The 72089-nt window shown below is 43.7% G+C and overlaps 4 protein-coding genes across 5 annotated transcripts in view; 1 reads left to right on the forward strand and 3 right to left on the reverse strand.

Annotated features, from left to right (window-relative positions):
• Positions 1-6548, reverse strand: part of ccdc120a (coiled-coil domain containing 120a) — a 39642-nt gene extending 33094 nt beyond the window's left edge. The window contains exon 1 of the mRNA XM_084720105.1: positions 6210-6548. The gene's annotated coding sequence lies outside the window, so the exon portion shown is untranslated. The remainder of the gene's footprint in view (positions 1-6209) is intronic.
• Positions 6549-9512: 2964 nt separating this feature from the next.
• Positions 9513-30240, reverse strand: hcfc1b (host cell factor C1b). The gene is made up of 31 exons (XM_084720107.1): positions 29515-30240; positions 28378-28526; positions 27387-27547; positions 27075-27277; positions 25273-25357; positions 25032-25138; positions 24649-24828; positions 23477-23809; positions 23240-23388; positions 22829-23017; positions 22063-22293; positions 21873-21986; positions 21592-21784; positions 19612-19727; positions 19397-19532; positions 17687-17856; positions 17392-17548; positions 17119-17306; positions 16859-16984; positions 16376-16459; positions 16222-16288; positions 15549-15691; positions 15284-15469; positions 15015-15195; positions 14475-14630; positions 13806-14005; positions 13561-13683; positions 12995-13180; positions 11422-11719; positions 10338-10392; positions 9513-10222 (listed from the first exon to the last, which is right to left on the reverse strand). Exons 1-31 carry the CDS (start codon positions 29684-29686, stop codon positions 10183-10185), a joined length of 4878 nt encoding a protein of 1625 aa, XP_084576233.1. The 5' UTR covers positions 29687-30240; the 3' UTR covers positions 9513-10182.
• A 6307-nt stretch (positions 30241-36547) lies between these two features.
• On the reverse strand, positions 36548-53258 carry irak1 (interleukin-1 receptor-associated kinase 1). Of its 2 annotated transcripts, none has more exons than XM_084720108.1 (15): positions 52925-53258; positions 52076-52243; positions 51852-51995; positions 51462-51541; positions 51203-51376; positions 50096-50160; positions 49832-49943; positions 48193-48314; positions 47706-47919; positions 46027-46095; positions 43451-43538; positions 42162-42256; positions 39044-39662; positions 37164-37262; positions 36548-36657 (listed from the first exon to the last, which is right to left on the reverse strand). In XM_084720108.1, exons 1-15 carry the CDS (start codon positions 53055-53057, stop codon positions 36578-36580), a joined length of 2262 nt encoding a protein of 753 aa, XP_084576234.1. In that variant the 5' UTR covers positions 53058-53258; the 3' UTR covers positions 36548-36577. The 2 variants fall into 2 exon arrangements, with proteins under 2 accessions (XP_084576234.1, XP_084576235.1); XM_084720109.1 differs by having other exon boundaries at positions 51462-51544.
• Positions 53259-60209: 6951 nt separating this feature from the next.
• Positions 60210-72089, forward strand: part of mecp2 (methyl CpG binding protein 2) — a 13874-nt gene continuing 1994 nt past the window's right edge. Inside the window, exons 1-6 of the mRNA XM_084720111.1 lie at positions 60210-60325; positions 66256-66439; positions 66585-66808; positions 66889-67082; positions 67180-67316; positions 69316-72089. The exon at positions 69316-72089 is cut by the window's right edge and continues 1994 nt beyond it. Of these exons, the coding sequence (XP_084576237.1) occupies positions 60294-60325; positions 66256-66439; positions 66585-66808; positions 66889-67082; positions 67180-67316; positions 69316-71607 (3063 nt within the window). The 5' untranslated portion in view covers positions 60210-60293 and the 3' untranslated portion in view covers positions 71608-72089. The remainder of the gene's footprint in view (positions 60326-66255; positions 66440-66584; positions 66809-66888; positions 67083-67179; positions 67317-69315) is intronic.

Consider the following 72089-nt stretch of genomic DNA (forward strand, 5'->3'; position numbering starts at 1 on the left):
ATGGCAACAATGTAGAAAATCCCAACTCTGAATACTCGCATCCGATTGGCTGAGAGCTCCAACCAGGCAGCCAATAACCTTTCAACCCCCAGGACGCTCAAGAGTGTGTGTGACTCTGTGTGTGTGCGTTACTGTACGTGTGTGTATGTGTGTGTGTGAGTGAGACGGGCGCCCAGCATGGCGTTCAGGTGGCATCCCAGCAGCAGCTCAGTGGGCGGAGTCACAGACAGGAAGTCACAGGTGATGGACTGGACTGCACGTCCCAGAGTGCACTGCTGTGAGAACGGTCCAATCAGAGCGCTGCAGACTCTGTTGCCGTGCGGCTGATGGAGAGTCGATCTGCAGAACTGATCAGTTCAGTGGATCTGAATGTGATGTCACTGTGATGTCACCGCTCTGTATGAAGGGGTCTCCATAGCAACAGCTGCTGAGAGTGATGGGTACTGTAGTGCTGAGTTGAGACACCAACTGTGTGTTCCACTGACACACTGAGCTGATTATCGATCTATGATCAGTCACAGCAGGAAGAGGCTTTTATTTTGAAAGGTTCACTGAGAGAACACTGGTTCTACTATGATGTTTCTGTCTGAGGGACGTGTTAAAAACTGAAGACACACAGACAGTCACTCACATCAGCATCCGTGACTGACGGCACCTGAACGCCTCGTGTCCCTGCTGCAGCAGTCAGGTGTGACCGTCCTGCTCAGACTGGACTGAACCGGTCTCTGCAGGACATGATGGAGGACAAACACACCGTCTTTACCGTGAGGACAAGCTTCACGTGACGCTTTGACTAAACACACGTCTCAGTTTGACACGAACCTGCAGCTCAAAGTTCAGTTCAGGGTCATTTCTCTGGAGTTTCAGGCTTCAATCAGAAATAGATCTATAGCTGCAACTATTGATTATTTTCATCACCAGTTGTTTGACCCCGCCCCCCCCCCCCGCCCAAAAAAAAATTGATCCTGTCACAATCTTGTCAATTGAACAATACGTTCAAACGTGAAGCTCCAACACAGACTAGAACTGCAGCGATTAATTAAACCATTGATTTTTATGTTTAAAGAGTATTTAATTAATCGCCAAATATTTTGATTGTTGTTTTGGACAAATGAAAAAGTTTAAATTCTCCAATTTCAGTTTCTTCAATGTGAATATTTTCTGGTTTCTTTCCTCTCTGACAGTAAACTGATGATCTTTGGGTTGTGGACAAAACGAGACATTTGAGGACGTCATCTTGGACTCTGATCAACATTTTCTGATTTTAAAACAAACAACTATTTATCAGTTAATTGAGACAATAATCAACCAATTAATCGACTGTGAAAATAATCATTAGTTGCAGCCCAAATCGAACTTGTGAAGTTTTATTGACAGAGACGATGATAGTTGCTAAGCAACCAAGATGTATCTCCAACTGTGCAAAAAGTACGAATCTTCCTGTGGAGTCAGTGTGAAAACATCACATTTACTTTGTGTTTAGTGAAATTTATACAAAATTAAAAGAAATAATGAAAATCCAGACGCTGTGAGGAAAAGTCACAGACGTCCTCTGTTCAAGTGTCTGCAGTGACGTGACCATGTCCATGTTCTCTCTGTCTACTGTCAGTCTGCGTCGCTGTTTTAATCAGCTGATGATGTGATGATGTCATTAACTCTCTCAGGAGTGAACGAGGACACGTTCACGTTCTTTAGTTGTTCAGTTTACTGTTCACCAAAAACAGGAGCACATTTATCAACATGTTCTCTTTTAGAGCTTTTTGTTTAGTCTGTCTTTAGTCTGAAGACAGTCTGTGGACAGTGTGAGGACAGTGTGAAGACAGTCTTAGGACATTGTGAGGACACTGTGAGGACACTGTGAGGACAGTCTGAGGACAGTGTGAGGACAGTGTGAAGACAGTCTGTGGACAGTGTGAGGACAGTCTTAGGACAGTGTGAGGACAGTGTGAAGACAGTCTGAGGACAGTCTGTGGACAGTGTGAGGACAGTCTTAGGACAGTGTGAGGACAGTGTGAAGACAGTCTGAGGACAGTCTGTGGACAGTCTGAGGACAGTGTGAGGACAGTGTGAAGACAGTCTGAGGACAGTGTGAGGACAGTGTGAAGACAGTCTGAGGACAGTCTGTGGACAGTGTGAAGACAGTCTGAGGACAGTCTGTGGACAGTCTGAGGACAGTCTGAGGACAGTGTGAGGACAGTCTGTGGACAGTGTGAGGACAGTGTGAGGACAGTCTGTGGACAGTCTGTGGACAGTGTGAGGACAGTCTGTGGACAGTGTGAAGACCGTCTGTGGACAGTCTGTGGACAGTGTGAGGACAGTGTGAGGACAGTCTGTGGACAGTCTGAGGACAGTCTGAGGACAGTCTGTGGACAGTGTGTGGACAGTCTGAGGACAGTGTGAGGACAGTCTGTGGACAGTGTGAGGACAGTATGTGGACAGTGTGAGGACAGTCTGTGGACAGTCTGAGGACAGTCTGAGGACAGTGTGAGGACAGTGTGAGGACAGTCTGTGGACCGTCTGTGGACAGTGTGAGGACAGTCTGTGGACAGTCTGTGGACAGTCTGTGGACAGTCAGTCTCCAGCTGTTGTTGATCAAACTGAATGGAAACTGATCAGATGTGTTGACAGTTAGCTTCATGCTAACAGAGTTTCCACTCTGACACATTATGAAGTGAGCTAACGTGTCGTTAGCGTCGGTCCTGCTGGTCGTGGAAAGTTCGAGAACAGGAGGAGAAATTTGTTTGTGTTCTGGTTTGTCCTCAAACAACGTGAGGCTGCAGGTTTGTTAGCTGCTGTTCTCATCGCTGAATTTAGAAATCCACTCTCAACCAATCAGCTGTCAGATATCTGATCATGTGATATCAGGAGACTAAACTCAAGTTAATGAACAAAGCTGATCTGGAGTCTGTGGAAGACTGAATTTCTTCTTCTGCATCTGTAGTTTAACATCAACCAACAAACCGATGAAGACACACACATCATCAGACTGCACCTGAACTACACACACACACACACACACACACACACACACACACACACACACACACACACACACACACACAGCAGCGGGCAGCATTCCACTCTGAGCATCACAGTCTCTCTGAGGACACTTGGTCATGTGGACAGGAAGACGTGGGGTCAGTGAACATGTGATCAATTTATAGAATTCTATTATAGATTAGAGGCTGATCAGATCAAAAACATGTCATCAATGTTATAACTTGATTTAAATGATCGATTCATTTGAACACTAACAGGAGAATTGATAGTAAATATAGAAGATAAAATGTTTGAGTTTATTACTGAACTCAAATCTGACAGAGAAAACAGTGACTTAACAGAGTCATGTGACTAGCTGTCTGCTCTGTGATTGGCTGTTTTCTCAGACAGATTGAAACACCTTTTGTTTGATTTAATCACTATAAAAATATTAATTATCACCATGGAAACAGCAGAACAAATTCACAGGATCACATGACCTGACAACACACACACACACACACACACACACACACACACACACACACACACACACACACACACACACACAGACACTGATGGAAACAGAAATAAAACACGACACAGAAACGAGTGTTGATGGATTTTACAGAGACGAAATCTGTCAGAAGATTTTTCAATGATCTGTCAGAAATCAGATGATGTCAGTCGCTGAAATTAAACAAAAAAAGATCAGACAGAAAATTAGAATCCAAATTTGTTTGTTACCAAACAAAGATTTTTTCTTAAATTAATAAAAAAATATGATGTTCAGGTTTAATTTGTCGGACACGTTGTGATTTAAATAAAATTTTGATTAATCGTTCAGCTCTAAACTCAGATCTGAAACATGGAGAACAGCAGCAGTGAAAATATCATTTATTCTCTTGTTCACCTGATTATTGATGAGAACACACCTCAGAACATGCAGGTGTTTATTAATAATTACAGTTATAGTTAGAATTCATTAAATATTAATTATAATGACAGAACCTATGCGAGGGATTATTTTACATGTTCAGCGTTTTATAAATTAATTAATTTTATAAATGATCGTCATTCATTCATCCATTTTCTGTAACCGCTTATTCCTGAAGGGTCGTGGGGGGTGGAGCCTATCCCAGCTGACACTGGGTGAGAGGCGGGGTTCACCCTGGACAAGTTAGAACCACCAGTTAACCTGCACGCATGTCTGTGGACTGTGAGAGGAAGCTGGAGAACCTGGAGAGAACCCACGCAGACACGAGGAGAACATGCAAACTCAGTGTCAGTCAGCCGGGAATCGAACTCATGACCTTCTTGCTGTGTGGCGGCCGTGTTGACCACTGCACCACTGTGCCGCCACTTCGTATGATGTATGAGCTCATATTTTGATTTATTTTATAGTCATGTCAACTTCACGTTTCTCATGTTTCATCTTTCTGTCATCGGTCTACACCGTTACCGTGGTTACGGCACATTCTCACCTCAACGTTTGTTTTTATTTAGTCTGATTCGCCGGACGCACCCTGCAGATATAAGTCCACTAGTTGGTCGTTTGCTTCAAGTGGCATCACGGCGTCCGCTAGCTACGTGATCAAAGTCCCGGAGAAACAAGAACAAACCTCCGAGCTGCAACCTGCACGCTGAAAACAGCTAATTAGCACCTGGGATGCTAACGGCACGAATGTAGACAAGCTAACAGCTGTTAGCTTTTCTTTTGCAGTGATAGAGTCATTTTAATACCAGAGCTCATCTCCTGAAATATAAATGTTCCACCAAAATAAGTTCCCCCTCGACATTCTTCTGCAGCAGCAGCACCTGGGCTTAGCTCCGCCCACAACATTTGTGATTGGTTTAAAGAAATGTAAACAAGGCAGGGAGTTTATTCCTCTGCAGCAGAATGTGAGACGTCTGGATATGTGAGATTATTTTGCATAAAGTTTGACCAGAACGCTGAGAAACGACTCAGCAGGAGGGATTGTGGGTAAAAACAGAATCAGTTTCAACAAAATGTTATTTAATATTTAAATGTTCATAAGCTGCTAATGTAAACATTCATTCACAGAACAAACAAAGAAACATTTGGATAAACAATAATAAATAAACAGAACATGAAACAGTTTCATCACAACTGATACTAAGGTAATCTAAAATAACAAAGTAATCAAGTTACATTATTTTAACATAGTGACACTTGGATTCAGTTACTGATTACATTTTAAGATGTAACTAAAAACTGTATCAGATTACATGTTTAAAGTAATCCTCCTGACCTTTGATGTGTTTGATTCAACGTTTGTCGTGAAGAACTGATCTCAGACCTGCTTCATTCAGTTTATTAAGACACAAGTGTTTCTATTGGTGCGCCTCAGCTCTGAACCAGCCAATCACAGGCCAGCAGATGGTTTTAATTTGATTCTTTAAGTTTAATTTTGGTCCAACTTGTTTCTGTCTTCAGTCACAATGTCTTCATGTGTCTCTTTGTCTCTGTGAGACTCTTTATCGTCAAACCTGTTTGTTTCTTAAAGAATTTTAAATAAAAGAAACATGAAACTATTATTAATTATTCATTATTTTGACATTTTATAGACTAAATAATTAATCGACCATGTCAATAATCGATAGTTGACAGTTTCCACTGACTGACTTCCTGTTTCATCAGTAAAACACATAATGTCCCTTTAACTCACTATGAATCATGATCAATATGACACACACACACACACACACACACACACACACACACAGAGCAGGCACGTGGCGCTGGGTGGGGACAGACAGAATAAAAACAAGACTGATAAACACATCGTCTCTTCATTATCATCACCATGATCTTCACCATCATCATCATCACCCTCATCATCACCATCAACTCTCATCAGGATGAAGTTCTGGATCCAGTTCAACAGAAATGAACCAACCAAACCTCAGTCACATCTGACCTGTTTCTGCTGCCCCCCGCCACAGCACAGAACAGCGTAACAATAACACACAGCGGGTTAGATCAATGAGAAATTATTCTGATCGATAACTGATCAGGTTATTGGCTGTCAGCCGAATCAAAGAGGAGCTCATCAGAGTTCTGCCTAATACTCATCTTTGTTGACTCTCCTCCGCGCTGCCGCAGACAGACACAGAAACCTTAAAATGACCAACTTCTGAATGGAGTTTGGTGTGTCGGTGCCTCCATGCGGGAGCGGTCATTGTCTATCTGTGTGTGACGGACCCACCTGTCCTCGTGCGGCTCCGGATCACCTGTGGGGCTGATGCGGGCTCTCCCTCCTCCTCGGTCACATGATCAGAACCGTCCGGTCCAGAACCCGCAGCTCCTCTGGTCAGCTGATTGTCTCCGCAGCGCGCGCAGTCACATCAGGTGTGATCTATGACGCTCACTGATTGATTGATGACGCTGATTGTCGCCTCCCGCGGCCACTCCGCTGATCGATCATCGCTGATGATCGGTGATATGATCAGAACAATCGCTGCTCTTCATCCTCCACCACCTCATCGATCAGCAGCAGCTCGGTTCACGTGCAGCTCCATCAGCAGCGCCGCGCGCGCTCACAGCCCCGCGGGCACGCGCCCGCTCTGCGCGCACACACACTCAGCATGGAGACAAACTGATGACGATCTGATCATCTGATCCATAAGTGTAGATGTTTTTAGTTAGTTTGAAAATAACGAAAATGTTTTTTTAAATCCAGATGTTTGGATAATATTTGATCGATTCTACAAACAAGAAATAAAATGGACCAATAGGAAAATAATCAATATTAATATTGATCACAGTTCACATTTTATTACTTTTTATTACTGAAGTGGATTAAACTGAAAAATAAAAAAACAACACAAAAATGAAATTTTTGCTTGTGACTCATTTATTTATTCTGTACCCTTTATTTGTTTGTTTGGTCCACACCTGTCCACACCTGTCCACCTGTCTCTGACTTATCATTTTTCATGTTCCAGTTTATTTACTGGTTCAAATCAGAGAATAATCCTGCTGCTGGAACCTGAACACACACACACACACACACACACACACACACACACACACACACACACACACACACACACACATCCTCCCTCGTGTGTAAAAACAAATGAACATTTTTCCTTCAGGTTGAGTGAAGCTGCTGCAGCTCAGAGTGTCTGTACAGAATCTATATGATCAATATCATAGATCAGAGGTATTCAACTAAAATTCAAAGAGGTCCAGTCAGAGAAAATGTCCTGAAGCAAAAGGTCGAGAACATCAGAACGTCTAACTTGTGTTCTGAGACTGAAATATACTGAAGTCGTGTCGTAGTTGAATCATCATCAGAGGAGTCAAACTTCTGGTTCAGGGGTCACATTCAGCCCGGTTTGATCTCAAGTGGACCGGACCAGTAAAATTAAAGCATAATCTATCGATTATTCTGGCGATTGATCGAGCAATCAGATAAGAAATATTGAGTGTTCTGCATATTTTCCTATTACATTACTTTTGCTTTTGCTAAAAGTAAAGGTAGTAAAATATGCAGAACCACAAACAGAACATGAACGAACTCTTTAACTGAAACACCAGAACGTTTTGATCACATGTTAAAATCACAACATGGTTCTTCTGGAGCAGGACAGATGCTCCCAGAGGACAGGGGACAGGGGACAGAGAACAGATGACAGGGGACAGAGGACAAAGGACAGGGGACAGAGGACAGGGGACAGAGCACAGGGGACGAAGGACAGGGGACAGAGCACAGAGGACAGGGGACAGATGACAGGGGACGGGGGACAGAGCACAGAGGACAGGGGACAGAGCACAGAGGACAGGGGACAGAGCACAGGGGACAGAGCACAGAGGACGGAGGACAGGGGACAGAGCACAGAGGACAGGGGACAGATGACAGGGGATGGGGGACAGAGCACAGGGGACAGAGGACAGGGGACAGAGCACAGATGACAGGGGAGAGAGCACAGAGGACAGGGGACAAAGGACAGAGGACAGATGACAGAGCACAGAGGACAGAGCACAGATGACAGAGCACAGAGGACAGGGGACAGAGCACAGAGGACAGGGGACAAAGGACAGAGCACAGAGGACAGAGCACAGAGGACAGGGGACAGAGCACAGAGGACAGGGGACAAAGGACAGATGACAGAGCACAGAGGACAGGGGACAGAGCACAGATGACAGGGGACAGAGCACAGGGGACAGAGCACAGGGGACAGGGGACAAAGGACAGAGCACAGAGGAAAGAGCACAGAGGACAGGGGACAGAGCACAGAGGACAGGGGACAAAGGGCAGAGCACAGAGGACAGGGGACAAAGGACAGAGCACAGAGGACAGGGGACAGAGGACAGGGGACAGAGCACAGATGACAGGGGACAGTGCACAGAGGACAGGGGACAAAGGACAGAGCACAGAGGACAGAGCACAGAGGACAGGGGACAGAGCACAGAGGACAGGGGACAAAGGACAGAGCACAGAGGACAGGGGACAGATGACAGGGGACAGAGGACAGGGGACAGAGCACAGATGACAGGGGACAGTGCACAGAGGACAGGGGACAAAGGACAGAGCACAGATGACAGGGGACAGTGCACAGAGGACAGGGGACAAAGGACAGAGGACAGAGGACAGAGCACAGAGGAAAGAGCACAGAGGACAGGGGACAGAGCACAGAGGACAGGGGACAAAGGACAGAGCACAGAGGACAGGGGACAAAGGACAGAGGACAGGGGACAAAGGACAGGGGACAAAGGACAGAGCACAGAGGACAAAGGACAGAGCACAGAGGACAAAGGACAGAGCACAGAGGACAGGGGACAGAGCACAGGGGACAGAGCACAGAGGACGGAGGACAGGGGACAGAGCACAGAGGACAGGGGACGGGGGACAGGGGACAGAGCACAGGGGACAGAGCACAGAGGACGGAGGACAGGGGACAGAGCATAGGGGACAGAGCACAGAGGACGGAGGACAGGGGACAGAGCACAGAGGACAGGGGACAGAGGACAGATGACAGGGAACGGGGGACAGAGCACAGAGGACAGAGCACAGGGGACAGAGCACAGAGGACGGAGGACAGGGGACAGAGCACAGAGGACAGGGGACAGATGACAGTGGACGGGGACAGAGCACAGGGGACAGAGGACAGGGGACAGAGCACAGATGATAGGGGACAGAGGACAGGGGACAGAGCACAGAGCACAGAGGACAGAGCACAGATGACAGAGCACAGAGGACAGGGGACAGAGGACAGGGGACAGAGGACAGGGGACAGGGGACAGATGACAGAGCACAGAGGACAGAGGACAGAGGACAGGGGACTGGTTTACCAACATGCCACCTTTTTCTCCTCTTATGATTTTGCACGTTTGTATTTAATCATCAGAAAATAACGATAAGAAAACCATTAAAATACAAGTTTTCAAAAAAGGAAACAGTAACATAACGACTGTCCACGCCGTTTCTTTTTTTCCCCACCCTCGCCGTCACGTTTGGCGGCACTCTGACCCAAAGTGTGCTGACAGGAAGTGGAGTCCACACTGGCGGTAAAAAAATGCTCTAAAATCTTTATTGTTCCAGAGAATATTCACAAACGGGTTTGATTCTCAAACAGCTGAAATATCATTCGCTTCCTGCTGACCAATGGGTGAGCTCCGTCACCACGGCCAACAAACCTTTCCTCAACATTAGAAGAACAAACAGAAACCACAGAAGAAGAAATTATCATCTTTTTGACAGACATTTATAAAAAAAAAGGAGAACCTAAATATTTTGATGCTACAGAATGAAAATAATTTACAAGTGGTGGTTTAAACCACGCCCCCTGCTGAGACTCCACCCTCTGCAGAGACTCCGCCCCCAGACAGCACCATGACTTTTGACCTCCATCATGACCTCACAGAGCGAGACAGAGAGCTACAGCTACGTTCAATAAACTCAAAACTTTATTCGTTCCATATGAGGGTGAAAAGATGTCGACTCTGCCTCGCCATGCAGTCGCCATGGCAACCAACACACTTCAGCAGAGAGAACGAGGTCCAACGGGTCGATAATGTACAAATATCCTACAAGTCTTTTATGCTGTTAGTTTCCTGTGGGACAGGAAGCCGACAGAGCTCCACCTCCTCCTTGTTGACATGGTAACCAGCTGCAGGGTGGAGCTTAAGACAACGGGAACCTATCACAGTCTTCATCAGAGCGTCGGCTCCTCCTATTGGTCGGTTCTGAACTTCTTTGGTCCAACAGGTTTGCTGAAGATGAAGAAATTTAAAGTCGGTTTATAGAATTTACGGTTTATAAACAGTAACGATCTGAAGATATGAACTACATTTTTATATTTATGATTGTATCTGTGTTGGTTCTTACAAATCAGGAGACGCTCCAGGTCTCTTCACCGCGGCTTTCAGGTCTTTACTATTTTCTACAGAAAACACAGACACACATTTATTAATAAAAAACAATAAATAAAAACATCATTAATGGAGAAAAACGTAAACCAGTCAAATCCCACTGCTCTGAAAACACAAACCGTCTCACTGCTGCCAAACTCCATTCATCCATTTATTTTGATCAGTTTAACAGTTATTAAATATTTACTCCTTCTACAAGAATATTAATGATTTATTACGATTCATAAACAAACACCGACTCATTCAGAAACATTCAGCTTTAATTTAAACTGATTAACATGAAACAGGCAAATAAAAAGTGGAATTTAAATCTGAGAGGAGAACATGATGTCATCGAGTTGTTGTCAGAAATATTTCATCTGAACATGTTTCTTTCATCTCTGATGACACATCGTGGTCATTTTGATTTATTACAGTAAACATATCAGTAATTTATCCTCTAATAATATTAATAATCTTATTAACCTCTGCTGACCTGTTAGAGAAAAATTATGTTGACACAAATTAAAAACATGGAAAAGACTTCAAAGTCGTGGGCTCGCTTTAATCATTTCAGGGAACAAGATCCAGAGGTTGGTTCACACTGGATCAGCGTGTGACGGCAGCGTCACCAAACACGCTGCGGCGTCCACACAAGACGAGTTTCCCATCGTTCTACGTGGACATGAAGAAGACAAACGTCCGTTTTCTGAACACAATCAGTGATTTCTCCCTCGTTCAGGGAGCGAGGAGAGAAAAGAGGGGAGGAAAAACGACACTGTCCTGCACCGGACGTCTGTGAGACGACGAAGCTGTGGAGAGACGTGTCCTATAATGACTGTCCACAGATCAGCTTTAATGTGGATTTCATTTCCTGTCCACTGAAAAAAAAAGTCCAAACACGTGAAAACAGGTGGAGCGCACGGACGTACGTCTCCACCTGTTTCAACTAGTGATCAATCTGCCAATCATTTTCCCACTAATCGATCAGTTATTTGGTTCAAGATTTTTTTTCTTAAAAAGAGTTGGCAATTAATTGAATAATGATCAATGGTTCTCACCTTGGAGCCACCGGACCTGCGTGGCGGGCCCGTAGCCCTTCTGGTTGCGAGCAGCGATGCGGAAGATGATGGCAGGCTTGGTGGTGTAGTCGATGTGCGCGTTGGCGAGGCTGGAGGCCTGGACCAGGCAGGACGGGGTGGGGCCGCAGTAGACCCTCATGAAGGCCAGCTGGGCCGGAGCGGAACCGGACGAGGACGCCGTCTGACTGGACTGGATGGCGAGGTACACCGAGTACTCCGTGATCTTCCCCGACGTGACGGCCGGAGGCTCCCAGGTGAGCTGAGCTCCGTCCAGGTTCTACAGGGATGGAACCAAACGTGTTCTAGGTCAGTGCTGAACTACATTTCCCAGAAAACATGTTAGCATGTGACGCAGCAACCTGCTAACTGAGGCTCAGTGACATCATGAATATTTGAATTACTGTGTGATGTAACTCGAGCTGCAGCGATTAACTGATCAGTGAACTAACTGACAACTATTTTGATAATTAATTGTTTTGAATCTTTAAAAAAGTCTAAATTCTCTGATTTCAGCTTCTTAAATGTGAAAATTTCCTGGTTTCTTAATTCCTCTTTGACATTTGATGGACCAAACACACTAATTGATTAGCGGGACAGTAATTGCCAGATTGATCACTAGTTGAAAAATGGGTCCAAATGAGAAAATATGGGGAGTTCACGGACGGACGTCAGACGAAACCTGGTAAAGCGTCCTCTAAATTGCCCTTCTAGTGGACATAAACTGTCCTTCTTATGGACGTCCACTTTTTCAATTGACAAGACTGGAACAGGATCAATTTTTCACCATTTTATGATTTGCAAAAACTTTTCAACCCATAAAATGTTGATCAAGACGACGTCCTCAAATGTCTCGTTTTGTCCACAACTCAAAGATCATCAGTTTACTGTCAGAGAGGAAAGAAACCAGGAAATATTGAAGAAACTGATATTTTTCTTTTCACTTAAAAAATTACTCAAATCAATTCATTCTTTCATTATCAAAATAGTTGGTGATTAATTTCATAATTGATTAATCATTAATGATTGAAGCTCCTACATCACATCTCACATGTTCAGCTGTCCTGTAAATTAAAGGCATAAAAGACCCTAAATATTTTTTAAAAAAGAAAAAAAGATGGTCAAACCAGCATCAAAGTGTTTCTTTCAGAGACAATAAAAATACTTCTGTCTTTGATTTTGATTACTGAGAATTTTCAATTCAGTTTTGAAACTGTCAGCTGGTTCCATCAGGAAACACAGCTGTGTTACTGGTTTTAGTCACATGATCACTTTCTGCCATTTCAGTATAAAAACTATGAATCAGTTATCAGATCAGATCAAATCTAAACGTTCTGTCTGTAAAAATAAATAAATGAAAACAATCTGCCTTCTGTTTCTGTAAAAACCAACACAGGAAGTAGAATCATCAAACTGAACAGAGTGAAAAGTCATCATGTGGCTCCACCTGCTGGTTTCTGACTGTTATTACAACACAGTGTGACAGGGATGGTGGTTTCCATGGTAACACACCCTGTAACCACAGACTGAAAAAATCAGAGGACGTGAGTCTCACCTTGCTGATCTTGATGGCGCACGGCGCTCCGGGGAAACCAGGGAGACACGTTTTAAACGCTGACACGTCGGAGAACGCTCCGCGGCCGCAGATATTGATCCCCGCAACACGGAACTTATAGGCCGTCCCCGGCTGAAGCTCCACCTTCCTCATCTGACTGTAATCAGGCACCGCGCCCGAGTCGTCCTGCAGGGACAGACATCATCAATCAAAAGATCAATAATCTGATCAGTAACATGATCTATAACTGAAGTCATTCTGCAGGGACAGACATCATCAGTAATGTGATCAATATCCTGATCAATAGCCTAAGCCCCACCACATTAATAGTCCACAGCAGCTGCTTTTCACAGTAAAATCTTTCTGTAGCGGTTGAAGTCGGCGAAGTTTGTTTTGGTTGAAAACCATCTTCATTTACCCAGAATTCATAGGAAATTAGTCTTCAGACAGCTGAAAACCTTTGAGTCACCTGACTTGTCTCTGTGACCCCACCCACAGGTGGGAGGAGCTCGGGTCTTATTTTATCTTGAAAATCTACCTGAGAACATTTTAAAAACAGTTCTTACGTCGGCTACGTTGTCATCGTATGGGACGTAATAATGCGTCACCACCATGTTGGTCACTTTGACAATTCCAACGTCAAACCACTGACAGTCCTTCGCTGATGACCTCACCGGGACACCCTGCTTCTACGCGCACACACACACACACACACACACACACACACACACACAAGGTTAGCACACAAAGTTAGCATGTTTTTAGCATCATACTGCCCCCTGCTGTTGCTCTGCAGCACTGCACCTCTCACCCCTGTGGTTGCTGCGATCCCATTGGTCACCTCAGTGAGTGCGGGAGTTTGCATCTTAGCAGGGCTGGGTGTGAGGGGAGAGGTGGGGCCAAATGTACTGGCCAGTCGTGCCACCGCGCTGGTCACAGCTGATGATGTCAGCTCGTGTCCATTACTCTCTGCCGTTGGGTCATTCAGGCTGTCGGCCGGAGCAAGGCCCTCTGGGAAAAAACAGCAGGATTGAAAAAACAAAACACATCTTTATTAAACACAGCAGGACGATACAAGTCTGTGTCAACAATAAATATACAACATGAAGATCTAACCGAGCAATCTGGTTGGTCAACTAGGTTGTGTATGTGGATTTGATTCAGTTGGATCTTTATCGTTGGCTGAAAGTTAGCTGATCGTTAGCTGATCATTGGCTGATCGTTGGCTGATCACTGGCTGATCGTTGGCTGAAAGTTAGCTGATCGTTAGCTGATCATTGGCTGATCATTGGCTGATCACTGGCTGATCGTTGGCTGAAAGTTAGCTGCTGACTCTACAGGGACGAGAAATCATCTCTGTTCATCAAACTACTTCCTGTGAACCATTTCAGGTTTAAACCATTTCTGCTCAGAAATCAACATTCAGCAGTTTCTGACTCTTAGGACCAGGTTCATGTCCCTGATGTTTGTCAGCAGGTACCTGTGGGCTGCACGCCACTGTGCTGTGGTTCTACTTCTGGTTCTGCTGGTTCTGGTTGGTTGTGGACATCCTGCAGCTGCTGCTGCTGTTGGACCAGAGCTGCCAGCTCCTGCTGGGTCAGAACGATGGGAATGGACTGATCCACGGAGCCGTCTGCTGCTCACACACACACACACACACACACACACACACACACACACACACACACACACACACACACACACACACACACAGATGTGTTTTTATCCTGTTGACACACAACTGACTGAGTTCCTCCAACATGTTCAAACAAAGCAAAGAGCTTCGACTTTGAGCAACAACTTTCACCATTTTCTGACATTTATAGACCAAAGAACTGATCGATTAATGGAAAAAATGATTCACAGATGAATCAATAAAGAAAATATTTGTTACAGGGAAGACTTGAAGAAACAGGTTCAAACATGTGGAGCACACAGACGTATTGTTCCACATGGTTCTAACAGTCACACTACAAGACTCTCCGACTCTCCGACTCTCGGGTGGATTGGTGCTTCTTACCCATGTGACCTGCTGCCTGCAGCACCGCCTGGATTGTTGCCGCCTCTGTTGCCGAGGTAACACCCAGCTGGTCAGACGTCAGTCCTGTGACCATCAGGGTCGTCGCCCCAGAGACCACCTCACTTCCGTCCCCTTCTGATGACATCAGCTCTTGAGGAAGACCGCCATCTGAGGATGCCATCTGAGAGAGGAGGCAGCTGAGTGGTCAGCTGTGTGTGTGTGTTTTAGAGTGTGTGTGTGTGTGTGTGTGTGCGTGCGTGCGTGCGCACCTGTGTGGCGGCAGCGGCTTGGCTCTCCTCCACGTGAACTTGTAACACTGATGCTGCTGATGACATCATGTCCCCGGATTGTCCGTCTGTCTGCATGGGCTCCTCCCTGTCTGCTGTCATCACCATGGCAACAGCCTCAGCCTCTGAGGACTCCGCCCTGCCCTCTCCAACCAATGAGGAAATCTCCTGCTCACAGACAGACAGAGAGGATCATGGGATGTGACAGCAGATGATAATGAAGATGGGGTGTGTGTGTGTCACTTACAGGTATGGATGGTCCAGGTGTGGGTGTGGCCTGTGTAACTGTGGTAACAGCTCTGCTCTGACTGGCTGTGGTGGAGGAGGCGGGATCAGAGGAAGAGGAGGGGTCTGTGGAGTCTCCCTGGAGACCGTCTCCACCCTGCTGAGCTGGACATACAGAGGACAGGACAGGAAGTGAATTAAAAAAAAAAAAAAAAGATGTATTATCAAGGTAAAACAGGGCGTGTCCCCACTGTTAGTGAGTTGACTGCATCCTTTCAGATTTTAACATCTGAACCAAAACATCACAGAATCAGTTTATTAGACTGACAAACAAAAAACCCAAAATATCATGAGGAAACTGTCTGTGTTTGTTTAAACACTGACTCACAGTCAGCAGAGCCGGGCTAATATTAGCTAGCAGACAGCAGCTGGTTGGACTGTTTCAATCCATCTCTGTTTCAACATTTAAATTTACGGACAGACTGTTACCATGGAAACATGTCAGATTCTTCATATTTCTCGTAGCTGGTGATGGTAACCATAGTAACAGCATGAGGAGACACACTCTGCTGCAGTCAGCGCTCTGTTCACACACAACCATACGACTACAACATCTTTTCTTCCCGGAGAACATCTGTTCTCTCGTCTCCAGGACACCGTCAGTCTGGAGCTCCGATCCAGGTGTGTCAGCTTACCTGTAGCTGTGGTGGCAGTGTTGGTGGTTCCTGTCTCATGGGTCTCACAGGGCGGGTTGGAACACACCTGCAGACAGAAACACAGGCAGGTTTAACCCATCACTGATCACCAGAGTCCACCTGTCTGCACTCAGTCAGGCAGGTGTGGTCTCACCTGTCGGAGTCCTCCAGCTCCAGCTGTGGTTGCAGTGTTGGTGGTTCCTGTCTCATGGGTCTCACAGGGCGGGTTGGAACACACCTGCAGACAGAAACACTTTGGAGTTCAGTCTCCATGCACGTTTAATCAATCAGTAAGGCTGCTAATCATTTTTTTAAACCATTAATGCTGTGGTTTCTCTACAGCTTTGTGCAGTTACTGTAATTTTCTCCAAAATAAAACATTTGAGAGAAGATATTTGTCCTCATGTCAAAGGAAGCCGTTAATCTCACTGAAATGATCAGAACTCATTTTTGACAGAAATGAAGTTACTGTCTTTTTCTCCTGTAGGACAGTGTTGTGTCTCTGTTACACTTCAGATGATGGCGGCGGTTTGTTCTTCAGGTAAATCACATTCTGGTGCAGAAATGCAAACTGACGTATTTCAGTAATCAATGATGTTGACCAGTCCACCTGTCTGCAGTCAGTCAGGTGTCTCACCTGCCGGAGTCCTCCAGCTCCAGCTGTCGTCGCCGTGTTGGTGGTTCCTGTCTCGTGGGTCTCACAGGGCGGGTTGGAGCAGCTGTTCCCTCTGTTCAGACTGACAGGCTGCTGAGCTGAAGGCACCTGAGGAGGAGAGAGGAGCAGCAGCACCTGTTACCTGACAGAGGAGCTGTTGGCCTCCATGACAACAGAGTTCTTTTTTTTTTTTTTTTTTTTTTTTTAAAGCGGCTGACATGAACGTGTGACAATCGGCTCACCTGCGGCACTTGGCTCATGCTGGCGGAGGACACTGTGGCGGTGTTGGTAGTGCCGGTGTCGTGTGTCTCACAGGGTGGGTTGGAGCACAATCTGTCAGTACCGCCCAGAGCTGCCATGGCAACGGTAGCAGTACTGGTTGTTCCCGTGTCATGTGTCTCACAGGGTGGGTTCGAGCACACCAATGTCACTGCAGCATCATCACATCGACATCGTCAGGGACACCATCAAAACACCTGGTCTACATCAGTCTGCTGCACTAGTGGTACGTGTACCTGCAGTGTCTCCAGCCTCCCCCCCTGCTGTAGTACTTGTCGTAGTACTCGTAGTAGTTCCAGGGTCTTCTGAAGTAGGAGAGGCCATGATGGACACGGGCAGATCCTGGACCAGCGGCTGAGCCTCGGCGCCACTCGGAGTCGTGATGAGAGTCACCTGACGACAGAATACTGCAGTATTACTACAGTACAGTACAACAGACACTAAGTACAGAGACAGAATACTACAATATTACAACATAATTACTGCAGTACTACTTTAGCACAGACACAAAATAGCCTTCAGTCTTGTTACTTGTTTGGGTCCTGATGCTGCAGCGGTTGCCGTGGTAACCTGGCTGGCCAGAGTGGCAATGGTCGCCAAGGTGGTGATGGGCGTCGTCAGGGAGGCGCTGGCAGCAGCGACGCCTCCTCCTGCCACTGTGGTGGAGACAGTTCCTGTTACTGTCCCTAGACTGGACACACCTGCAGAGACACATCTCTCAGAGTCTGTCTGTCCAACCAGAGACACACTGATGGACACAGGGATTCTAAGGCTTTCACACATTAAAGAACAACAACCTCTGGATGTCCCCCTGGTTGCAGTATAGGTCATAAGCTCCGCCCCCTCCAGGTTAGCAGATGGGACATGGTTCAAACTAAAACATCAAATAAATGTTTCCATCATGTTTTAGGTCATTCTTATCACACTGATGTTTGTTCCAGTGTTCATTTTTCTCGTCAGTTTGGTTTTAATTCAGTGAGCCTGATGTGCAGCCACGCTGGATATAATCCGCCATACTTCTTCTTATTAGCTGTGACCCCTCGGTTCTTCTGTTCGTTTATTATTATTCCGCTGCATTTTTCATCATTGCCTAACTTCAGCATACTTCACCCAATTCAGGCGATTCCAAGTTCAACTTATTCAGCTTCATTAGGACATTATTGCTTTCATTCATACTTTCCGAAATATTCCACGTTAAAATTTCAATTCCTATTAAACCCCATTCAATGAAAATGCATCATAACTACTTCCACAAACTTCAACCGATTCAAACCATTCAAACTTAAAAACATTCAGCTGAATTAGGACAAGAGCGGAATGACTCTTCTCATTCCTACCTTTCCCAGATATTCCAGCTTTTTTCCAGACAGTTTTCCCGTTGACAACGAAATATGGAATCTTCAAAAATCACAAAATTTCACCTGTTTTGAAATGGTAACTACTGATTCATACTTTCAGCTAGAAATTCCATTCAAAATGGAAAATATTCAACATTTTTCTGACTTTTCACATATTATCAAATATTCAAATTCTCTGTCACTCTGCTCTGCCTGCCTGTCTGTCTCCGTCTGTGTCTTTCTGTGTCCAACTTGGACATTTTAGACTGCAGTCTTTTTTAACTGTTAATAAATTCAAAGTTTGAGCTGGTTAATGTTAAATTCATTCATTCATTCATTCATGAAATGCCCATCTTGCCTACACAGTGGATACATGTCCACTCACAGTTGCTGGGCAGAAATTGACAAGGCTGATTGTGATTGGCTTAATTGAATCTCCAGCTTTAATTCTAATATCCATGGCTGCCTACTGACATTTTTAATGTCAACCATATTGTTCTTCTGTCCCGCTCACTCATACAACTTCTCATACACACACTCACAAACATACACACAATTATAGAGCTATTTCTATTTGTGCTTACTTAGTGTCATTATGGTGGACAGCATACAGCGAGCATCAGGCACACTCAAAAGTTAGTGCGAAACTTTCCAGTTTATTATATGATGATATAAAAAGGAGGTTTCACAATATGATTGACAGCTGAGATCTGTTTGGGTGGGGCCTCGATACCACAGCTCCACCCCCAATCACTACTGCTAAGACTCTAGCTCCAAATGATGTCACCAGGACAAGATGGTAGGGCTCGTATCAAAGAGATTTTAGACTAATTTTTTCTGTGAAAAGAAGAGGAGACGTGACGGCCATCTTTGTTTACAGTCTGTGAACACAGAAAGGGTTTACCTGTGGTTCCCTTGACAACTAGTGTGGTGACAGTGGGTTTGGTGCCACTGGCTCCCGGTGATACCAGTCTGACTCCACTCATTGGGACAGTCCTGAGGATTGTACCAGGTGTCCCCGGAGCTCCTTTCAATACCACCTGAACACATGAAAAACTGTCAGTACCTGAGAATGGCTCAGTGTGTGTGTGTGTGTGTGTGTGTGTGTGTGCGCTTTACCTGTGTGAGGCCCTGCTGGCCAGCTGCAGTGATTTTGGGGACAGTGGTGATGATTTTACCGGCACTTCCTGGTGTCACCATTTTGGTGGTGAGGATGGTGATTGGACTGGTGGCACCTGTTGGGGGTGGAGCTTCACTCAGTCGGTCACTCAGGTTAAAATAGGCATCTAGGGGGTGTTCCATCAAGGGTGATAACTAAGTCTGCATGTCGGTGAAAAAGCCTGAATTAATTTGGACTTCCACTCGAGGCTTTAAACGCTCCACCGAGAAAATTCATCCTGGTCTAGTCGACACTAAGTGAAGCTGCACAGACTGAAGCAGACCAGAACAGCTGAGCATCACAGACGATCACGTCACAAAAAGAAGAAAAGATGAGCACTTTTCTGCTCAACTGCACAACAAACTCTGAAGTTCGAACTACATAAAGAATATAAAGGGTTCATCATGATAAAAGACTAGAGATGCACCGATGCCACTTTTTTCAGACCGAGTACAAGTACTTGCCGATACCGAGTACTGATACGAGTACTTAATAATGCCATTAAAGTTCTTACAATAACTTTTAAAACGTGTTATTTTCATTAGATGGTCACTTTCTAAATGTAACAAATCTTTGTTGCTGTTTCCTGCTACAAGTGTAACCATGGTTACTGTACACATTACAGTTTAGGTTATTTGTAGTAAGTTACTTTATTGATTTTGTTCCTTATTAAGCTGCAGTTTACTGTGATATATTTCAGTATAATAATTTCACAACATTATTATGGACTTGCAGAATTAAGTTTATTATTATAAATGGTGTTATATATGAGAATTATTTCATTATCATCTATGGCATTTAACTAGTATTTTAATTTAACATTTACATGTGTAGTATTGAAGTTTCTTCTTGTCTAAGAGATAATTAGTTCCTACCTGTCATTGTTTAGGGGGGACAGGTTTGAGTGTGGCACCATGTGTGCAACAGTTTTGTTGACCTGCTGTGAACCTCAGAAAGTGAAGTTGTGTCCTGAGCTGTCGGGACGTTTTGGTGAAGAATAAATACACAAAGAGAAGTTGTAGCAGGTTATTATGACGAAAGGGGGCAGCAGTGTTTCTTCTTCATCTTCAGATTAATTTACCGACACAACAACTAGTATCCACCCGTCAGGACTGATAGGACAGCGGCTGGCTGCGGTCTACAGCCGCACTCTGTGTGTTTATTTCAGTCTCTCGCTGATGATGACGGCGCATCCAAAAACAAAGAGGGTAAGCATCAGCAAACGTCTTGAACTCTGCATTGTGTTGGTTCTTTACATGTTTACTTGTATTGAGCAGCTACTTGTATCGGGTGTGGGTTATCAGAGTAGTTTTATGAGTACGAGTAATCATTTTTGAAAAGATATACAAGCCAATTTATTGTTTTATTTGTATTTGTAATAAATGTCTAATCTGCAGCAGCAACTGAGTCAGTATCTGTTCAATGATATTATCAACTACATAACCAGCTGCTCCTTAAAACACTTTCTTAAGAGAAGTGCAGAAGTGATGAGAGAACAAAGGACACTTGATGGAAACTGTGGGTTTTAGATTCTGTTTCTACCTGTCAGGAATTCTCTGACACACAGTTAAATTAAGCCTGACAGTTAACCTGCCACTGAGCAGGCCGCTTCAGTGGTATCAGTTACCACGGTTACTGAGCAGGCCGCTTCAGTGGTATCAGTTACCACGGTTACTGAGCAGGCCGCTTCAGTGATATCAGTTACCACGGTTACTGAGCAGGCCGCTTCAGTGGTATCAGTTACCACGGTTACTGAGCAGGCCGCTTCAGTGGTATCAGTTACCACGGTTACTGAGCAGGGATTCCTTTAAGTCATGCCCAGTCATGGAACGGATCTATTGCTTAAACTAGCCAGACTTATCAAAGGCAGCCAGGCGTTTTCTTTATCCACATTGATGGAAAACCCCTCTGGTATATTCAGGTGTGTGTTTGTTCTGTACCTGCCCCCCCCTGCAGCGCAGACACTGGGATGGTCTTGATGATGGTGGTTCCAGGTTTGGAGGTTGCCGGGGAGACGCCCAGGATGGTGGATTTGTTGGATCCGGCCTGCGCGGTGCTGAGGATGGTTGTCTGTTTACCATCTGCTGATGTCACCAACTTCAAGATGGTTCCTGCTGGGAGAGCGCCCTTCGCCTGGTACAGAGAGGGGTGGGGGGTTAATGTCTCTGCTGTCAGGTGTTAAAAAGGGGTGGGGCCAGGGCATGGATCTCAGTAACTGTACCTGGAGGATCTGGGTGACTGGGCTGCTCCCAGCCTGACCAGTAACTGCTCCACTCTGAACTGGTTTGGTCTGAACCACTGACACCACCTTTCCCAGGTTACCAAGGTTACCAATCTGAAACAGTGATGTCACGAGGTTAGATTGTTTACACCGAATAATAAATTCCTCATCAACAGGTGACATCACTCACCAGAGCTCCGCCTCCTCCCATACTCAGAGGACTATTGACGAGAGTGATGGTCTTTGTCACTCCGCCCACCACCGTGGTGACCACTTGAGCCTGTTGGGAGACTGTCACCGTGCCAGACTTATGGACCGTGATGATTGGTCGGCTAGGGGTCCCAGGGGTGGAGACTACAGAGCCGCCGCCCATCTGAGCAGCAACAGCAGTCTTCAGCATACGAGTGGCCGAGTTCCCCACCTGAGACGACCAGAGTGAAGACGTGCTTACAATGGAACATCTTTATACGACTGTTAAACTCGTCTAAATATAGAATTTTACATGTAAACACACGTTAACATGTTTATACAGCAAGACATTTACATGTTAACACAGTTATACTGTAACATGTTTACACTCGAACAAGCTTACATGTTAAGTTTACACTGCTGTAACACATTTACACAACTGTAAAACGCTTACACTGTTTTCCTCCCACCCTATTAATGTGTTACTATATAAACAAGGATGGATACTCTTAAGGTGCTGACTGAGTAAAATGTACATTTTCATCACTTTAACGTGACAAATTCAATTATATAATCATGTTATTTCACTCAGAGTTACTGTGTCATTTCAGCCAAACTGAATTTTGTACTAATTTTCACCTGCCACAAGATGGCAGTAGCTACACCTGAAATATGGAAACTGTGCAAGTCAGTGAACTGTGTACTGTGTGTACTGACAGTAGTACCACAGGTGTGTAGTATGTGTGTACTGTGTGTAGTGTGTGTACCATTGTAACTGGAGCGGCCACTTTGACGGGCAGACTCGTGGATCCTGGACTTACAGCGACCGTCTTTACAATCGTTGCTCCTGCAGGAACGTTCAGCACCGTCGCTGTAGACGGAGGGATCTTCTGAGTCGCAGCCGCCGCCGCCGCCAATGCTGCCATACCGCTCATCTGAGGACTGCTTCCTATTGGCTGAGAGCAGACAGGAAGCAGGGGGACTGTTTGGTTATCACATGACTTATTAAGTGCAGCAGTACTGTAGCAGTAAAGTGCAACTGGAGACAGCAGTTGTCATGGAGACAGATCAGTTATTTCCATGACACCTGAGCAAACTTCAGCTGTTGATGAAGACCTTAAATGTGGTCCAGAAAGCTCCAGAATGAAGCCGGTGGAGAATCATAAAGATCTGCTTACCGTCCCCTGAGTGGCCTGAGGCGGTACCACCATACGAACACCTGCAGGAAGTGTTGTCACGGCAACAGGGGGTTTGGGCGCAGCCTGTCTCACTGTGACGATGGAAGCTCCGCCTGCTGCACCTGGAGCTGCTGCCACCTTCAGGACAGCTGTAGAAATACAGTAAACAGGTGAGGATCATTCAGATCTAGCTGCTCCAACCCCTGCAGATCTACCTGTACAGGTGTGTGTGCTCACCAGGTGCTTTGGCAGCCGCAGCCAATGGGGTCGCTGGTATGGATGCAGTCGAGGAAGGGACCAGTGTGATGCCACACAGCGGGACAGTTTGGTTAGCTGTTGTCATTCCAATGGGGGCTGGGCTCTTGGGGGAGCTGGCTCCAGGTGTGGCGGTGGGGATGGGGTTGGGGGCGGGGCTAGAGGCAGATGAGGTGGCTCCAGGTGTGGCTGGAATGTCGTACTTCTGCAGCTGCAGCAGGTAAGTGTCAGCAGTCTGTGATGGCCCCCAGCTCACCTCCAGAGAGGACGTGTTGGCCCGGACCAGCTGCACACGAGAGGGAGCGGCGGGACGCTCTGAGGACACACAGGTGAGACAGACAGGTAACTTTACTCAGACATGAGAAAGATTAAGACCTAAGAAGCAAAAACATCATCCTGTTTCTGTCAGATGTAACGCCTCCATGTGTCAGTCCTCACCTGTCTCCAGGTGTCAGTCCTCACCTGTCTCCAGGTCTCAGTCCTCACCTGTCTCTAGGTCTCAGTCCTCACCTGTCTCCAGGTGTCAGTCCTCACCTCACCTGTCTCCAGGTGTCAGTCCTCACCTGTCTCCAGGCTTCAGTCCTCACCTGTCTCTAGGTCTCAGTCCTCACCTGTCTCCAGGTGTCAGTCCTCACCTCACCTGTCTCCAGGCGTCAGTCCTCGCCTGTCTCCAGGTCTCAGTCCTCACCTGTCTCTAGGTCTCAGTCCTCGCCTGTCTCCAGGTCTCGGTCCTCGCCTGTCTCCAGGTGTCAGTCCTCGCCTGTCTCCAGGCGTCAGTCCTCGCCTGTCTCCAGGTCTCAGTCCTCACCTGTCTCCAGGTGTCAGTCCTCGCCTGTCTCCAGGTGTCAGTCCTCGCCTGTCTCCAGGCGTCAGTCCTCGCCTGTCTCCAGGTCTCAGTCCTCACCTGTCTCCAGGCGTCAGTCCTCACCTCACCTGTCTCCAGGTGTCAGTCCTCACCTGTCTCCAGGTGTCAGTCCTCACCTGTCTCTAGGTCTCAGTCCTCACCTGTCTCCAGGTGTCAGTCCTCACTTCACCTGTCTCCAGGTGTCAGTCCTCACCTGTCTCCAGGCGTCAGTCCTCGCCTGTCTCCAGGCGTCAGTCCTCACCTGTCTCCAGGTGTCAGTCCTCACCTGTCTCCAGGTGTCAGTCCTCACCTGTCTCCAGGTACCAGAGGTCCTTGCAGCACACCTGGTTGTTCCAGGCCTTCCTGTATCCGTCTCTGCCGCTCCAGATGTAAAGTCTGGAGTTGATAGCGACACTGCAGTGACCTGCTCGAGCTCTGGGGACGTTCTCCTCCAGACTGTCCATTAGGACTGTCTCCCAGCACATTGTGTCTACACACAGGCAGACAGAGAGACAAGTGGTCAGACAGACAGGTGATCAGTAGAGGTGATGGCCAAGAACTGATATAAAGGTTAATGATTTAATGTATTGTGATTTTTCAAATCTAATTTTAGGAGTGTGTGTGTGTGCGTGTGTGTGTGTGTGTGTGTGTGTGTGTGTGCGTGTGTGTGTGTGTGTGTGTGCGTGTGTGTACCCAGGTTGAGGCAGGCCAGTGTGTTGGTGCACTTCCACTCCTTCTCATGAGTTGCCACTTTGACATCATCCATCACCAGAGGAACCCAACCACCAAACACATACATCCTGACACACAGACATGTGAGAGACAGACAGAGAGACAGACAGAGACAGACAGACAGACAGATTCCATATAAATGTCAGATTAACAGATGCATTAACAGCATGTATCTGTGTGTAGTCTCAGTGTGCAGTATTACTTGTTGTTGATGGTGGTGGCAGAGTGCAGGCTGCGGGGCAGGGGGGCGGTTCCACTGAGGGCTGGTTTAGTCCACGTCAAAGTGTCTGTGACATCATCAGAGAGGGACAGATGGTCATGTTTGTGTCATGAGATGCCTGAGGGGTGAACTATGAGGTGAGATTGTGTTGAGATTGTTGAGATGAATTAGCGAGCTATGTTGAATTTAAATCCAGGATGTTCAGTGTCATGAAGGCGGCTCTCTTTTAACCTGCTAGATCACCATGGTAACTGATGCTAAACTCATAACCTGGTCAGGAGCAGGTTATGTTCAGAGTTTCAGATTAAATCGTCTGTAAAAATCACTGTTCTTTAACTAATTATTGTTCTAACAAGGTTGTTTATGAGCGATATAACTTTAAAACTGAGGGAGGAGGTTAACAATGAAGAGTTGTTGAGCTGAATGTTCATAATATCACCGAACGAATCCATATAATGTAAAAATGAAACATAATGTAACAGCAGCATCACGTTGTCATGGTAACCTCTGTTTGGTGATGCAGAGTCATTTCCCCCGTTTGCTCCAGATCATATTAACTCTTTAAATTGACATGGTTTATAATCCACACAGTAAAATAATGATGAAGCAACTACAGACACTTTGAAGACTTTTTACTGTTTTCTGTTTTGTCTGTGATTTTGCAGCTCAGATCACTGATTAGAAAATTGATCATCATTGATCACAGACAATCTTAAATCAGTTCCACTCATTTTACGTTGGTTTGGTGAAAAACTTCAGTGATGTCCTCGTCTCTGTCATCAGAGGACAGAGTCAGACAGACTTCATCATGTTTAAATCTGCTGGATGGACTTTTATTGTTTAATGTTTTCATGTTAGAATAAACGGCAGCATTAAGACCACATTTAGTCCATCAGTCATTTTCTCACATCATTCTTCTTCTCCTGCTTTATTTGCAGCAATAATGTTGTTTTTTGCCATAATATATTTTGTGTATTTTCCACAGCTCATTATGATAACAACTTGATGATTTTGACTGAAGTGTTCGGCTCGTGATCGATTCACTTTGTGAAGAAGAAGAGTCAAATAACACAACAAACTTTTATGTGAGCACACATGGAGTCTGAAGAAGAAAGCCTGAATTAACAAAGTGAGTTGATAACCTCCGTCATGATGCCCCTGATCTCTGACTGAGGCATCTGTCTGAAATACTAACATGTTATTTAGTCCATTACATCAGTAGGTGACATCTTTTAGTTTTTAGAACCAAAGAAACAAACATGTTTTCATGATATATCATGATGTTTTCTAACATTCTTCTTTTTTCAAAAATTGCAATTTGGTTCAAGAGTCGAACTGCTGCGTCTCTGCGTCTAAAACTGTCCCACACAGCAGACAATCATGGCGAGGCTCTCTGCAGTTTGTTCTCCAGCTGAATCCCTGCTCTGATCAGGTGCAGCGGTTCACAGTGACCCGTCAACACAAGTCCACATATTTTCAGAACTGATGACATCAATCAAATTGCCCCCGCCCTAAGCATCCCACCTGTCTCTAACATGTCTCACCTCTCTCTGACACGTCCCACCTGTCTCTAACATGTCTCACCTCTCTCTGACACGTCCCACCTGTCTCTAACATGTCTCACCTCTCTCTGACACGTCCCACCTGTCTCTAACATGTCTCACCTCTCTCTGACACGTCCCACCTGTCTCTAACATGTCTCACCTCTCTCTGACACGTCCCACCTGTCTCTAACATGTCTCACCTCTCTCTGACACGTCCCACCTGTCTCTAACATGTCTCACCTATGTGGAGGACCCAAAGGTCTCCCAGCCTGCAGCCGCTCATCCCTCCGTAGATGATAAGCCTGTTCGCTCCACGGCTGCTCGCCACTACAGCCGTGTGACTCTCTCTGGGCGGCGGCGGCTGACCGGACGTCACAGGGATGTCCCAGCCGACCACGCTGGAGCCCGGTCGCAGCTCCAGACAGTACAGGTCGTTCAGGTACCTGACGAGGAGAGGTGGGGGTTAGGGTTTCCATGATAACCGCACATTACACTGGAAGCAGCAGGTCTGTGGTCCAGGTACCTGAGGACAGTCTTGTGTCTCCTACCTACCTGGGGATGTTGTTCTTAGGGTCTTCACTGTCATTGGCCAATCCTCCAAACAGGTAGCAGCAGCTGCCAATCAGAGAGAAGCTATGGCCGAGGCGGGGGCAGGGGGGCGGGCCATTCTTTGGCGCCTTCGCCTTCAGGCGTTTCCACTCCCACCGACTTGCCTGAAGGACACAAACGGGTTCTACCTCAGGACGCTGTCCAGCTGGATCAGGTCAACTGGGAGCACAGCTGCAACGATCAGTCAATTGATCGACTGGCTGACAACTATTAAATTAATCGCCAACCGGTTTCACAATTGATTAGTTTGAGTCATTTTTTAAATTTAAATAGTCAAAATTCTCTGATTTCAGCTTCTTAAATGTGAATATTTTCTGGTTTCTTTACTCGTCTCTGACAGTAAACTAAATATCTTTGAGTTGTGGACACAAGAAGATATTTGAGGGTGAAATTTTAGGCTTTATTGATCACATTTTTCACAACTTTCTGATATTTCATGGACCAACAACAAACCTCCCTCTGGATCAATAAATCTAAATGCAGAGATCAGAGATCGATGGTGAATTTTTTAAAGCAAATACAATAATGACAGTTTGGAGAAGGAAAAGTTGATTAATTGTCAGATATCTGTAAAATATCTTCAAATGATCACAAAACTATGAAATTTAAGGAACCAGAAGCTGTCGGATTAAAAGTGACACAAACTAAAAACGTGTAGTCTAGCAGTTCAACTTTAAAATTAAATAACTGATTAGTGATTTGAAATGATTCAATTATTAGTTATGTTTCCATTCATCAAATCACTGACAAATGTAATGTTCTAAATTAATGAATTTATAGTAGCATTTTTAACGGATTCATTTGTCAGTGACCTTTCCACCTGCTGGTTCAGGACTCTTCTGTCATCTAAAAATGTCCCTGAAGTGTCTGATAACCCCAAATACATCAGGTCTCAGTGTCCTGAGGCCCCACCCCCCACAGTGACATCACTGACCTGCAGCTCGTACAGGTCGTTGCTGTATTTGCCATACTCCACCATCCCTCCAAACACCAGTAGCCTCGTCCCGTCACACACAAAGCCGTAGGCGGCACAGCCGGGGGGGACGTCTCCTCGCACCGCGGGGACAAACCATTGGTTGGTGGCTGCAGTGGAATGTAAACATGATGTCAGAGTGTAAACATGTAGATCAGACAAACTAAATCAGCACCAACAGCAGATCTGTTCTTGTTCATATGTGTCACGTAAAGACGCCTGTCTGAGCTCCAGATATTAAACTTCAGTTCTGGGTCCAAAACCAAAACAAAGCAATGGAATGCCATTTTAATCAACATATAACAAAAACAAATAAATACAGCTACTAAATAAATAAATAAAATTAGAATAAATAAATAAATTAGGCAATGAGCTGTCAGATCAGATGGAATTATAAAAGTCCACTTAAATAAATAAAAGTGGAATTCTTAATTAAAAATACCCACAAATAATAAAAGTATTCTTTTGAAAATGATTCTTTTCATTATTTTGATCAAATCTATTGAACTATACTGACTGCATTCTGTATTTTTATATTTATTGCCTCATTTCATTTCAGGATTTATTTCACAACTTTACTTGTTTATCTAACATTGATTAAAGTGGATTTCCACATGAATCCTCCTCCTTCACATTATTTCATGTTCTTTTTCATGTTCCTCTGTTCTCCTATTGTTCTGATTGTTCCACCAGTTCTTCTGCAGCAGCAGGGGGCGTGTCACTGTGACGTTGGCAATGTTTTCAGTAAAAACGCGCCATTTTTCTCTGTTTCTCCCACAGTAGCTCTGTTAGCTCGAGCAGCTAATGCTGTTAGATTAAGGAGCAGCGGCTAACGTTAGCTTCAGCAAGCAGAAGCTAACCTAGCTCAGCAGGCTAACCCTCCAGTGGATTGAAAGTACCCAATCAGCCTCAGTCATATCCACACAATCACATCACAGCATTAATGTTGCACAGTTAGCTAATGCTAACGGTTCACTTCGAACTAGCATGAAAATAAGCTAACGTAGCACAGCTAACATTAGCATATCTTCATCAGACCGTTAACATGTTATAGAGCTACGTGTCTAAAGTCGGCAGGTACCCGTCTTCAGTTCCTACCTGTGTTGTAGACGTGTAGCTCGTCCACGATGCCCTCGTTCCCTCCTCCGAACACTACCATCAGCTCCTTGATGCTCACGGCTCGGTGTCCGTGTCGGGGCCTCGGCACCGGGCCGCTCCAGCCCAGGACGCGCTTCCAGCGGGGCTGCAGCACCGCGGGTTCGGCCGCCATGATTCTGCTGTCCGGTCCAGATGTCCTGCTCCTCCTCGGCGGGGAGACAAGTCCAAATTCAGTCACACGTTGTGTCAACAAAACTTTCTCAATCCTAAAACCACCGGCTCGGGGTTAACTTTAGCATTAGCCTGCTAACTAGCCGGCTACACTGACAGAAGCTGTGTCGCTAGCTAACGTTAGCCTTCTCTAACAGCATTACAGAGACGATAAGCTGTCAGCCATAGAGTCATTAACATGAAAGCCAGGATCAGACTGGTGTTAGCTGTTAGCCATTAGCCATTAGCCCGCAGACTGCAGCTCACAGTCCGCCATCTTAGCCCGGCCGGTGAACGCGGTGCAGAGTCGGTATTAAGCAGTTCACGCTAACAGACAGCAGCACAGACAGACGCGCGGGTCCAGCTGCGGGTGACTGCGGTGCACAGCTGCTCCATGCAGCAGTGTGAGGGGACACTGAGGAGCCACAGCTGCTGTTAAACCAGCAGAGCGGAGGGTCTGAGCGCCGGGATGGGAGCCGCCATCTTGCTACTATTAGCCACCAAACAAAACACACAGAGAGGCCAGGAGGCTACGTGGCTAACTGCTAACATACAGGCAGACAGCTGATCCGCCTCCACAGAGACCCATCACACACTGATTGATTATCAATATATATGTAATACTGAACTGTCTGTAAGTTCATCATCTGACACATTAAATCCACTAGATAGATTCAGTTTATCCTTAATCTAAAATTTTTATTTTACATCCAACAGAATTTATCAGACACGTTCATTCAGTGTGAGATTTATGTGGACTATCATTTAAAAAGGACACACTCAAATCAATTGATTTAATAACACTGATGATTTGTTAAAGCTCTATAGGAAACTCCATAATGTAAAATTGATCTTTCTGAAGCTGTTCATCAATCTTGTTTTCAGTTTAAACTCTCTGTGATTTAGGATATTTTTGTATTAATTTAATTTAGAAAAATATGTCTCAAATGTATTCAGTAATCATTAATTGCAGTCCTGTTTAACTGTTAAACTAATATGATTATTGATTATCTCATTCTCTACATAATGTTATACTGACATGATCAATAACATTGACACAGCAGTATCAGTTTGGTCCTGACAGGAGACTCACACCTGAACAGGTGATGCTCTCTCTCTCTGTCTCACTCACACACACACACACACACACACACACACACACACACACAACTGGTCAGTGTGAGGCTGCAGATCAACACACAGTCAGCTCGTTAAAATCAGTTTAATGGATCCAAGTATTGATTATACACTTAGGGACTCTGCTAGTTCTGCCTGTCGCTTCCTGCTAATGTTGGCTAACTAGCGTTAGCTCCCAGGGGCAGCTAGTTAGCGAGCACTGCTGCAGAGTGGCTAGGCTAATGCTAATCCACTTTAATCTGTTGTGTTCAGCCGGTGTTACTGATACAAAAAAACGTGTTATTGTTACGTCAAGTCGTTTCTGTATCCCCACATTAGCAAGTCACAACGGAGGATACTTGTGCTTTAATATCAAACAGCCAGTTAGCATTTAGGTTAGCAGTCGCTGCTGCCTCGCTAGCTTCGACTAGCGGCTAACTGCTGTTAGCAAAGCTTCAACTGAACTAATGTTACATGTTCTGTCTGACTCAGTCACACTTTAGAACTAATAATCAAACTCAGCAGTCTGGACAAATTGGACAAATAGACCTAATTTAATTTATTAAAAGAAAAAGAATCAGTTAATGCTAATGTGTCTATAGCATTGGTGAAGCTAACGCTCTCTTCCCTCAACAAACATGGCGGCGGTCCCGTTATGTGCTACAATAACCTGTGAAATACCGAGCAGCGTTTAATCTTTGACCCGATACTTACTGGATGTTAGCTGTAAGTTTACACTTAAAGTCAGTGAACTAGTGATAAACTAACAGGAACAGAATAAAGTTTAAAAACTAAACATGAACATCTTCTCATGCCGCTCAGGAAGACGCCATTTTCTCTTGAACTTCAGCGAGCAGCGGCAGAGAGCAGAGCAGAGCAGAGCGCCACCTGCAGGACGATCACAGCGAACACAACCTGGATCACATATTAACACTGATGAAAACAAAATAAAATGTCTGTTTTACTTCTGACAAGCCCCCGTTATCACAGACAGGTCAGTTAAACTTCAGTGTGTGGTGGTCGAAAACCACTTTAATGATAAAAACATTTGAACGTCTTCAGCAATGGTTATAAAATGATTTACTAGCGCTGACAAATGGTGCAGACGAAAACTCAAACAAACAAATAACAGATGGGTCTTTAGTCTTCAGATATAAATGTCAATAAAGTTACAAAATGGACTTTGTTCCAAATGATGAGCAGCTGTTTTTAGGTCAGAGGTCAAAGTTTGACCCGATGACCTAAAAAGAACGTGAGTGTGATGCTGGAGGAGGATAAACAGCAGCCACAACCTGGCAACCTAAAAGATGCCGTTAAAACTGGCTTGTATGTTGCTTTCAGGGGTTTTCTGGAGTAGAACAAGAAGAAATGTTTTCTGGGACAGTTTAGAACAAACTGGAGCTGGAAATTTCATCAAAATCACGATGTGGCTTTCTGCAATATTTGTTAAAGTCAAAATGTGTTTTTAAATGTTTGAATGACTGAGTGGTGAGACAGAGACGTCATGTCCTACACATCAGATTCTACAGACTTCAAAATTCATCTTCATTTGGTTCAGATTCCTGAAAAAAAAATCACCATAATCATTTTAAGTTCTTTATCAATCAAAACAAGAATAATGTAAAAAATTATCATATCATAAATCATATCACAATTGCAATATCAGTCAAAATATTTACAATTAGATATTTTTTCCAAATTGTTCAGCCCTACTACAAACAGAAGCACAGTTCAGTCTCCTCAGGGTTTCACTGAGCGGTCTACGGATTGTTGTGGTCTAAAATGTCTGATTTCATTGTAGGTTTTATAAGAAATTGTGATGCATGTTGGGAAGTTTTTGGCCATTTCTTGACGAATGAAGTTGCAGGAGGAAGTGAAAACTGTGAGATTTCTTTTGTATAATTCATTAAAACTTGAAGGCAGCTTGTTTCAGCGAGAATAAAACGTCCCTCTGCTCTCAGTGTTCCAAAACAGCAAAATGACTCGGAATTAGAAAAAGTAAATAATAAAAATCTGATGTATTTGTAGATGAAGGTCAACTGTAGGTTTTACACAAAGAAGCAGCATCTTTTTGGAGCTCAAAGTGTCTAAACAGAATCAAAATGATCAAATAAAAACACACAGAAATGATAAATGTTCATAACGATGACAAATGTTGTGTTCGTCTGTCTTCATGACAAAATAAAAAATATAAATGCAAAAACATAGTGACTAATAAAAGCATATATTGATTGGGTTCATTGAGATGTCCATGTGTGCTGTGATTGGTGGAACTCACAGGGAGCAACGATGATTGGTCAAATTTGTGGAAAAGTTGCAGAGTTTGGACAAAATTGCAAAGATGCACATAATTTATGGAGATTGATTGATTATGTGTGAACTATTCACACCACAACTTCCTGTAGGGACAGATTAATGATGTCATGAGACACGTCTATGACAGGCAACACGAGGGTCGTTCTGAAACGCTCGTGATCCTGTCAGAGTTCTGAACAACGTGAGTCGACCAGTGGGATCTATGGATTCTGACGTTCGTACGAGGATTAATTCAAAAAGTTCTAAGACAAATGACATAAATTCAAACTGAGTCTAATAGTGGAACAAAATGACCTTGAATCGTTCCACTGATGACTTATAAACAAATTTGACAAGTTACAGCGTTCTAACTTTGTTATTCAATGTTCCACGTTACATTTTACAGAACCAACTTTTCAACCGTCCAAAATGAGACAATCTGAAGTTCGAGCAAACATCAAATTTCTAACAAAACTTCAGTGGAAACCTACAGAATCATTGAAGCTTTGCAAAATGTTTATGGAGACTCTTCACCTTCTAGAACCGTGTTTCCAAAGTCGAAGGAACGTTTGAAAGGAACCAGATTTCAGTCCATACTTGCAGTGAAGAGGGAGGTCGTGACCTGGTTGACGAGACGAGCTCCAGGATTCTATCAAGAAGGAATTTCTGGGTGGAAACATCGCTGGCAGAAGTTTATTGAGTTGGTGGATCTTATGTTGAAAAATAATTTTGTATCTTTCATAAATAAAGTTTTTTTTTCAATTTGTCTCAGAACTTTTTGAATTACCCTCGTATACGCAACAACCAGACATGGTGCCAATAAAAGGTTCAATCAAACATCTGCAGGTCAATAATTCAGGAGACGATTCTCCTACTGACGAATGAATTTCAGTGACGTTGTCTGTAAAAGTGTCTGTAAGTCTGAACACAGCAGAAAAACAAAAATCTAAATATGAGACAGACTCTGATACATTCAAGTACATTTTATATTTCAGTATTTTCCAACAAAGATTTACAAAAAATGAAATGTTTGATCAGTAAACAAGTGAATAAATAGTCAGATGTGACGTGTGTGTGTGTGTGTGTGTGTGTGTGTGTGATATACACACAGTGGGTGCAGGTGTGATGAGGCTGTCGTACCTGTGTGCTTGGATCAGATTCTGGATCAGCTTCAGGAAGCTCGACTCCACTAAGAACACGAGCTCTCCTGAAAGCCTCCTTTCAAATATTCACCTGAAATATCTGAACTTATATGTATTTTCTGTATGTTTGGGTTGCTGGGATAAATAATAACAGTATAATATATCAGTGTTGTGTGTTTATTGTCTTATCATATTCCGATGTCGTCCTCGGATGTAAAAACAAACGTTGGCTCCTTCCGAGAACAAAACGTCTCTCCAGAGGTAAAAAACAACGATGCTGAATAAATGTTTTAATCACTTGACGTGTGATTCTTGATTGTTTTTGCTCTGATTATACTTCGATTTCAAACCAGGCCCTTCTGTTGTTTTTACAGCCTGGATGACAAGAAGCAAATCTTACTGATAGTTAAAGGGATAGTTCAGCCAAAAATGAAAATTCAGTTCTCTCCTCTCCTCACAGTGTGCAGAGCGTCACCACACAGTTCAGGCAGTATGAGCGTGAACGTGGCTCCAAGTGAAGATTCAGGGTAAAAACATGGTGTAAACAACATTTTTTTAAAGTCAGGTTGGCATGTTGGGGCTTTAGGAGACCTGGATCACACCAGAGGAGTGAAACTACGACGTGAGACATGTTGAGTCTAAATCCAGGATGTTCAGAGTCATGAAGGCGTCTCTCTTTTAACCTGCTAGATCACCATGGTAACTGATGCTAAACTCATCACCTGGTCAGCAGCAGGTTATGTTCAGAGTTTCAGATTAAATCGTCTGTAAAAATCACCGTTCTTTAACTAATTATTGTTCTAACAAGGTTGTTTATGAGCGATATAACTTTAAAACTGAGGGAGGAGGTTAAAAATCAAGAGTTGTTGAGCTGAATGTTCATAATATCACTGAACGAATCCATATAATGTAAAAATGAAACATAATGTAACAGCAGCATCACGTTGTCATGGTAACCTCTGTTTGGTGATGCAGAGTCATTTCCCCCGTTTGCTCCAGATCATATTAACTCTTTAAATTGACATGGTTTATAATCCACACAGTAAAATAATGATGAAGCAACTACAGACACTTTGAAGACTTTTGACTGTTTTCTGTTTTGTCTGTGATTTTGCAGCTCAGATCACTGATTAGAAAATTGATCATCATTGATCACAGACAATCTTAAATCAGTTCCACTCATTTTCCGTTGGTTTGGTGAAAAACTTCAGTGATGTCCTCGTCTCTGTCATCAGAGGACAGAGTCAGACAGACTTCATCATGTTTAAATCTGCTGGATGGACTTTTATTGTTTAATGTTTTCATGTTAGAATAAACGGCAGCATTAAGACCACATTTAGTCCATCAGTCATTTTCTCACATCATTCTTCTTCTCCTGCTTTATTTGTCATGTATTTTTTTTCCACAGCTCATAATTATAACAACTTGATGGTTTTGACTTCAGTAAGACGCTCGATTGCTTCATTTCATGAGGAAGAAGAGTCAAATGAAACAAACGTCACTTTTCTGTGAAACGAAAGTCTGGATTAACAAAGAGAGCCGATAACCACCATCGTGATCCCCGTTATCTCTGATCCAGGTTTTAGGTTTTGTCGATCCAGATCATGCAGAGAGAGTCTGGCTGTGTTGAACTTCCTGTAGTTCAGCCCTCTGAGGAGCAGGATGGAGGCAGTTTGTTTTCATTCTGTTGTTTTTTCAGTTTGAAAACTGGTCACCATTCATCTCTACTATTTTGGAAATTCTGCAACACTGTTTTCCTGTGAAACTCCAGCAGTGTTTTGTGAACTAAAAAACTAAACCTGACCTTCAATCATGAGGGCGAGTAGATAATGACTGAATTCTCATTTGTGGGTGAACTATCCCTTTAATACGGTCTGTGGTATTCAGAGTAGAAGTTTTTCTACAGTAACTCTGCCACCATCGTTGATGTGTGTACCTGCCTGTGTGTGAGACTGACGTCATTAAAGTGAGAGAACGAGCTGCTGATCTCAGTGTAGTGGAAAGAAGGAACGTGTCACATGTGGATTCAACAGCTGTTCATCACCGTAGAACATGGAACAGTGAACGTTCTGTGAGAACATGATGACATCCAGCAGTTTATGACACAAACATGATGATAAAGTCTTTGAGTGAATCCGTTGGTCTCTGGTCCTTCAGGAGGAGACATGACACTCTGCAGCTCTGCAGTTATGCAGCTCTGCAGCTCTATAGCTCTACAGCTCTACAGCTCCACAGCTCCGCAGGTCTATAGCTCTGCAGCTCTGCAGTTATGCAGCTCTATAGCTGACCGCCTCCTTGACTCAGTCATGTTTAACAGGAAGATAATCGAGCTCATCGCTCTCCTCTGGTCCTCTGAACTCCACCGACTTCCTCCCTCCATCTGATGGGACACAGGAAACATGAGAGACGAGAGACAGGAGGACATGATGGAGTCAACCACAACTAAACACTGATGAGATGAGATATGACAGAAGCCTGCAGGTGAGCAGAGGACCACTTCCTGCAGATGTGACATTATGAACTCCAGAGTGTGACCTCATGTGATCTATACTGTGAATTTAAAGAACAGTATGGACCGCGTGAAAACAGGAGGTGTTCACAGGCTGTCCGTAACTTTCAACTCTACAATAAGGTGTGATGATAATTATTGACGGATGAACATCATGTTTTGTTTGAATGTAAAAATTCAACTGTTGTTGAATATCATCAAACTGAATAAGAGACCAGATGAGAGATGATATTTAACAGATACAGAGAGTTGAGAGGTCGAACGAGATCACACCTGTGTGGGAGCAAATGAGATTAAACGAGATACGAGACGAGACAATTTGAAGACAAAGTGATTTTAACCATAATAAATAAAAGATGTGAGTGTGTTTAACGTACAGAGGTCATCAGACGACAGCAGCTCAGGAGTCTGAATCCTTCCCTCCTCGTACAGAGTTTTCTTCTGCAGGAAACGCAGCTTACTGGGATTCATGGTGACTGAAGACACACACACACACACGCACACACACGCACGCACACGCACACGCACGCACGCACGCACGCACGCACGCACGCACGCACGCACGCACGCACACACACACGCACGCGCACGCACGCACGCACGCACGCACGCGCACACGCGCACACACGCACGCACGCACGCACGCACGCACACACACACACACACGCACGCGCACGCACGCACGCACGCACGCACGCACGCACACACACACGCGCACACACACGCGCACACACACGCGCACACACACGCACACACACACACACACGCACACACACACACACACGCACACACACACACGCACGCACGCACGCACGCACACACACACACGCACGCGCGCACGCGCACGCACGCACACACACACACGCACACACACACGCGCACACACACGCGCACACACGCACACACGGGAAATATTTTATAATCTAGTTTGTCATAATTATGTTGTCAAATGTTTGTAGTTAAAGTGATTTTGTTGTCTGTTCTCTTCAGGTCTCTGACAGACAACACCTGAAGTTCTTCAGCGTTCTCCTGGATCCTCAGTCTTCACATATTTATTTTATAATTCTATGAATCAGAAACTGGAGTTTTGGTGATTTTGCTGCTCTGTTCTGTGCACTGAGCATCTGTTGTACATCAGTCGGTCCTGGGAGTATCATGTGACTCTCCCTGAGAGTTCTGTCTTTTTCTTCCCGTTAAAAGGGCTCTTCTGCAGTTTTTCCTCACCTGATCGAGGACAGATGGTGTCTCAGCCAAAACATGGTTTGTGATGTTGGACTATAGAAATAACTTCAAATAATCTTAATGAAAATAATTTGTCAGACTCGATTTATGAAGAAAACTTATCTGCTCAGATGAAGATTTTTGACAGATATTATAAATGATTTATTATGTTTGATGGAGATGAGCAGGACAGAGACACAGCAGCTGTCTGTCCTCAGCTCTCAGTCTCAACCAACTAGTTTAAAACTACTGATTCACTACATCAGGCTGATTTAAAACTTCAGAAATGTTTAAAGACCTCAATGATGTGTAGATCTGTTGCTAGGAAACATCTGTCCTATCAGGAGCAATCGACTGTGAAAACAGGAAGTCAGTGTAGCATCACAAGCTAGCAGAACTTCTGGAAACCACAGTTTTAGAACTCAAAGATAAATCTTTTTCACTGTATTAGATGTAGTTTATAATGAGAGGCAGATATCTGATGATGCTAAGCTAACTGATGTCATTTACTCATTTAGTCAAATGTTATTAGCATAAAGTTGTTGTTTTAGTGAAATGTAATTTAAAATCTTCAGACCGAATCATTATTAAAAAACATTTATCAGGTTTCAGGTCTGATATGTCGACCTTGTTTAGTCTAAATGGCTCAGATTTTAGCATGCTAACATTAGCTTTGTCAGTTGGTTCAATTAGCTACACAACAGTTACACCTGGCTGAAAATCTTTAGTGAGGATGAGGTTTGTGAGCTGCAACCTGTTTGAATTTACTCATGATGAAACTAAACTTAGTTAACACTGATGCTAGCATGAGGCTAAGTTAGCATGAGGCTAAGTCTGAACTGAAGAACAGCTGCTAACAGACTGCTGCTGTTTCTTCTATTAGAGACAGTTTTTTATTTCTAAAACTCAACACTTCCTCCACAGTTTTTCATATTTAAAGTCTTGATGTTGATGGTAGCTTTAACCTGCAGCGTGGAACCTGGAATTCACAGTTTCCATGACAACACTTATAATCCAGTTCAATAAACTGACATACCTGAGGGCCCCGGGGACAACGAGTGCAGGGACCCCATGGGAGAGAGGGATTCTGGGTCACCAGAGAGTCCTGCTGTGGCCCCTGCTGTGGTTGGTCCTCTGTAGTCCGGTCCTGCAGACCTGTCACTGGTGCTACTGAGCTGAGGAGGGAAGTTATACTGGTCCTCAGCAGGGACAGAAGGCTGGCTGAACTGGGAATGTAGAGGCCCAGTCGGACTGTCTCTGGAAGTCCCGTTCGACCTGAACTGGGAACGCTGGTGGTACTGGGAGAACCCTCGACTCTCATCAGTCTCGCAGGGACCGGAGAACAAGGACCGGGGGAGGCAGGAAGACGAGGATGAGGGGAGCGAGGAGGAGGAATTTAGAGGGTGTGGAGGGGTGAGGGAGGAGAGAGAGGAGGAAGAGGACTGGGAGGACTGGGAAGACTGGGAGGGCTGGTAGGTGTCCTCCAGTGGTCCCAGTCTGGATAGCTGCTGGGACAGAGCTCCCACACTGGAGTCCAGAGGGCGGGGGGGTCTGGGGAGGGACTGAGAGGGGTGAGGAGGGTGATGGAGGGGTGAGGAGGAGGAGGAGCTGGTCTTCCTCACGATGTTGTGGATGTCCTGAAGTTTGTCAAACACCTGAGAGGAGAACGTGAGTACGTGAGAACAGAAGAGGAACCCTGAGGAACACCAGTATGACTCTGATTTAAATCAAGAACACAAACACTTCACTTCACACATTTCAAACTGAGATTTAACTTTCAGATTTAGTTTGGACTAGAGGCGCACGTGATTAGTCGACTATACGATTAAACGTCCCCGCCCTCGCTAGTCCGCATCAGAAATACTAGTCGTTTAAAATATGTATCAATATTTCATTCATGCATGATGTCAGTTATCTGTTGCCTCTAGTCGGTGCTGCGTCTCTGTCAGACAGCAGCTCCTCTCGCCCAGCGCGTATGAACCGATCACCGTGGCAACACCGGATGTTTACATCAGCAAAATCAGACAGATGAATGTAGACTGTGACAGAATAAGCTGATATATATTCACTCGACTGGAGAAACACGTGACCACATTACACACAGACACAGACATAAACCTGCAAGCAGAGCTGCTGCTGCTGTTAGCACTGCTAACATTAGCAACACTGCGTGTCAGGCTAGCAGCTAACGTTAGCCACACTGCGTGTCAGGCTAGCGGCTAACGTTAGCCACACTACGTGTCAGGCTGGCGGCTAACGTTAGCTCTGGATCCTTTACCTGCAGACACTGTGACCCTCTTCAGTCTGAAAAGGTGAAGCGTTTGAGTTGTTGTCATGTTTTGTTCATTAATGTGTAGGTTTGTGTTGCACAGAGCAAAGTAGCGGCATCTCAGCAGCATTTAAAGTTCGATTTGGTGACTGTAGACTGTGATCAACGTCTTCAAATGGTTCTTAATACACACAGTATTTTTTCAGACAGTGTTTAACATTAGAAATTAATAAATTCTGCTAAATTTTAGCAGCTTTCTGAGTTTTTTCTTAGTTTATATTAAATTTTGTGTTTAATGGACAGGGAAATTAGTCGGCAGGAACATCCCTAGCGTGGACGTAGGAAGACACCTGATCTCTGATCTCGGAGCAGACGGTGATGATATGGAAATATTACAGGTTAATTATTTTATTTTATTATATAAGATCATCTACAGACAAAAACTTATTATCAAACATGACTCATGACTTTTTTCCCCACGTTTTGGTCATGGCCGCTTCTTTTTACAGAATAAAAGCAGAACATCAAGTTAAAAGGAAAAAATATACAAACTAACAGTGTTGCACACATCAGGACCAGCTGGGTCTTAAGTCTTAGGCCGGACTTCACTACGTTTACACCGACTGCACCGAGCCTGACTGACAGCGGTCGCAGCTGCGCCTGGTCTTACAGTTCGTGTCCACACATGAATTGTTGATTGTTGCTAAGCAACACACTTCACACTTCTACATGAAGCATTATCATGCATTTATCACGTCTCCCATAGCATTCTGAAAAGTTCCGTTGGCATAAAACTGAACGAGGGTGAGGGACAGCGGCGCGTTTCAGAGACCTTCAATTAACTAACTAACTAAAGTGAAACGTCTCCATCACGTTCTGAAGAACCATCGAGCCGATCTGTCACCCACCACTCTTTCTCTTCTGATACTCATCCTGTAAACACGATGTGCTGCTGTCCTTGTTTCTCTTCTCTGGTCGTGTGATTCCATTAAAATTACTGCAGATACAAGTCTGAGTTTCCAGTTTACTCCGGTTTCACACCAGGCATAAAAATTACAACCACATGTTTAATCCAGTTTACATTTTCAGGTTTGTACATGAAATAATCACCAACCATTTCTAACTAAAATAAGATGGAAGTGACCATCAGTGGCTCCATTTTAACTTTCATTTTGGTTTATTTTTTCTTTAGAAAAATTAATGTGAGGAAATTTGGGAGAAGTAGAAAATTATAGTATATTTCCCCAAAAAGCCCCCTATTCTTTAATTTCTAATTTCCTAGTGTATATAAATATAGATTTTGTGTTATCTCAAATTAAAACACCACACAGTCTATTTTTGTTTTCTATAATTGGACTGTAAATATATTTATCTAAAGACGACTGTGGTCAAAAGGAAAGGTTGCTTTGAAATATTTTAAATGTACTTTTGTCAAACATCGTCAGAGAAAACTATGAATAACTTTAATAAGAGCCTGACACATATTATGACTGACTGAATCAGAAGGTTTGATGTCTACAGTCGGACAGTGAGGCGACATAATGAAGACGTCACGTCTCACAGCAGCATTACAAGACGTCTCTTTAAAAGGGCTCCTGACGTTTCACTGAAGTGACAATAAAAACTTTAATTTACGTCCTTTGAAGAATCCTAACCAAGAAATATACATTTTGGGGGGAAAAAATGCCCAAATTATGATTGAAAGCAGACTGTTAAACAGGACGTAGACGTCCACAGAGGCGGAGCTAAAACTGTAAATTTTGTCTTGAGAGAAGCTCAAAGATCATTAAAGTGTCAAGTGTCCATCGTCCTGCAGAGGAGACGAGACTCTGGACAGACATGCTGGACACAGAAACACTGTAAACAAAGCAGGTGTGTCTCTGACCTTCGTCATGGCCGGCCTCTTCTTCCTGTTCCTGTCCAGACACCTGCAGGCCAGATCCACCATCTCCATACAGCCAGCAGGCTCTGCAGCGCCCCCTGTGGACACAACATGAACACAGCAGCTGCACGTCACAAACACACAAACTCACACACAGAGACCAGACATGATCAGAGGGCTGAACTACAGGAAGTTCAACACAGCCAGACTCTCTCTGCATGATCTGGATCGACAAAACCTAAAACCTGGATCAGAGATAACGGGGATCACGATGGTGGTTATCAGCTCTCTTTGTTAATCCAGACTTTCGTTTCACAGAAAAGTGACGTTTGTTTCATTTGACTCTTCTTCCTCATGAAATGAAGCGATCGAGCGTCTTACTGAAGTCAAAACCATCAAGTTGTTATAATTATGAGCTGTGGAAAAAAAATACATGACAAATAAAGCAGGAGAAGAAGAATGATGTGAGAAAATGACTGATGGACTAAATGTGGTCTTAATGCTGCCGTTTATTCTAACATGAAAACATTAAACAATAAAAGTCCATCCAGCAGATTTAAACATGATGAAGTCTGTCTGACTCTGTCCTCTGATGACAGAGACGAGGACATCACTGAAGTTTTTCACCAAACCAACGGAAAATGAGTGGAACTGATTTAAGATTGTCTGTGATCAATGATGATCAATTTTCTAATCAGTGATCTGAGCTGCAAAATCACAGACAAAACAGAAAACAGTCAAAAGTCTTCAAAGTGTCTGTAGTTGCTTCATCATTATTTTACTGTGTGGATTATAAACCATGTCAATTTAAAGAGTTAATATGATCTGGAGCAAACGGGGGAAATGACTCTGCATCACCAAACAGAGGTTACCATGACAACGTGATGCTGCTGTTACATTATGTTTCATTTTTACATTATATGGATTCGTTCAGTGATATTATGAACATTCAGCTCAACAACTCTTGATTTTTAACCTCCTCCCTCAGTTTTAAAGTTATATCGCTCATAAACAACCTTGTTAGAACAATAATTAGTTAAACAGCGCTGCTTTTTACAGACGATTTAATCATAAACTCTGAACATAACCTGCTGCTGACCAGGTGATGAGTTTAGCATCAGTTACCATGGTGATCTAGCAGGTTAAAAGAGAGACGCCTTCATGACTCTGAACATCCTGGATTTAGACTCAACATGTCTCACTAACACATTAATCTCACGTCATAGTTTCACCCCTCAGCACACACACACACACACACACACACACACACACACACACACACACACACACACCTGTGGTGAGTCGCTGGTCCAGCTGTTTCCTCCAGGCTGCTGCACACGAACCTGGCGGACCGTCCTCCACCTCGTCCACCAGGTCCTTCTACACAAACACCGGAGAAACTCACATGTTACTGCAGCTCAGACAGAACAAGTAGAAAACAGAACGAATCACTCTAGAATCATTATAGAATAAAGACAAATAGAAAAAAATATATATACAGTAAATCACACTTTAAGCACAGAGAAGTGTCGGAGCTCCTGCAACTAACCTGTAAGGTTTCAACAAGTTAAATTGAAGACATTTTAAGATGTTTATGATGTCATTTAAGACATATTTCACTTCCAAACTGACAAAAAAGGACATGAAGGAAATCTGAGTCCCTCAATTACAACACAGTTACAAAATAAATGTAAGGCTGCTGATGTAAATAAAGAACAAGAGTTTTAACAGCAGCTTTACATTTTTCTGACTTCTCATGTGACTGATGTCATTTCCTGCAGAAGGTGCAGCAGGTTATGACATGTTGACATGTTGACATGTTGACATGTTGACATGTTGACATGCTGTTGACATGTTGACATGTTGACATGTTGACATGCTGCTGACATGTTGACATGCTGACATGCTGAAATGCTGCTGACATGTTGACATGCTGCTGACATGTTGACATGCTGCTGACATGCTGACATGTTGACATGCTGCTGACATGTTGACATGTTGACATGCTGCTGACATGTTGACATGTTGACATGCTGACATGTTGACATGCTGCTGACATGCTGACATGTTGACATGCTGACATGTTGACATGTTGACATGCTGACATGTTGACATGCTGCTGACATGCTGACATGTTGACATGTTGACATGCTGTTGACATGTTGACATGCTGCTGACATGTTGACATGCTGCTGACATGTTGACATGTTGACATGCTGCTGACATGTTGACATGTTGACATGCTGCTGACATGTTGACATGTTGACATGCTGACATGTTGACATGTTGACATGCTGACATGCTGACATGTTGACATGTTGACATGCTGTTGACATGTTGACATGCTGACATGCTGACATGTTGACATGCTGACATGTTGACATGTTGACATGCTGTTGACATGTTGACATGCTGACATGTTGACATGCTGACATGTTGACATGCTGCTGACATGTTGACATGCTGACATGTTGACATGCTGACATGTTGACATGTTGACATGCTGTTGACATGTTGACATGCTGACATGTTGACATGCTGACATGTTGACATGTTGACATGCTGTTGACATGTTGACATGCTGACATGTTGACATGCTGACATGTTGACATGCTGACATGTTGACATGCTGCTGACATGTTGACATGCTGCTGACATGTTGACATGTTGACATGCTGCTGACATGTTGACATGTTGACATGCTGCTGACATGCTGACATGCTGCTGACATGTTGACATGCTGTTGACATGTTGACATGTTGACATGTTGACATGCTGACATGTTGACATGTTGACATGCTGCTGACATGTTGACATGTTGACATGCTGACATGTTGACATGCTGACATGTTGACATGCTGACATGTTGACATGCTGACATGCTGACATGTTGACATGCTGTTGACATGTTGACATGTTGACATGCTGACATGTTGACATGCTGACATGTTGACATGCTGTTGACATGTTGACATGTTGACATGCTGACATGTTGACATGCTGACATGTTGACATGTTGACATGTTGACATGCTGACATGTTGACATGCTGACATGTTGACATGTTGACATGCTGTTGACATGTTGACATGCTGACATGTTGACATGCTGACATGTTGACATGTTGACATGCTGCTGACATGCTGACATGCTGCTGACATGTTGACATGCTGTTGACATGTTGACATGCTGACATGTTGACATGTTGACATGCTGACATGCTGCTGACATGCTGACATGCTGCTGACATGTTGACATGCTGTTGACATGTTGACATGTTGACATGTTGACATGTTGACATGCTGACATGCTGACATGTTGACATGTTGACATGCTGACATGCTGACATGCTGACATGCTGACATGTTGACATGCTGTTGACATGTTGACATGTTGACATGTTGGGACATTTTAGCTTCTTCATAAATGAGACAAAATAAATGTATTTACATTGAATTAACAGACTCTTGGCTTTTTTCCCTCTTCACTAAAACAATACATACATTTTAAATGTTTAATGATTAAGATGTGCTGAAGATATAAATGTTCAATTTGCAGAAAATTTTTCATACTTTTTGATTTATTCAGTGACCCAAACAAAATCTCCTGTGACCCACCTGAGGGTCACAAGCCAGTGTTTAGGAATGACTGCCTTAGATGGAAGTAAGTTTTTTATTTAAAATATTTAACTTAATACTTCTAGAATCTTTTTCTACGACAGGAAACAGCACATCACAGTATTAAAGACATTTTAAGGCCTAAAATTCAGATTATTGTGTTTTAGACGTTAGAGTGAACGCTGTGTGTGTGTGTGTGTGTGTGTGTGTGTGTGTGTGTGTGTGTGTGTGTGTGTGTGTGTGTGTTCTGACCAGGTATCTGTCTCTTGACTTCCTGTCTTTCTCCAGAGCTCGTCGACCCGTCAGAACCTCCAACAACACCTGAAACACACAAACTATTTCTTTACTTTCCATAATTTGTCCCACAGCAGAGAAATCTGCAGTGTTACAGCAAAACAGAACAAAAACACAACAACAAACAATGAACACGTAAACAAACATCATAAACCAGAGGAAATGTAAAAATAGGAACAATATATGCAGTATAAACAATAAACAGACTCAACTGTTGAGTTTACACTGTTCCACACAGGAAGTAGGAATATTTAAACCTGTCACATGACATAATGACATCATCACCAGTGCCTTCAGCATCACTAACACACGTGTGACCTGCAGGGGTGTCTCATTATTGTTGGGGGGTATAAGTTTATTATGGCAGAAAGAACGGTATAACGACGATCAATAGAGCTGCTGTCATGTATGAAGTATGAGGTCACTGATGAGTACAATGAACTGATAATGAGCCCCATCAGCCACCATCAATACACACATTATTACTAATAATCAAACCAATAACTAACATCAGTCAACGTCAGATGACCTAATCAGACTTTCGCAGTTATCAATTGTTTCTGTAGTCATGATGTCACATCACAAAACCATAGAAACAGAAGATCAAAGGTGTCACAGTCTGCATCAGTTAAATCCACGAAAACAAACTGGATTCCTGTAAAAAATGTATGTTCTATCTGTCCTTCACACCAGGTTCTCTGAGCTCTGCCCTACAAAGGAAAAGGGCAGGAACTTCTCAAGGGGCCTTCACGTGATAAGAAATTTGTTCTGGAGTCGCCGTGATGTAGGGCGCAGAGAGGCGCAGCACAGCGCTACAACGGCTCCATCCTGTCTGCTAGGTGTACAAATGGCTGCGCTAACTTTAGCTCTGGATGTAGCTAAGTTCATAAACTATATGATTCAGTAATCTTATCGTAGATCGTAGTCTGTTTTTAATGTTGTGTTACACTTTGAGCGCAGCAGTCAGCGGCAGATCCAAGCGGTGCGCTACGCTGAGGGTAGCGGTGCCGCCTGGTCGGGCGACTCCGCTCTCTTCATAGGAAAACAACGGGACAACCAGCGCAAAGCATTTTTACCGCTGATCATGTGTTGGAGCCTTCAGAGTGCAGAACTGAGGAAAATGACTTTAAAGTTTCCTTGTCGAGGCAAATAGCTGCAGGCAGATAACATGTATGTGTGTCAGTTTTATAACTTTATATCAGGTTATTATTTCTACATATTAATGCTGACCTCTGATTTGACTTTTGACCTTATTTGGAAGTTTCTGTATTCTGCCTTTACAGAGCGAACCAAAAAATACTGGGATGTGCGTCCGTGCGCTCCGCTTGTTTTCACATGTTTGGACCTATTTTTCAAGTAGTGATCAATCTGGCAATACCTTTTCCACTAAGCAATTAGTTGTTTGGTCCATAAAATGTCTTTTATTCTCATGAGAATCTGAACTAAAATAGTTTTTGTCTTTAATGTGCAGCTGTAAAGTTGTTCTGGTGAAGCTGACAGATAAATATTTATTATAAATATTTTATGTCTTGGATCAAACTTTCTGCTGATTTTAATTTCAGACTTGTCTTAAACAGATCATTAGTCTTTGGTGAACTAACAGACTACATTTCCCATCAGCCCCTATGGCTTCTCACCACTCCAAAGCTGTAGACGTCCACAGCGGTCCCCAGCTCTCCGTTCCTCACATACTCTTCAGGCAGGTACGCCAGCGTTCCTCTCACTGTCGCCGTTTTACCCACTGACGCCGTCTGAGCTGCCGAGCATCCCAACGAGCCGCGAGACGCACAGCGAGCCAGACCGAAGTCGGCCAGCTTCGCCACCAGGTGGCGGTCCAACAGAATGTTTGAGCTGCAGAGACACATGGAGAGACAGAGACATTAAACCCACAGAAAGACGTTAAACCTCCCGAAGCACTAGGAAACTGACAACAGTGACAGTACGTCATGTGACAAGTCATGACGTGTGATGTCACGGCCTCTTTATTCTGCAGAAGAAAAACTATTAATGAAGGTGGAGGGAGAGCTGAGGGACACACCGCTGCGGATCATTCTACATAAATATTGTTTTACAGATTTATAAGTGATGTCATGTAGGTGTGCTGTCACATGACGTGACGCTGACCTCTTGACGTCTCCGTGGATGAGCGGTTTGTGTCCTTCAGGAGGAAAATGAAGAAACTGCAGAGCTGTTGATGCTCCTTCAACAACACCGACTCTGTGAGACCACGACAGGAACACACGCTCCTGATCACACACACACACACACACACACACACACACACACACACACACACACACACACACACACACACACACGTATTATGTTGCGTGTGTGGCAAGAAAAAGGATGTGAAACTTTTGGAATTTCATGTTTTTTTGCATTAATTTGTTATAAAATAAGTTCTGATCGTCATCTAAGTCAAGAGTATTGACAAATATAAAGTGCCTAAAATAATAACACAAATAAATTCTGATCTTTAATGAGAAAAACCATAAAAACCTCACAGTGTTAGTGGAAAAAGTATGTGAACCGTTGAGTTAATGACCTCAGAAAAGCTCACTGGAGTCAGGTGTTAACAGACCTGGAGTCTTGTTGAGAAAGTGAGTTTGGCGGTTTGGACTGGAGCTTCTGTGACTCATCAAAACAACTCAAACTTTTTGAGTTTGTTCCACACAAGAAGAATATGCTTATGTGAGCCATGCCTCGCCAAAAAGAGCTTTCAGAGGATCTACGATCATGAATTGTTGATTTACATAAAGCTGGAAAGGGTTACAAAGTGATTTCAAAGACTTTAGAAATTCACCAGTCTACAGTTAAACAAACGATCTACCGATGGAGACACTTTGGGACTGTGGCTACTCTACCAAGAAGTGGGCGTCCAGTCAAAATGACCCCAAGAGCACAACGAGGACTCGTCAATGAGGTAAAGAAACAACCCTGAGTGACAGCCAGAGATTTGAAGGCGTCATTGGAACTGACTAACGTCTGTGTTCATGAGTCTACAGTACGTAAAACACTGAACAAGCAGGGTGTCTGTGGCAGGACACCATGAAGGACGCCGCTGCTCACTGAACATTGCTGCACACCTGAAGTTTGCAAAAGAGCACAATGACACTCCACAGAAAAATGTTTTGTGGACTGATGAAACTAAGACTGAACTATTTGGAAAGAACACACAGCACTACATCTGGTGTAAGAAGGTCACCGCATATCATCATGAAAACATCATCGCGACCATAAAGCACGGTGGAGGAAACATCATGATTTGAGCCAGCTTGAGATGAATTCACAAGTTTATCAAAAAAATCTTCAGGATCATGTGAGAATGTCTGCATGTCAGCTGAAACTCTGTAGAAGTTGGGTGATGCAACAGGAGAACGACCCAAAACACCGGAGCAAGTCCACAGCAGAATGTCTCCAGAAAAACTAAATCCACCTTTTGGAGTCCAGACCTCGACCAACAGAGACGCTACTGAATGACCTGAAGAGAGTCGTACACACGAGACGTCCAGAGGATAAGACAGAGCTCAAACTGTTCTGTCAGGAAGAAAGATGTGCAGCTCTGATCCACAGCGACAGGAAGCGCCGGGCTGAGGGCGGGTCAACCACTTATTGAGTCCAGGGGTTCACTTCTCCATTATCATTCTGAATACTGAATGAGTGTTCAATAAACACGACAGATCAGAATATTTTATGATATTATTTTAGGCACATTGTATCTGTCAATACCGTTGATTAGATGTGTGTGTTTGTGTGTTACGTTGTGCAGCTGGTCCTCCAGTGATCTGTTGTCCATGAAGCTGTAGATGAGACACACTGATCCTCCACCTTCACTGAAACCCAACAGATCCACGATGTTCGGATGTCTGAACCTGACAGAGGAACAACAAGTCTGTGTCTCTGGTTGATGAAATGTGGTCATTTTGGTCTGAAACATCGTCACTGTGTTAATCATTGATATTGATCAGTATATTTGTGATGTTTATTGATTTTTCTGTTTGTGTTCTGACAAAAAAAAACTCACTTTGTCAGTTTGTCCACTTCAGTCTGAAAACTCTCCTTCAGCAGAGTCCAGTCCAACAGACAGTCCTACAACAAAAACAACACCACTGACCAATCACAGTCCACTTCCTGTCACAGATCAAACCTCATCACACCGGGCCGCGTTCATCCTGACAAAATGTAGCCAAAGGTTTATAGAGACAGAGACGGTGCCGCGTTCCACAGCCAGCGTTCTGCACTTCCTCTTTAACACGTTGCTGCTGATTGGATAACACCTGTGACACGCCCACCACACGAGAGAAAACAAATCTGAGAGCCTGCTGTGCACCGCTTAGAGGAAACGAGACATTCAATCTGGAAACTGTAGCAAAACAGCGCACAACGTTTTCAGAGTGAACGCACCCCAGTTCATTCAAAACAGTTTGGAGCAGAGCCTGATCGACAAATCAGATGGATGATATTATTGGTTGATATCTGGCCAATCACAGCTGCATCTGTCCAGATCGTATGAGTGTTTGTCTGATGGTATTTTTTAGTTTTACAGGAAGCATTTTATCTTTAACATCCTTTCTGAATTTCAGTTGAATATATTTACCTGTTTGTGTTTTTATTTTTTATTGTTTATAATAATTAAAAATATGCGTGACAGCTGAGTAGAATATCAGTGTCTGTAGTTCAGAGACGTTAAAAACAAACCTGACTGGAAAAAGAAACGCTGGCAGTGACACAGCAGCTGGTAGCCATGGTTACACCTCTGACATCATCACACAGCGAGCATTCAGCGATGACTCACCTGAATCTCTCTAACAGCAGGTATGTGAAAACATCGAGGAGCTACAGCTAACGTCCATCATTCCGCAGATTATTTTCACGATCGATCAATAAATATCAGGAAAATCGCTCCTGTGACGTTTTAAATGTTCCTCACTTTATTTACTGACAAAGAAAATCAGAACATTCAGAATCTGAAACCAGACGATTCGAACGATCAATGGATTATTGATACATTTGGTTTTGAAACTTAATCAGCTAATCAATAAGTTGCCTGACTGTTGCAGCTCTAACTGACAACAGAAAACACTGAAGAAGCAGAGTCATGTGGTTGTGCTGTGCGCTGTGATTGGCTGACCTGTTTGAGTCTCTTCACAGCGCACTCGGTGTTCCTCAGAGTCGCTCTGTACACAACTCCAAACCCCCCCTCCCCCACCTGCAGGGAGGGGGAGAACCCCTGCGTCCCAGCATGCACCTCTTCGTACGACCAGCACATCACGCCGTTGCTGCACGCCGCCATGTCAGGAGGGGCCTGAGGATGACATCATCACTAATGTCATTACTACTATAAGTTACAATACCATTATTATTATTATATGATGTTTTCCACGTCGTACCTCGGAGGGCGGGCGGTAATCAGACTTCAGACTGGAGGGGGGCGGAGCCGGTCTGGGCAGGGGTCGTCCTCCTCCTTCATCTGCTGAATAAAGAACACGAGAACAAGAGAAGAAGAACCTTCATCATGTTATATTATATAATATTATATTTAATTACAATCATGTTACTTTACATTGAATCATGTTACATTTATATTAAAATACAATTAATAAACTACTGTTGTATCACGTCAACTCAGATGGACAATCTGATCGTCTGCAGCCCCGCCCACTCCACCAATCACAGCCTCCCTGCCTCTGACAGTAACCAATCAGATTTGTGTGATTCTTCACACAAATCTGAGTGTGTGTGTGTGTGTGTGTGTGTGTGTGTGTGTGTGTGTGTGTTACCTGTTGTGCTCAGTTTGCAGGTGCTTGTTGTGGGCGGGGCCTTGGGCTGTTTTGGAGGGGGGTCAAACTGAGAGAGAGAGACGGGAGGAGGAGGAAGAGGAGGAGGATGATGATGATGAGAAGAAGGCTTCAGACTGGACGTCCCTGCAGACACACAGACAGACAGAGACAGTCAGCGGGACATTAACGTGTCATCAGAGGTCATCAGAGGTCAGTGAACTCACAGCCTAGGATGACATCACGTGGGCGGAGCAGCTGCAGACGCTCCAACAGGTCAATCAGCTCCCCAACACGACCGTTCCTGCTCTCCCATTGGTTCATCACCCAGTCGGTCCGCCTGTCCCTCCTCGCAGCCAATCGCACGGCGGTCTGATCACTGAGGGCCTCTGAGGCTGCAGACAGAGGCAGAGAGACAAAACTGAGTTTATTTTTAAATTTAAAAAAATATTTCAGTTTCTTAAATGTGAATATTTTCTGGTTTCTTTCCTCTCTGACAGTAAAAACTGATGATCTTTGAGTTGAGGACAAAACGAGACATTTGAGGACGTCAACTTGGACTCTGATCAACATTTTCAGACATTTTATGAACCAAACAACTAATCGATCAGTGGAAAATCTATTGCCAGATTGATCAGTAGTTGAAGGTCTAAACATGTGAAAACAGGTGGAGCAGCTTCCTGTCAGTTTAATGTTGATCACTTTAATCTGACATCATCAATAATTAATAACAAACACAAGTTTTCTTTTCTTCTTTTCATTTTTTCTCATTCTTAACTTTAAGTTTGCTGATTCATTAAAAGCCTCCACCAATCAAATGAATGAGCCTCGATTACTGCTTAGCACTTATAGACTATCAATTGATTATCAATTAATACATTTTTAATCAGTTCAATTCTTAGAAGAGATTAATCAATTAAGGACTAGTCTTTAACATCCCTGATGTGTACAGACAGAATATATTGATCTCCTGTGAAGTGAGCTGACAGGTAGAACCTCTCCTCCTCCATGTTGTTAGCAGTTAGCAGTTAGCAGTTAGCTGTTATCAGTCGGTCTCGGTTCTAGTTTTGACTCACCGAAGCGGGTCCAGTCCAGGTCCGACAGTCCGTCCATGATCCGACAAAAGTCCCAGAGGACGGAGGGCGGCAGCTGGTACAGATACTGGTCTCTGAACTGGTCTCTGTGGTGTCTCTGGTCTCCTGAAGACATGTTCAATCTGAACTCCCTCTGAAGCTAACAGGCTAACAGCTAACAGGCTAACAGCTCACTACGGGACAGACCGGACCTGGTGATTAAAAGTTTATAAAGTTTAAAAAGTTTATAAAGTTTTTAAAAGTTTGGTTCCTCAAGACTTTCCAGCTCCTCTGCTGCTTCCGCCTGATCAAGCTCACTGCAATAAGAGCCGCATCCGGTTACAACTCCTCTAAAATAAAAGCCAACAGGGACAGATCACACGGAGGCAAAAGGTGCGTTCGAGGTGATCCAGGTCTGCGCAGAATCGATCAGCGGTGATCGCCGCACAATGCATGCCGGTTAGATCCCGACTTGCTCTGACGTCATACACACGTAGGCAACGAAAACCTCATCTCATGAGGTCCTCACGAGATCGAGGTGGTCGCAGTTTGTAGAGCCAGGAGCTGCAGCTGCTCTCCACCTGCAAACACCTGACTGTCACCTGATCGATGAGCTGGCAGGCTCTGATTGGCTCTTAACTTTGACAACAAACACCACATGTTGTATAAAATAGTAATTTTCTGTGTAACTGTAATATTTAATGACATATTGATCTTCTGTTGTCTGATGAATAATCAGATATTTAGTGTCTGATAATAATAAAGGTTCTATATGACTGATCAAAAGAACAGTTTGGTTCTTTACAAGGCAGATAAAAGAACCGATGAGTCAAAAGGAGGATCTCTTCTATTTTAACTTCAATCAACGATCAAGAACGAACTTTATTTCTTCAGCTGTGATCAATGACCTGCAGACTACAGGTGACCTACAGGTGACCTGACAGGATGTTCGTGTCTCTTCTTCTAGTCTCTCTGAAGTCTGTTGAAAACTGTCTGACTTGTCTGCAGACTTTTTGTCTCCACCTCCTGATCTCATCTGTCCAGGTGAGACGCACTTCATCTCAAATTAACCTAAAGTTTGTGACAGAATCATTTCTATACAAATACTGTTTAAATCGTTCATGTAATCCAGTAATCTGATTACAAGTCAGTTAACTCCTGACAGTTTCTCTGAGATGAATCCTTCTTGTGTTGTAAAAACACTGTGACATCATATAAAGTGATGATGTCACAGTGTTTGATGTCTGTTGGCTCGTTAATGAAACTGAAAAAAAGAAGTGAGTCTTGATGACATCACAAAGGATAAAAAGATGAATTGTTTCTGCTGGTTATAAAAAAGTCCAAATATGTGAAACATCCTCAGATTTCACAATAAAAGAAAGAACAGAAAGAACCCACAGCAGGAAGTGACGTCTTTATTGAAGTGTCTTTATTTTCTAATTCATAAGAAGTTTGTCTGTGCTCTTTAAAAGGCTCTTTGACTCACAAAGTGACAAACAAACAAACAAACAAAACAATATGACATAAAAAACAAAGTGGATTTCATGATTTAATGTGAGGCACAAAAGTCTAAATAAGAATCAAAATCATTATCAGATCATACAGATAAACAAAGAGAAAGATACTATATATGTGTGTGTGTGTGTGTGTGTGTGTGTGTGTGTGTGTGTGTGTGTGTGTGTGTGAAATATAAAAAAAATAATATAAAACAAAATTCTAACTCCTGAACGTGTTAAGACAAGAAGAAGAATTATGTCCCCAGAAGAAAAAAAAAGCAACCAGAGGAAAAACATCATGAAATCAAAAGAAAAAGAAAACAGAGAAAATAACCAACTGACAAACTGACAGCTCAACTATTCATCAATCAGCCAATCAGCCAATCAGCCAATCAGCTGACACCAGGCTGAGAAAAGGAACACAGCCAGAGACCAGAGCTGAGAGAGACACATCATCAGAGAAACAACCTAAAATAAAGCATTCATAAAACATAGAACTAAATAACTGATGAATAATCAATAAAATGAATCTACCTTCAGAAAACAAACAAAGAGCTAGCTAACAACAAGCTAAGCCCTAGCAACCGTTGCCAAGGAGTATCACCAGCAACAGCAGGGATCCATATGGAGGGTCGTGTCTGTCACCGAGAGAAAAATCATCCCTGCGGTAAAATGAAAATGATGAAATATAAAGACAAAGTTATGAGATAAAAAGTCTTCATTTAGACTTTTCGTCTCATCGTTGTGACTTACCATGATGATATTTTTGTTTCAGTGACAGATATGACCTTCCACAGTTCCAGGAAGAAAACAAGAAAGGACCAGAGACTCTTGTCTCAGACCTGGACAGGAGCGGAGACATCAAGTCGTCCTCTCAGAACAGACAGACCACCAGCTGTCTGTCAAAGAGAGACAAGAGGAAGAAGAGTCAGACTCTGTCATGACAACAGTTCAGGAAGAAGATCAACAAGACTTTTATTTTGTTAAAGGAAGTCCTGAGTCCCCCCCCCCCACCCCCGGCTCATTTCCTCCTTTGAAAGTACAGCGAGTGTGAAGTTCTTATAGGAACATCACAGCCTAACACACACAAACAGATCTGTGTGTGTGTGTGTGTCAGCAGGGACCCTCCCCTCCCACACACACACACACACACACACACACACACACACACACACACACACACACACACACACAGCTTCCTGTCCTTCAGACTGAGATATCAGTGACTTTGTGGTTTGACAGCTCACTTCTGTGTGTGTGTGTGTGTGTGTGTGTGTGTGTGTGTGTGTGTGTGTGTGTGTGTGTGTGTGTGTGTGTGTGTGTGTAAACGTGGAGTCTCGACGTCACTCGGTCACAAATGAATGTTGTTGATATAAAATAAAAAATCAGGAGTTTCTTTTTTGTGTCTTATTTCTTGTCTTTGTTGAAGGAAGCAGCTGTTTGAACTGAGTGATTTCACAATAAAACTTGTTTATCATGATACTTTCTGGTTGTTTGTGTGTCTTTTGTTTATTTGTGTGTGTGAATATTTGATTCGTGTTTCACTACGACAGACAGGAATGGAGATGCTTTGTGTCAGATGTTTTATATAAAAGCTTCGTCTGTGTCCTTTTTAAAATTATTGTTGTGTTTGGATCTTTGCCACAAAGTTCTGTGGTTTATTCTTTCTTATTTTAGGAACTTTTGAACTGTTGGTTTAAATATGAGAAACTGATCTGAATGAATGCAGAGAAGAAGATGATGCTTGTTTTCAGCCCAGAGTCTTGTCTACAGGCTCCCCAACAGGGAGGAGCACATGGAGGCTGAGAGGCAAAACACAGGGGGAAATAACCCTCCAAAATTAAAGGGACAGTTCGTCATGTCACATGTGCTCATCCAGTCAGTGCTGACGGTAAATGTTGTTGGTGTTGTCTGGGCAGCCAGGGGGCGCTGTCATGAATATTTTGTCTCCTGCTGTGGACAACAGCAGCTGTACATCACCTCCATTAACCACGCCCCCTTTTGGGTGAAAAATGTAGTTAAAGGACAAGCGCCAAATAATAAAAAACTGTATCATTGACATACATGTTAATATTTGTGATGTAATTATTTTATCATGAGGCCTCAGTGACTGATGACTAAAACAGTCAAATAGTATGTGAAGAAGCGACGTGATGTCATAAATACGTCAGCCGCAATTAATAAAGTACTTGTTCCTGTCAGGATGTACCACCTCAGACCACTAGGTGGGGGTGTTACTCCACACACTGAAAGGATGCTCATAAAACTCCATTACGTTATTTTTTCACACGCTCAAAAAAAACAAAACAAAAAGGACAAAAAACTTTAAATAAAATGTGACTAAAATATATAAAACCAAAAGTTTATTTATCCAAAACAGTAAACATAATGTTTAGTGTAAAACAGTGGTGGACAGTAACAAAGTACATTTACTTGAGTACTGTACTTAAGTACATTTTTGGAGTATCTGTACTTTACTTTTTTGTAAACTTCTGACTTTCACTCTTTTACATTTTAAAGACAAATATTGTATTTTTGACTCGACTACATTTCCAGGAAAGTTGTGGTTCAGTGTTTCCCTGGTCCTCACTGTCCTGCATGTTTCAGATGTTTCTGCTCCAACACACCTGAGTCACATGATCAGGTTGTTGTCAGGTTTCTGCAGACGCTTGATGACGAGCTGATCATGTGGATCAGGTGTGTTGGAGCAGAAACATCTGAAACATGCAGGACGGCGTCCTCTGAGGACCAGGACTGAGAAACACCGTGTCGTTACTCTGAACTTTTAGGCGAAGTGGAACTTTGAAGTCACTTCAAGGAGTTTGAAGGAGACCAATCACAGAAGCTCTGTAACAAGAACAAACAAGCTCCTCCCCTTTCAGTCAAACTAAACTCAGTCATGGTGACGGCAGGAGAAAGACTAAATTAAATCTCAGAAAGTTCTTATAATTATAAAACTAGAAATAATTCCAGGTAGCTTTGAATGTTGGATTGATTTGATCACATACTTCATGTATAAATACTGCCTCTGAAGACAGAAAGGAATCTGAGTTATTGAACAGAAAATCCTTACAGTCGACTTCAATCTGATTTAATCATGTGATTTGAATTCAGTTACATCAGAAACTGACAATAACTGTCCTTTTTGTTTTTGATTACGTTTCTATACTGAAGATTTTATAGGTGTTTCTATAGACTTTGTGTATCAGAGTGGATCTACAAACAAGTCGCTTCATCATCAGGTGTTTCAGAGTTACAAGGTTCAGTAAATGCATCATGAAAACAATACAGCATTTATATTAGAAAATGTACTTTGTAATCTGTACTTTTGAATACTTAAGTCTTTTTAAAGGTAAGTATTCTAGTACTTTACCTTGAGTAAAACTTTGACAGAACACGTTTCACTTGTAGTTGAGTAATATCTGACCAGGAGTACTTGTACTCGAGTACTGGGGTTGAGTACTTTGTCCACCACTGGTGTAAAGTGAATGTAAATAAATGAAATAAACTTTATTTACTGATGACATAATGAGGTTGTGACTCCAGCACAGTTTCAAAACAAAAGTTTGTATTAATTGAATCAAATCTGACCAAAGGTTTTTCATTTATTACTAAAGGTGACAGAGAAGAGGAACATTTATATTTCATTAAAACACATAAAGTCAAGGAGTTTGGTTAATTATTTAATTATCTAATATTAATCATTGATCTGTAAAGACACAACATGACTGATCGCCTGATTGATCAGAGGGTCTGGGATCCTAAAGTTGATTAGTTTTCCTTATTTTATGTGTTTTAAACCTCAGAATGTGACCTGACCTCCAGTCAGATTAAAGACGTTCTTTTCACCCAAAAACATGTGGAACATAAACTTATAACAGAACTAGAACTGGAACTAGTTCGGTTTCTCCTGGTGGTCACTCGCAGTATTGCAATGAAATTGCCCCCCCCACCCCAAGACACCTGATAAAAAGTCGACCGTCCAACTGTTGACACGTCCATCTTATAAAGAGTCGACCGTCCAACTGTTGACACGTCTAATTGTAAACAAGTTCACTTATGACTCTTTATAAGATGAACTTTTGATCCAAGAACTTTCCTCGAGCTCAAAAAAGACGATGATGTCATCAGGATGTCATACAGTATGTCTGTGGGCCAAGCAGGAAGAAACACTACTGCACATGCTCAGTGAGCCGTAGAACCAGGAAGTAATTCTGGAACATAGAAAAGTTGGGGAGCAGCTCTACACATGTTCTACACGTTTTACATATGTTCTATATATGTTCTTCACACGTTCTTCATGTGTTCTATACATGTTCTCCACATGTTCTACAGATATTCCTCACATGTTCTCCCCGTGTTCTTGTGAACAGGTGTCTCTGCTGCCACCTGCTGGTTCAGCAGCTCACTGCTCTTCACATATTGTTCCTCTGATGTTCTTCAGATCAGTGAGCACAAATGTATTTTTAAAGGTTCCACAGCTGAAGGAACCACAAAGTCTCACAGACGAGTTTTAACTAAATTATTAATAAACTCTGATCCTGAGTCTGTTTTTACATCACGTGTTCAAATTGTTCCTGAACTTGATTTTTCTGATTTTCTGATCTTTCATCTGTTATGTTTAAAATTGTTTCAGTCTAATTATGTTTATTTTTGCAAAATAAATTAACCCGTTGTTTTATCTGAGAAAAAACATTTATACACGTTTGAGGAAGCAACGACCTGATAAATGAATCTCCTGCTGTTACCTGAAGCAGCTCAGGTGTTACGTTTCATCACGTTCACAAACAGTAAATAGTGAATACTCATGATTAGAGTCAGAATAAAAATATAAAAGAAGAATTAGAATAATAAATATATATATTTAAAACATAAAGTTGTATAGTAGAGAGACATAAAACTGTGTAGTGTTCATATGTATAATATAAGATGAACAACACAAGACAATAATGTTGATGCTTAGGGGGCGAATCAGAGTGAAGGACTGATATGATGATGTAATCAGAAGTCAGAGGTCACCTGACATGTAACAGCTGGAGAAACAGGTGAGTTTATTAATGTTTTCTAGTTTGTGCTGTCAGCTGGTATATTGTTATTAAACTGTATTTTCAGAATCAGAATCAGAAACACTTTATTGATCCCTGGGTGGTTGTTATTGGGTTACATTAGATTTGGTCCCATTCAAGAGCAGAAATATCTATAAGCACAGAGAAATGATAAGGAAATAGAAATATGTCAAAGTTGTGCATCATACTACAGTGTATGACAGTAGAGCTATACACAGGAAAAGGAAACTTGTACAAATATGTGTACAACAATATATACAGCAGTGAACTATAAACATTAACAATAATGCTGAAAACTCAGCTCTATATTAAGATGCAAGAATACTGTTATTTATATATTTTAGTTGATATTTCATCGTTTAATTTTGTTTTAATTTAAACATATTTAGTTAGATTAACACATTTTTTTTCACTGTGACTTTTGATGCTCATGTGAAAACAGATTATTTGTGTTTTTTTTTTTTTATTAATTTTGATTGTTTTATATTGTTATGTTTAGTTTGATAAACACTTATAATGTAATATTTTTACTCTGTGAGGATATTTACTCTGTTGTTTTGCTCGTTATTGACGCTCGTGTGAAAACAGATTTTTAGTGTGTTGTTTTTACAGACTTCAGATCGTCCCTTGAAGGCCTCAGTATGATATCTCGCGGGATTTCACCGCCCCTGCTCTGGGTCGATCTCATCAAGCCGCAGATCTCGCGGTGTTTGCCTGCTGACGGCGGTTTGAAGGGGGCGGGGTGCAGCAGGAGGGAGCAGAGATGTTTGGAGGCTTTTTTTTAATATAAAATTATTTATTTAAATAAAAATGGCCGCCGTGGAGAGCGGAGAGGAGAGACTGTAAGTGGGGTTTTATCATTTTATCCTCCGTTAACGCGCCGCCGCTGCCGCCGCCTCCGACCGACACACACTCTGTTCTGTCGTGTGTTTTATTGAAGTAAAAGTGCGTTGATTTTTACCCCGGCCTGTCTCGGCGGAGCGGGGTTAGCGGGAATACGTCACCAACTTGCTGCTAAGTGTGTACTTTAGCTGCTGCTGCTTTAGCTTAGCCCGCTGCAGGGAGCTAACAGGCTGCTAGCTCGTTAGCAAACACTCACTCTGTGTGTGTGTGTGTGTGTGTGTGTGTGTGTTCATGAGACACAATGAGAGTGTTTAGACCGCTGCTCAATAACCCGGGTTAACCCCCACCCCGCCCCCCCTTCACACACGCACATACATCCCGGTATATGGCCCGCACCCCCACCCCCCCCTCCACCAGCACCTCTCTGACAGCTAGCTTACACTGATCATTAGCAAGCAGCTGAGTGTGTGTGTGTGTGTTTGTGTGTGTTTGTGTGCGTGTGTGTTTGAGGCTGGAGTCGAACCTGTGACTCTGAGTGTACAGGACTGTGTGTGTGTGTGTGTGTGTGTGTGTGTGTGTGTGTGTGTGTGTGTTTGGGGGGCTTCACCTCCACCTGCAGCTCCATCACCTACACACAGACACACACGGGTTCACAACATGAGGGTCGAGACCCCAACACAGGGTCACACGATCAATGTGAGGAGTCAGCAGGTGATAAACTGGACAGGACCCCGAATCAGAATAATTAACGATAAAAAAATAATTATTGCTGAAATAAATAACATTTAAAGTTCTCATGAAGTGTTTTGATTAGAGTTATTGATCTGTACGTCATCAATAACTGACACAACAACTAAAAAAGACATTTTATAGAGATGGGCTGGTATTTTTAATAATATTCAAGTTTGTTTTTTCCTGATAAACGATTAACGATGTTGATGACTCATCCTGTACTTGGGGGCGTTCTCAATTAAATTCAACCCAATTAAACACCGTCTTTCTTATGACGCAGAGTGTTTCTGTGGGCGGAGCCTCACTGTTCAAAAGCACAACTTTTATAACTTTATTCACTGTGTGCATTACGAGTTCAACACTAATCAAAAATCGATCAAATAAACTTTTGAATTGAGATAGAAACAACCACATTTTTGCAGGATTAATTTTTCTCTCTCGTACCTGCAGCATCCAGAACAAGTTGGAATAAAAAACACCTGAGAGACGACAGCGAAGTTTACCGACTGTTCTTTAAGGAAGAACTGTTGTCAGGATATAAAACCAATGATCTGTTTCTTCTTTATATTAAGAAATACTCCACAGTCATACGGTGACGGATCTGTCTCGGCAAAATTAAAAATGTTGAAAGTGAAAAATTTTATTTAATCATGACAACATTTTTGGTGAAACTTGATCAGATTTTATGTAGAAAATATTTTATTGTTTCCCATCCAACGTCCTCCAGCTGCTCCGCTTCAACTGTATGATTTAATTACAGTGTTAACTGATGGACAGATAGCTTTAGCTTTGTTGCTAAAGGTGCTAACTGTTAGCTACCGTTGGTTGCTCAGCAGCTTTTACGTGAACACAACCCGTCACTCGGACGAACGCAGCCGCTGAGACTGACAGAGTCATGATGGACAGATAGATGTAGCTTTGTTGCTGAAGAAGCTAACTGTTAGCTGCAGTTAGCGGGCAACAGATCTGAACTCAGCAGCCTCAGTCACAGGGACGAAGACGGCCTCTAAGAATACATTACTGAGGTCATTTCACAGAGTCTCAAGGTGGACAGATAGATTTACTTGTTCCTAAAGCAGCTAACTGCTAACTGTTGTTAGCTTGGTCATGCGTCTTTAGCTGCACGCCACACACATTCAGCACTATTGGCTAATGTAAACAACAATCAGTTAGAGCTGCAACGATTAATTGATTATTAATTGATGGATTATTGAATCAATAACCAGCTATTTTGATAATTGATTAATTGTTTGGGGGTTTTTTTGTTTTTTTTAAGGAAAAATGTTAGTATTTTCAGGTGGAGCACACGGGCGTATGTCCGTGTGCTCCACCTGTTTTCACACGTTTGGACCTATTTTTCAACTGACAAGATTGTGACAAGATGAATTAATAGATTAATTGAGAAAATAATCACTAGCTCAGCTCTAATCAGTACGATATTTGGGTCATTGTCGGTTGTCGTCGGTGTTTTTCTGTGTTGCTCGGTTCAGTTGTTTGTTGTTCCTGTGTAAAGATGGCCGTCTGTAGCTCCGGTGATTCAGTGTCAGAGCTCAGCACCGACGTGTCTGTTTAACATCACTTCTCCTCTTCAGTCCTCCAAAATAAAATACAACAAAACAAAAAATATCCCAAAACAATCTGAATGATCTGTAGCAGTTAAGACATTTTGACTTGTTTCAGTCGTCTCATTCAGACATGTCTCCTGCTCCGTTTGTAGGAGACAAGAGCAAAATAAATCATCATGCATGAAAAGGAGAAAAATAACAATAGTTTAATATAAAAACATAAAAAAGACTAACTTGATAATTTTACAGAAAAAAATATACTTTACAGTCTCAGCGTCTCAGTTTGATTGTAGCTGTCGATGTCTGTTTTCTGCAGATGACACAGACTGAGGATAAATACCTAAAAAATCTCTTTAATTCATTCATCAAAATGTCATATTTTGTCCAACAAACAGTAAAATAATTATTTGAAGTAAATATCCGACATTTTTGATTGTTGCAGATTAATTTACTAAGTAATTGATGAAATTTTCAGCTATAAAACTGAATGAACTTTGTGTGACACAGATAAAAACAGATGATGAGTTGAACCTGAACATTTTTTCCATTCCATTGTAACCTATTAATAATAACTGATAATATTCAGTCCCTCCAGAACGTTGAGATCACAACAATTCATGCAAATTCAGCCAATCCCTGTGAATTTTGTGCAACCTTACAATTTTGTTCACCTCTGCAACTTTTCTTCAAATTTGACTGATCGTCGTCGCTCCCCGCGAGTCTCGATGCGACTCAGTGTTTGTTTTATTATTCACTTTTTTTCTACATTTATATATTTTTTTTATTTTGTCATGAAGACTAAAAAGAAAACATCTGTCATAATTATTGAGATTTATCAATGCCCTGTGCATTTTCATTTTATAATTTTGTCCTGTTTTGACAGTTTGAGCTCCAAAAGGATTTTCATTCTTTGCATAAAAAACCCCGCTGACCTCCTTTAATCTACAAATAAAACTTTCTTTTTCTTTTTCTTTTTTTAATTTTTGTAAAAAATGTAGTTTTGTCATTCTGAGCTTTTTTGGTGAGGTTATTTAGAAAGCTTAGAACGGAATGTGGTTTCCAAAAATCAAAAATCAGGAAGCTCTTCATTGACATTATACTCAGGTACAGTCACACTGTGAAAGTCTTCTGTCCGGCATCAGAAAAACAAAGACATGAAAATATAAAACACAAATAAAAGCAGAGACAATAAAAAGGAAGCAACACGTTTCCTTTGATTATAATGAATTATTCCAAAAAAACCCACAACTTTCTTCTGCAACTTTCTCTTGCTCCTGCAAATTAATAGCAAAAAGTGCACAAAAGCATCACTACGTGCATCACAATGTTTTAGAAAAGCTGCCATGAAATCTTTTTTTTTTTTTTTTTTGGTCTGAAAAAACAGCCTGTGAAATCCTGGAGGGTCATTTTGCATTTTATACTCTGAATGATGACTTGATTAATTGGAAATATAATCAGATTAATCAATAATGACAATAAACAGAATTGCTAGGAAACAAGACAGATGAACAGGTTGTATTCCACAGAGTAAAGGTCTTAGAAAGTGGACATGTGTCCTTCAAAACAATAATACAATATGAAATATGAAACAAAATGTGTTCGGTCAGAACTGATTTTGATAGTTGAAGAATGTTTGTTCGTGGGTCAGCTGTTTCTGGTGTTGTAAAGATCACTTCCTGTTTACAACCACCTGGATCAGCTGGTTTGAGGACGCTCGAAGTCTCAGACTGTTGCTGCAGCCTCACGTGACCGCTGAAGCGTGAAGTCAGAGCAGAAACAGCTGAAAGAGACGCACTGAACTCACTTACAGACAGACAGAGTGAAACCTGCTGCAGACAGGAAATACATCACAGTCAACAAGTTCTCATCATGTGACCACCAGAGCAGAAACTCACTGCTGGTGTGTTCAGGGACGCTGTCGTTGGCTGTAAATCAACACTTCCTGCAGCTTCAGTCTGCTTCAGACTCACTCATTAGTTCTTAGTGTTTTTGTATGGGATAAATAGTTCCTGTATTTGTTTTTCTTAAAAAACAAATACCTCAAAATATAAAAATACATCAACAGCGACGTCTCTTTACGGAAGTCACGACCCAGTTACTCAACATAATCCATACGTTTTGTTATGAACAGTTTCATGTAGGAACTACTTTCTGTATCACTGTATCACTGCGCTGAAGGACGTGCATCTACTCATGGACAAGAGGCTGAAGCTCAGTTCATTTTATGACATTATATGGACCAAACAGCTCATCAGTTATTATTGCCAGATTGATCACTAGTTGAAAAGTAGGTTCAAGCAAGTGAAAACTGGTGGAGCGTTTGGACGTACGATGTACGTTACACCTTTGAGGTTTAGAACCCCCCCAAAAATGTATTTAAAAATATTGAGTAAATGCATTGAACTGGAAGTGAATGATGTTTAAAATTTATCCACCAAAATAAAGATAAATCAGGTTTTCAGCTCACTGTGACCAATGTTTTAAATACATGTTTTTTGAATTTCTAAAATTCAAAGATTCAAGTTTATCGTAAAGAAGAAAAGTAAATTATCTCAATTAAAGATTATAGGTCAACAAAACTTTTTCAAGTTTATTTCAAAAGTCAAAAAGTTTACGTTGGGGTCAAAACTCAAAAATCTATTGCAGCACGTTACCTTTTTGAGTTGTATCAATTATTTTTATTTTTTGCAGTGTAAGGGATTCCCCAACTGTAAAAATATGTAGCCTATACACCAAAAAAAAAAAGTTTTAAAATGTCCGTCATAGCATCATCTGTGCCTCAGTGGCTTAAATTCCTCTTTGTCTTCACGAATCTCCATCAGTTGTCAGTGGATGCAAAATTAAAAAAAAAAGAAAAGAAAAGAAAAGTCTTCAGGGAAAAGAGAGGATTTAATTGCCGCGACTCTAGGAAGATTTTGTTTTTCTTTTTTGGCCAAACATGGCTCTTTTGATCATAAAGGTTGCAGACCTACAGGGACGGGAAGAGACGCGGGTGCAGGTCTCTAAATCAGAGAAAATAATTTGTTTGGGTGGCGAGTAGTTGGTTTATGTTTGGTTTCGAATGAACTCAGAGCCGCATCACTAACGCATACTGAAAGGCGATTATTTCTACTGCAGAGTGTTGTGTCCTCTCACAGCTACGTACGGATTGCTGCAACTAAATTGAACTTTGACCCTAAATGCACAGACCACCACAGTGCCTGTCCAGTGGGATTCAGACATTGACAGGTGGGACAGAGACAGTTTTAGTCCCTGATTCAATTCCAGCAGGAGATCTTTCAAGTTGCGTGTCAGGCCCCCCCCCCCCCCCGCTCTTTCCTCGCTTTTCATGCTGGTTTCTTTATTGCCACTATCAAAACAAAAATGCAAAAATACCCAAAAATGTATCTTAATGAAAGAATCTTTGCAGTCGCCACAACAGACGAGTCCTTCAGACATTTATCATGTCGACCTCAGCTGATCATGTGAAGAGTCACAGAATTAAAAAAATGAAAAAAAGAGTTCAAGCCCTGCCCACTTTCTCACCTCCACACAGCTGACCAATCTCCAGTCCTAAAACTTACTGAGCCATCAAAACGTGATGTCATCAGTATTGTAATGTGAACAGGCATGATGTCATCTGTCTCCCACAGGGAGGAGGGTGAGGAGGGACCTGTCGATCCCCAGCCCCCTGCCAGAGAGAGAGACAGGTCCCACAGTAAAACCAAGAAGACCCGCCGGGAGCGTCGCCATGCTGACCCAGGGGTGGAGACCACAGCATCAGCCACGCCCCCAACAGCTGTGCAGTCACAGACAGGGGTGGAGCCACCGGCACAGGTAAAGACAAGTGCTACCAATAAGTCAAAGGTCAGCCAGAACACGTGGAGTCCTGGAGTTGTATCCCCTATCAAACAACTCGATGTTGCCCGGTACAAATGTGTGCTGGATGAGAAGCTGGTTACATGTCACTTCCTGCCTGCAGGTGGGAGAACCAGCGGCGGAGCCGGTGGCAGGCCCCTCAGAGGAGCCTGGATCAGAGTCAGCAGCTGGCAGTGAGTCCGCAGGTTCTCCCAGGCAGCGGCGTTCCATTATACGAGACCGTGGGCCGCTCTACGACGACCCATCGCTTCCTGAAGGCTGGACCAGGAAACTCAAACAGAGGAAGTCCGGTCGCTCAGCGGGGAAGTTTGATGTCTACCTGATCAAGTAAGCCACACCCCCTGCTGATGCTGTGCTGGTTTCAGTGATGATATGTTGAGATGATGATTGTTGTTTTATCTGTTCAGCTCGGAGGGAAAGGCCTTTCGTTCCAAAGTGGAACTTATAGCCTACTTCCAGAAGGTCGGTGACACAACCACCGACCCAAACGATTTTGATTTCACTGTCACTGGGCGTGGAAGCCCCTCCCGCCGTGAGAAGCGTCCTCCCAAGAAACCAAAGGTGGTGAAACCATCAGGGCGAGGTCGTGGGCGGCCCAAAGGTAATCATGCACTAAAAATTAAATTGAAGAATTTTTAAGTGTTTCTTGTTTTGTTTAGTCATTTGCTGTGCATTGTTTTGTCTTTGTGTTTGTTTAGGCAGTGGGAAGATGCGGCATGCTACAGAGGGCGTGGCCATGAAGCGTGTGGTCGAGAAAACTCCGGGCAAACTGCTGGTCAAGATGCCCTTTGGCAAGCCAGAGTCCTCCACTGGCAGCACCTCCACTGCCTCAAAGGTATGATCAGTCTGTCCTTCAGTCAGTCGTCCCTCCCAGGTTGTCTTTGTCATGTCCCGAGGTGTGTCACACTGATACACAAGGTACTGTTTAACGTCTGTATGAGACAGTTTTGCCAGAAAGCCTTCTTAACATTGTTAAACAGTAGCTGTTTGGTTTAGTTTAGCGTGGTTTAAAATCAGTTGTGTTATTTACATCATGAGACACATTTTTACGTTCTGTAACTTAAAACTTTAGATACCATTGATGTTTAATGTCACACAGGGCATGAATCCCAGTGTCCTGGGTTAAAGTCCTGTGTTTGTTTGACCTGTCCATCCACCCAACCACCTCCATAAATGCACTTCCTCACCCTTTATACTATGTCACCTGATACGATTAACATCGAAGTTACTTGGAAGCTTGGTGCATCTCATACATCTGGATGAGACACAGATGGGGCAAATAAAACGTCAGTATTTGATGACTTGAGAATGGGCATGATCAGGCAAGGATCACAGCAATAACCTTAGCAGCCAAAATATACTTCTCCTGAGCAATGGAAAATTGACCTTTTAGACACTTTCAGATTTCTTCACACACGTGAATACTAACTAATGTCAAAAGATGTACCAAGGACGAATTGGTCCCAATTAATCTCTAAAGAATGACCCCCTCAATGCAGGGGCACTGGACTCTCTCCTTTTCTGGAGTTGCCCAGGATGAGAGATACCGGGGGGGTGTGGGGATACTCACAAGACCCCAGCTGACAACCACTCTGCTGGAGTTCTCACAGAGAACAAGAGGGTCACCTCCATGAGACAGCGAGTCACTGGGGGAAGGCTCTGACTGTTGGGTGTGCTTATCTACCAAACAGCAGTTCAGAGTATCCGGTCTTGTTAGTGTTTCTGGATGGCATCCTGGAAAGGGTGCCGTCGGGGGACTTTGTAGTTCTGCGGGGACATTAGACGTTCACTTGTGCAACAATAGAGAAACCTGGAATGGGGTGATTGGCGAGAAAAGCCAGTTTGTTCGGAAGAGCAGTCTTTTGTTATTGGACTAATGTGCTAGTCATGGATTGGCCAAAACAAACGCCATGTTTGAATGTAAGTTGCTTCATAAGTGCACTTGGTACCAGAACACTTTAGGCCAAAGGTCAATGTTGGACTTTTTGATCATATCATCAGACCTGCGGCCAGAACTCCTGAACCCCACCAACACATTCCCTGTGGAGAAACCTGGTCCATATCCCTGGCAGAGGTCTCTGAGGTAGTCAGAAAGCTCCTCAGTGGCAAGGTGCCAGGGTGGATGACGTTCGCTCTGAGATACTGAAGGCTCTGGGCTCTTGTTGGGCTATCTTGGCTGACGTGAACTCTGCCAGGGTTGCCCCTTGTCACTGATCCTGTGACCTTCATGGACAGGATCTCAAGGTGCGGCCGGGGTGAGGAGAGTGTCTGATTTGGGATCTTCAGATATGCATCTTTGCTTTTTGCAGATGATGTGGTTGTGTTGTGTTTGTCAGATCGTGACCTACAGCATGCACTGGAGCAGTTTGCAGATGAGTGTGAAGAAGTCGGGATGACAGTTAGCACCTTTAAGTCTGAGGCTACGGTTCTTTTCTGGAAAATGGTGGATTGATCCCTCTGGGTGGGGAGTGAGCTGCTGCCCAAAGTGAAGGAGTTCAAGTACCTCAGGATCTTGTTTTTGCATGACAGTAAGATGGACTGAGACAGACAGGCAGAATGGTACAAAGTCAGGGGCATTTGGTAGGGGACTTAAGTGTTAACATGGGTAAAAATGGTAAAACTGGAAGAAGCTGTCTGATTTGAACCTGTGTTTATCATGGACTGTCTGTAATGAACACTGAATGAACTTTTTAAACAGAAGCTAGTGATGTAGCCTCACAGCTATGTGGATGCAGAAAGTAGTTAGTGTTTTAGGACTTACATAATGCAGTGTACTAAAGTGCAATAATAGTGTTGATGCTAATGCTATTTGTTGATGTGGTTATTCCCTGTAGGTGATGTCTCCTGCCCTGGTGCCCAAGTCCCGTCCTGGCAGAAAGAGGAAATCTGAACAGGAACTTCCAGCCCCATCACAGACCGCCCCCAAGAAAAGGGGCCGGAAACCAGCCTCAGCCTCAGCAGTAGCCTCTGTTGCCACTGCATCCACCTCTTCGGCATCAACCTCTGGTAGTTCAGCAGCGGGGAGCTATGCTGCAGCTGCCATTTTAGCTGCCGAGGCCAAACGGAGAGCAGCCAAGGAGTCTTCCACCAAACCTGTCGTCATGGAAACGGCCCTGCCAATCAAAAAGCGCAAAACAAGAGAGACTGTGGAAGAGACAGAGACTGTTCAGACTCCAGTGGCCACAACTGTGGAAACTGAGAGAAGAGTCACTGAGGGGGAGGGAGGTAAAGGTGAGGGAGCTGCAACCTCAGAGCCTCAGCCCGCCCCCTCAGAGCAGAGCCAGTCGCAATCGCAGAAGCAGCCAACTGCTTCAGATGAAAGCCAATCACACGGACACAAGACGCATAAAGGGAGGAAGCACAAGGAGAAGACAGGAGTTGCAACAGGGGATGGAGGAAGAGGAGAGGAGGTAGATGAAGATGTAGGAGACAGGGGTGGAGAGGGAGGAGGGAGGAGTAGCAGCAGCAGCAGTAGCATCAGCCAATCAAAAAGCCACAAAAGGAAGGAGCGGCCGCCTCACAAACACCACCACCATCATCACCACCACCATCATCATCATCACCGCCACCAACACTCCTCTGCCTCCACACTGGATCAGCCTCCTCCTCCACCACCTCCTCCTCCTGCACCCTCCAGTCAGTCCAGGCCTGAAGTCGAGCCCCAGACTGGGCCTCAGGTCAGCCCCCAACATTCCCACCAGTCCCAACAGGCTTCTCCCAGACCACAGTCTAAGTCTGAACCTCGGCATCCTCCCCCTCAGCCACGCCACCAGACCCAACCCCGGTCTCAGCAGCATCCCCAAACCCAGTCTCCCAGTCAGCCCCAAGTCCAGCCTCGATATCCTGCACCCCAACCTTCTCCTACCAGGCAAGTCCTGCCCCAACCCCGGCCACCACAGCCCCCATCCCAAACCCACAGTCAGCCCCAGACCTCTCCTCAAAAACCTCAGTCACAACCGGTCCACTCCCCAGCCCAGCACCGCACCCAGCTCCAGGCGCAGCACGCTCCACCTTCATCACACCCTCCTCAGTCCACATCCATCCTGCACCTCCATCCGCCCCAAACCAGGCATCCACATCCTCAGACTCAGTCCCCTACAGCACTCCAACCTCACACCCAGCCCAGGCACCCGTCTCAACCTCAGACTCAGCTGAAATCACAACCCCAGACCCGGCAGCCTCAACTCCAGCCCCAAGCCAGGACCCCAGTTCAACTTCAGACACAATCCCAGTCCAGGATACCGGCCCACTCTCAGCCTCAACTGCAGCCTAGAACCCCTTCCCAAATTCAACCTCAACCCCAGTCAAGGACCCTCGCCCAGCCTCAACCCCAGTCCAGGGCCCCAGCCCAGCCTCAACCCCAATCCAGGACCCCAGCTCAGCCTCAACCCCAGTCCAGGACCCCAGCTCAGCCTCAACCCCAGTCCAGGACCCCAGCCCAAATTCAACCTCACCTGCAACCCAGACATCAAGCGCAGCCCCAACAGCAGACGAGGCACCCATCGCAACAACAACACCAGACTCAATATAGACCACAACCCAGACAATCTCTCTCCCAGCCTAGGCCACCCCAGTCCCAGTCCCAGTCCCAAGCACAACCACACTTTCAGCGGATTCAAACACAGCCACGCCTCCAACCACAGCCCCACCCTCAGCTCACCAGGCCCCATGTGCAGCACCTTTCATCCCACCGACCATCTCCCAGCCTCTCCAGGACCAACCTGGCCCCTGCTCAGCAGAACCAGAGTGAACAGCCCCAGGATCTAAGCACCACGCGGCCGGGCCGAGGGAGCCTGCTGCCGAGCCGGGAGGTCCACGTTGAGGGCGTCAGGACCGAGGCGAGAGGGGAGGGGGTCATGGCATCAGAAAGCAGAGAGATTTTAGGAGGTGAAAGAGGGTCAAACAGCACCTCAAGGCCTCCCAGCTCCGTGCCTCCCGGACCCCCAGGAGCAGCTGGGGCTGGGGTGGGTCTTGGTGCAGATGGTAGGGCTAGGCTCCGGGCGGAGCCAGAGGCAGCAGGTGAGGGCAGGGAGCTCAGAGACATCGTCCCCCAGTCGGCTGTCCCTTGCCCGAGCCGAGAAGAGACCGTAGAGTCACGGACGGTCGTCAGCGAGAGAGTGAGTTGATTGGTCGGTCTGATCACCTGGCGGACTGATCAGCAGACTGACGGACTGAGTCAGCACCCGGTGGAGGAGGAGGAGTGTGACTGGCTGTTTTTACACTGTTTTCAGATAGAAGGAGGGCGTCACACAGAGCTGGTAGGACTGATTCTGTCTGGAGACTCTGTAAAGTTCTGGATCTGAGAACCACTCGGGCGCTGAGGGACAGCCGGAGAGGAGGACAGATGGACAGATGGATGGGCGGATAGTGTCTTTTTATAGGAAAAACAAAAAGGAAAAACAGATAAACAAGTGTGTGTGTATATATAATCAAAAGGCAGCTGTTGTGTCCCGCTAGTCTCCGTGGGGAGGGGGGGGGGAGTAGTTTGGAACTAAAAACCAACGCTTAACAACAACAACGACGACAACAACAACAACAACAACAACAACAACAACAACATTACTCTGAACGAATCGTTGCTTCCGGAATATAACCTCTCTCTTTTTTT

This window comes from Lutjanus erythropterus, chromosome 6, assembly GCF_056507025.1.
Source record: "Lutjanus erythropterus isolate fLutEry1 chromosome 6, fLutEry1.hap2, whole genome shotgun sequence".
Lineage (NCBI taxonomy): Eukaryota > Metazoa > Chordata > Actinopteri > Lutjaniformes > Lutjanidae > Lutjanus > Lutjanus erythropterus.

What these genes read in the sequence shown, in the direction of transcription:
- hcfc1b (XM_084720107.1), bottom strand. Translation starts at nt 29,686, where the DNA reads ATGGCGGCCGAACCCGCGGTGCTGCAGCCCCGCTGGAAGCGCGTCCTG. An exon ending in GCCAGCAGGGCCTCACACAG is followed by an intron (nt 19,533 to 19,611) that starts GTAAAGCGCACA and finishes TCATGTGTTCAG; the next exon opens with GTGGTATTGAAAGGAGCTCC. An exon ending in CACTGCCACCACAGCTACAG is followed by an intron (nt 15,692 to 16,221) that starts GTAAGCTGACAC and finishes CTGTATGTCCAG; the next exon opens with CTCAGCAGGGTGGAGACGGT.
- irak1 (XM_084720109.1), bottom strand. Translation starts at nt 53,057, where the DNA reads ATGTCTTCAGGAGACCAGAGACACCACAGAGACCAGTTCAGAGACCAG. An exon ending in ATTACCGCCCGCCCTCCGAG is followed by an intron (nt 51,377 to 51,461) that starts GTACGACGTGGA and finishes TGTCATCCTCAG; the next exon opens with GCCCCTCCTGACATGGCGGC. An exon ending in ACGTCTACAGCTTTGGAGTG is followed by an intron (nt 46,096 to 47,705) that starts GTGAGAAGCCAT and finishes TGTGTGTTTCAG; the next exon opens with GTGTTGTTGGAGGTTCTGAC.